We start from the raw sequence: 72,089 nt of genomic DNA, 5'->3' as shown, positions 1-72,089 counted from the left end.
TAACCACCCACCTAATTATTTCTATTCACGTCTAAATGTAATGCATTTTTATTTTATCACATTCCTGATCCTACAATTCATAACAGAGTGCATTGTGAGGATAGACTGTACCCCAACAGAACACTGAGCACAGAACACATTTCTGGGCCAGTGTGTATGTCTGAGGTGCTACTAGGCAAGTCAAGTGAATCAATCGTCATGACTACAGGACAGTAGAGCCTATATTTAACAGTGTACAGTACTTACATACGGTGCATTCGGAAAGTATTCAGACCCCTTGACCTTTTCAAACAAAAATAAATACACGACAGCCTTATTAAAAATAAATTAATTAATTAATTAATAAATGCCTAAGAAAAAAAACAAGCTTTTAGAAATATTGGGAAATGTGTAAATAAACCCCACCCCAGAAATATCACATTTACATAAGTATTCTTGGCACGCCTGTATTTGGGAATTTTCTCCCAGTCTTCATGCAGATCCTCTCAAGCTCTGTCAGGTTGGATGGGGAGCGTCACTAAACAGCTATTTTCAGGTCTCTCCAGTGATGTTTGATCGGGTTCAAGCCTGGGCCACTCAAGGACATTCAGAGACTTGTCCCAAAGCCACTCCTGTCTTGGCTGTGTGCTTAGGGTCATTGTCCTGTTGGAAGGTGAACCTTTGCCCCATTCTGAGGTCCTGAGTGCTCTGGAGCAGGTTTTCACCAAGGATCTCACTGTACTTTGCTCTGTTCATCTTTCCCTCGATCCCGACTAGTCTCCCAGTCCCTGCCACTGAAAAACATCCCCACAACATGATGCTGCCACCACCATGATTCACCGTAGGGATGGTGCCAGGTTTCCTCCAGACATGACACTTGGCATTCAGGCCAAATAGTTTAATCTAGGTTTCATCAGACCAGAGAATCTTGTTTCTCATGGTCTGAGAGTCTTTAGGTGCCTTTTGGAAAACTGCAAGCGAGAGATGGTTGTCCTTCTGGAAGGTCATCCCACCTCCACAGAAGAACTCTGGAGCTCTGTCAGAGTGACCATTGGGTTCTTGGTCACTTCCCTGACCAATACCCCCCCCTGACTGCTCAGTTTGGTAATGAGTCTTGGAGGTTCCAAAATTCTTCCATTTAAGAATGATGAAGACCACTGTGTTTTTGTTGGAACCTGGTACCCTCCCCAGCTCTGTGCCTCGACACAATCCTGTCGTCTCAGAGCTCTACAGACAATTCCTTTAACCTCATGGCTTGTTTTTTGCTCTGACATACACAGTCAACTGTGGGACCTTATATAGATAGGTGTGTGCCTTTCCAAATCATGTCCAATCGATTGAATTTACCACAGGTGGACTCCAATCAAGTTGTAGAAACATCTCAAGGATGATCAATGGAAACAGGATGCACCTGAGCTCAATTTCAACTCTCATAGCAAAGGGGCTGAATACTTATGTATTATGCACTACACAGCTGATTGAAATAAGGAAGTCATGGTCAAGCTGTGATTATCTAAATCAGCTGTGCAGTGCTAGGACAACAAGCCTCAGGACAGAGTTTGGGAAACTCTGATCCACATGATAAATGATCACGGGCACAGTCCAGCTTCAGGCGTTTTTCCTAGTCCCTGTGCTTCTGCCTCGGCATTGCTTCCTCTGAGGTTTTATGCTGGGTATAAACTGCCGATATAAAGACGGGCTTTATAAAACACATTTGATTTGAGTTACAGTACATACATCTCTGGGCCACACGACGTGGGGGGCAAACATGAGGGCGAGGTTGAAGGCGGACATTTTGTTCTTGTCCTGCTGCTTGGCGGTGTGGTAGAGCAGGTCCAGGATCAGTTTGAGGAGGCTGCGGTTGGCCTGGGGCAGCAGCAGGAAGAGGAGCTGTAAGGCCTCAATCTGACGCTCCTTATCAGGTACTGACGTCTTGTTGCCTTTCTCATCAAAGAGAGTCATGTCTGGGGGTATAGAGGGAGAGAGAAGAGGGGAAGATGGGACAGAAACAGAACACAAGACACTTCAGTGTGGGTCTCATGGGGTACAGGTGAACAACAATGCCACTTATTTTTGAGCTCCAGGGTGTGATTTTTTTGTAGGTTTTTGAAAACTAAAAAGTGCTACAGGAGAGAGAGTGGGGAGGGCCTCAGACAGGGGTACCTGCTATTTTGAGGTGAGCATGGAAGTGTTGGTGCGTGAGGAGGGGTTCAGGTAGCTCTCCCAGGAAGGTCTTGAGGAGGGTGGCCACGTCGTTGGGGTGGAAGCCCCCTGCCTCCAGGTCAATGTCTGCGCCACTGTTCAGCTGCTCCTTCAGGGCCTGCTGCCGCACACTGTTACCTGGCACCCTGAACAGACCCTCTACCTGCAGGTCTGATCAGCAATCAATCAAACAGTCAATGAACCACCTAGCACCCTGAACAGGCCCTTAACATGTAAGTCTGATCAATCAATGAATCAATCAAAAAATCAAATATGTAGTGAATCAATCAGCAGTGTTTCTCCAATAGTCATTTAGCAGCGGCGGGTCACCGCTGATACATCATTCCCGGCACTCCAAAAAATATGATTTTATTATATATTTTTTTTAATGGAAATTATTTTAGGGTTGGTAAAATGTTTTCAATGCAAACTTAAACCAGATATAAAGTATGTACACTGAACTAAAATATAAAGACAACATGAAACAATTTCAAAGATTTTTACTGAGTTACAGTTCATATAAGGAAACCAGTCAACTGAAATTAATTAATCAGGCCCTGATCTATGGATTTCACATGAATGAGAATACAGATATGTATCGGTTGGTCACAGATACCTTAAAAAATTTAGGGGTGTAAAATCAGAAAACCAGTCAGTATCTGGTGTGACCACCATTTGCCTCATGCAGCGCAACACATCTCCTTTGCATAGAGTTGATAAGGCTGAAAAATAAATAAAAAATACGATTTATCTGTTATTTTACCAGGTAAGTCGACTGAGAACACGTTCTCATTTACAGCAACGACCCGGGGAATAGTTACAGGGGAGATGAGGGGGATGAATGAGCCAATCGTAAACTGGGGATTATTAGGTGACCGTGATGGTTCGAGGGCCAGATTGGGAATTTAGCCAGGACACCAGGGTTAACACCCCTACTCTTACGATAAGTGCCATGGGATCTTTAATGACCTCAGAGAGAGCCAGTACACTCGTTTAACGTCACATCCGAAAGACGGCACCCTACACAGGGTAGTGTCCCCAATCACTGCCCTGGGGCATTGGGATCTTTTTTAGACCAGAGGAAAGAGTGCCTCCTACTGTAATGCCAGGACAAAGAACAGAGAATTACATTCAGGTATCATGCCTCAGATGGGAACTGTAACAACATGATCAACTCACTCTTGCTGAGGTATTCGATGAGCTGGTAAATCTGGGCGATGCCTCCCTCTGTCAGAGGAGTCCCGAACACCACTTCCTTATCTGTGACGATGACAACGGCCAAAGGACGAGAATCTGAGTGCTGTACATTTATATTATTATTCAACATTATTGCCACCCAGGGCCACGTTCAGTAGCCAAACGTTGCAGATAAAAATTCCATTAGTAAAGCCATCGTGATACCTTCTTCTACATTTCAGTCATGCATGTTTGTTCTACATTGCATCCTGCTGAACACACCCCAGGCGAAGACAACCTTGGTTGATCTTCATGGCAGTTCTCTCACCTTTACGTTTGAGGAAGTTGAAGGAGCGGAAGAATCCCCCTCCGGCCCCTGTGGGTGTCTTGGGCCCTCCCTCGTCCCCTAACAGCAGAGAGAACTCAGCACCGGGAAGGTCGATGAGGCGGCTGATGTTGCTAAGCACCAGCTCTTGAAACACCTCAGGTCTCTCGTGACGTAGCTTCTCCACAAAGAAGTCTGGGTTGAAGATGACGGGCGGGCGGGCACCAACCCCACTGCCGCCCCAAGATCCCCCTGCATCCTGGCTGATCACCACGTTACACACCGTACCCCTGATGGAACACACACACAGAAATGCTGAAGATCTAATCTTTAAACAACCGCTTTATCTTTACACTGACTCTCTCACACACACCAACTCCCGCTCTCCCTCTTACACACGTATGATGATGGCGTGGTGGTTGGCTAGCCCAATAATGGACTAAAGGAGACTAACGTTACTATAGTCCAAGGACCTTAGATGATTTGTTGAGAGGCGAATTGGCTCTGGCAGCCGAAACAGCAAAATAGTCCATCTAAATGTGAATCGGTTCTCAATTGCGGTACAGTTCTAGAAACATAAAGCCCTCTACTTTCATATCACATCAACATAATTTCACTGTAGACTGTTTTAACAGTTGCAGCCAAAAGTATTTTCCTCTGTCCTCCACTCGTTACCTGTATTGGTGGCACCTGTTTGAACTTGTTATCAGTATAAAAGACACCTGTCCACAACCTCAAACAGTCACACTCCAAACTCCACTATGGCCAAGACCAAAGAGCTGTCAAAGGACACCAGAAACAAAATTGTAGACCTGCACCAGGATAGGAGGACTGAATCTGCAATAGGTAAGCAGCTTGGTTTGAAGAAATCAACTGTGGGAGCAATTATTAGGAAATGTAAGACATACAAGACCACTGATAATCTCCCTCGATCTGGGGCTCCACGCAAGATCTCACCCCGCGGGGTCAACATGATCACAAGAACGGTGACCAAAAATCCCAGAACCACACGGGGGGACCTAGTGAATGACCTGCAGAGAGCTGGGACATGGCTGGGTCTTTCAGCATGACAATGATCCCAAACACACTGCCCGGGCAACGAAGGAGTAAGGCTTCGTAAGAAGCATTTCAAGGTCCTGGAGTACCTAGCCAGTCTCTAGATCTCAACCCCATAGAAAATCTTTGGAGGGAGTTGAAAGCCCGTGTTGCCCAGCAACAGCCCCAAGACATCACAGCTCTAGAGGAGATCTGCATGGAGGAATGGGCCAAAATACCAGCAACAGTGTGTGAAAATCTTGTCAAACGTTTTCCGTAAGTCTTCACCTCTGTCATTGCCAACAATGGGTATATAACAAAGTATTGAGATAAACTTTTGTTATTGACCAAATACTTATTTTCCACCATCATTTGCAAATTAATTAATTAAAAATCCTACAATGTGATTTTCTGGATTGTTTTTCCTCATTTTGTCTGTCATAGTTGAAGTGTACCTATGATGAAAATTACAAGCATCTCATCTTTTTAAGTGGGAGAACTTGCACAATTGGTGGCTGACTAAATACTTTTTTTGCCCCACTGTATAACCTTGTGGGAACCGGGACCCTATAAAAAGGTGTAGTAATGGACTTTTTGTTTTTTGAAAATAATTTGAAAATGAAAGCTACGTTCATTATGTTTCTCCTCTGGCCAGAAGATACTACTCCGGCCAGAGGATGCTATCGTTCATAGGCGCTAAATGTAGTTAGCGTCGATGAATGGGTTAGTGGTTGGACAGAGGAGAAAAGCAACTTTTATGCATGCTAGAGTTTTACTTTGGGTCCATTGTGCTGAAGATCAGTGAACTCATAGGTCTGAAGATCAATGAGCTGAAGACACCTTTTTCACACAAGTACACACTCACTGGCAATTCAGAGCAGCTTGACTTGGCATAATGGCGGAGAGTTGCTTTTGCATGGCCTGGTGCCTCAGGTGAGTGGAGATTTCACTTCAGGACCAATGGAATGGTCTAAAATCAACAAACCCCGCTCACCGGACCATCCAAAACGAAGTCGACCAATGACAGCTCACTGCAGTGGTCTCTATATTTGCGACTACTAGCTAGCTAACTATGGAGTGTTGCTGTAATTCAGCGACAGCGCAGAAATAAATGCCCTGCACCGTATTGTTGTTCAGAGTAGCTGTGTGATGCACAGAAATTGTATTTTGCCACAACACGTCACTTGATTGTCAGAGCTACAGTAGCTAAATAACGTTAGCTAGCTTAATTAGCTTTCACTGTCACTGAAAAACAACATGCATGTCAGACAAACTAGCAAGCCAAATTCAAATGCCAGTATCACGACAACTCCACAGTCTATGTACGTGCGTGCATGGTTTATTCTGTATACATAATGTTTAAATGTTATTTTACCTTCTGTTTTGTGTATTTTTATTGGACTCTTTATCCGCTGCCATCTTCCGTTTGAATCCTCCACTGGTATCCCTGACTCCGCCCACTCCATCTCTGATTGGTCGGTTATAAAATACGGGCGTGGTGAGCAGTAAAGATTTGCATGTTTGGTTCTCTGATTGGATTGTTTGAATTCACTTTAGTGTCAATCAAGGAAAAACAATAACATTGAGTGCAGTTACATCCACACAGTAACGCGATTATTGTGGATAATTTGATTCATATAACAATTCCATTAAAAACGTTTACATGCTTTGTACGAAGAACGATCTCCCAAATAATGGACCAGTCTTGTTCAGTACATCACAACGCATCCGAGTAACTCAAGCAGCCCGGTAAAACACAAGAGTTGCAGTAATGAACATTTACCAACAGATGGCATCACTGTGCCATTTAACACCGTCCCGTAGCACTCGCGTCTATATCCATGAAGTGCTTTGAAAGGCTGGTCATGGCTCACATCAAAACCATTATCCTAGAAACTCTAGACCCGTTCCAATGTGCATACCACCCCAACAGATCCACAGATTATGCCATTTCTATTGCAATCCACACTGCCCTTTCCCACCTGGACAAAGGAACACCTATATGAGAATGCTATTCATTGACTAGAGCTCAGCGTTCAACACCAACCATAGTGCCATCAAAGCTCATCCATAAGCTAAGGACCCTGGGACTAAACACCTCCCTCTGCAACTGGATCCTAGACTTCCTGACGGGCTGCCCCCAGGTGGTAAGGGTGGGTAACAACACATCCGCCACGCTGATCCTCAACACAGGGGCCCCTCGGGGGCATGCTCTGCCCCCTCCTGTACTCCCTGTTCACTCATGACTGCTATTTGCATTGCCCCCCCCCCTCTCCACTGTCACTCTCTGTCATCTATTTATACGCATTTTAATTAACTCTACCTACATGTACATACTACCTCACCTAACCGGTGCCCCCCACACATTGACTCTGTACCGGTACCCCCTGTATATATTGTTCTTTTTTAATTACTTGTTACTTTACTTATTCTTATGCGTATTTTTTTAAACTGCGCTGTTGGTTTGGTGCTTGTAAGTAAGCATTTCACTGTTGTATTCGGCACATGTGACTTATAAAATGTGATTTAAATTTGATAGAGCAGTAAAGTAGAGGCATTAAAGAAGTTGCACACATGGGTAAACATTTTTGTGGCCTTGGATCCGGGAAAATGTTTGACTTTTATAAACGCATTTCATGCAATTCTACATCCTTTTACATGACTGAAAACTTTGGCATAATCTCGGAATTCGGAACTGGGAAATCTTCAACTTCCGACTTCAGTGCATTCAAGACAACTGAGAACTCTGGGGGAAAAAAATTAGCACCTACTGAGCAAATTGATGTTGAACGGTCATCCAACTCGGAATTCCAAGTCTGGAAGGACTTTTTCTGGAGCTCCAACTTTCCTACCTGAAGATCACCGATGTCATGATTCTATTAGACCTCGTTTTTTTCTGAGATCCCAGTTGTCTTGAAAGCACCATAATAATGCACAAATTATGGAAATGACAGGATACTTTGACACTGACAAACTGAGAATCTGAGGTAAATGAAAACGACCTTGTCTTGAATTCATCAATAGCCTAGGCCTAGGTGTGTGGAGACTCATATTGTGTGCTAAATAAAATAATTGTTCACGCCACAAGAGCTACTGAATCCGGCCAAATAGGTTCCGGAATGAAACAGTCTAAAACTGAGAGTTTTTAATGTACTGGTCTTAATGTATCATTTAAAATTTTGTTTTGAGCTGTGTTTTAGCTGTTACATTAGGGCCTGGAGACATAAAGCGTCCCAGAGTGCTGATCTAGGATCAGGTCCCCTGTCTTATTTATTATGATCTAAAAGGCTGAACGTTTTATTTGATTAAACATTTATCAGTAGAGTATACCAGTAATACCAAGATGGATATCTGCCTAAGGATCCCGCATTTCAATTCGACAGGTTCAGAGTTTGGTTTATTTGTCATATTTATAAAAATATATTGAAATACTTAATGACAAGTAACCTCACCAAACAGTACATAAAACAATGCAGGTCTAAGCTACAGTCAAACTATACATCTGTGTGTGTAATTCATAAAGGTCATCTTAACTGACTGACATTATCTCATAGAACAAACAATATGATCAAATCAAATGTATTTGTCACATGAGCCGTGAACAACACCTTACAGTGAAATGCTTAGTTACAAGCCCTTAACCAACAATGCAGTTTTAAGGACAAAATTGTGGTAAGAAAGTATTTATTAAATAAAAGTAAACAACAATAATTTAAAAAAAGATATATGATGTTTTAACCTCTGACCTTATTTTAAGCATCCATCCCAAAACCCGATTCTTTCCCCATGACTTTTCCCCACAGGAATGGCTGAATGAACCAGAGGTAACTAACTTCTAGTGTTTAGGACTTTAAACTGTTGAGCTCTGTTATGTATATTGATGATAAATGGGATGGATTTGGCTTCTGCTCTTTTTCCTTGGGAATTTTCCATTTCCAGACTTTTCAGAACATGTTGCTGACGTTTTTCTGTGGGATTTTACCATTATTAATCGTCCTACTTTTCCGTGACTAATACGGATATTGTTGATAACAGCTTTTCAATATTTTTGTCTCTTGGACTAAGTTGCTAATTATGTGTCTTAATCATTTGCTTTGTATTGCTGTCAGACATTATTACTCAATGGCTTGTTACTAAGATTTTATAGTAGGTAATACTTTATGGTTCAGTGTCATGATATCACTTGTTTTATCATCAAATGATTCATTATTGCCTATTTTAGATACATTAATTACATGTTTACCTTTGCAGTTTTTACAGTGTGGTTTGAGTGTCAATAGATTATAAGCATCATGTTGTAAATAAGCTCAGAGTTTAAGACAATAGATACACATTTAAATGTGTTTGACAATATTACAGCTCAGCCAGCCATTCTTTACTAAAAGCTGTAACCTTTTGAAGTCTTAACATTCTGTATACTCCCCTTGTCCTATGGGTAAGAAATGACTCACCTTCACCAACCCCCTAAAATAAAGCAGCTTAATTCAATGTTAAACCCCAAATCTATTTTGCATGAAGAAACAACCTGTCATTGATCACAAACTTTGTGAATATGTGGGTTTTCCCTCTTCACAATGCAGAAAGGCTGCATTTAAACAGTGGACACCGCTTGTTTCTATGACAACACACCTGTCATAATTGTTTTCTTTACTAAAGTAGAGGTTTATTATTGTTATTGATAAAGGTGTACATTTTTTTATAGCAGGAGATAGCACTTGTATAGCCTAAGAAAGTAGCAGAAATATGCAGAAAGTAGTTTTGAAAGCATTGTATTGTACAATGAGGAATTCAACATGCTGGTCTTCTCCCATTTTTTTAAACCATTGCCCCCACCCACAAGGTGTATAAACAACAATAAATAAGAATAAAATAAGATAATAGATACAAAACAAAAACGTGAATAACATAAATCAATCAACTCTAATTAGCACATGTAGGACAGTATGCAGGTGTGTGTTGATGGACTTTGCAGATGTATTTCTCACAAACGCAGCACATAGTGTTTGTTTTACAGTCCTTTGGGGGGCAGAATTGGATTCTCCTCCTCTTGCCTGCCTCAGCTGCAGCCTCAGGTGGATCAGGGCAAGATTCAGCCCCCTGAACAGCTTTCACAAGCGCTGCAGAGGCTGCCGTGCGGGGGAGGTGCTCCCTTTGGATGTGTGGGGTTACAAGTGCCTTTCCCAGCTGCTCCAGGAACACCCTCCTCTTGTTCCGCTTATCAGGTATCCAGGTAGGGTTGATCTTGTTCCAAATCAAGAAGGCATTGTATGAGGACACATCAATGATTTTATGGACGATGACCAGGGGCCAGCGGGAAGTCATCCTCCTGCAGCTGTAAGCTCCAATCACCTTGTCCAGGTTTTACATGACTCCTTTGTTATGGTTGTAGTCCGGGATGAAGGCTGGCTTCCTGTCCTCACGATCACTGATCTCAGCCGTTTTGTGCAGTGTGCTCAGGAGGACCACATTATTGTTCCTCTTTGGGAGGTAAGAAACTAGAGTGGGGGTGAAGGCAAACATTGATGAGAAGTCCTCTCTCCCCCTTGTTGCAAGGAGTGCAGGGGGGAGCTCAGGCTTGTTCTTTCTAACTGTGCCAACCATGGTGGTCTTCCTCTTCAGGAGCTGCTGGTTGTTCAATCAGTAGCACACATAATCTCAATTTCTCAGTGTGTGTGTGTGTATGTGTGTGTGTGTGTGTGTGTGTGTTTGTGGTGTGTAAATGATTTTATAACTGCCGGGTCAAAAATGACCCTAAGACAATCTTTGTACCCTGAAGGTGTACAGCTTCCATGGAAATATCAACAAAGGCGATGTTTCACTTTTTCTAATGTTGGGGTCACTCTTGGAAAAGTGATCAAATTTCAAGTCTAAACAATATTTAGTGGGTTTTCTCTGCTGTTAAACATAGTGGCGGGTCATTTTACCCTTAAGACCAAACAAGGGTTAAACTGTATTCCATGGTACAGTAGACAGTTATTATAATATTGTATTACATTGTTGGTTGTCAAGCATGTAAATGTGTTGTTGAGGAAGGACGCCATCTGCGTCAGCTTCTTGGTCCCTGACATAGAGTTGGATAGAGTGCGCATCTTTGCCATGATTATTATGTTTTCAGGTGAGTAACAACTTTTTTTAATGAATAACACATAACTTAAACCGTTCATACCAAAATCACGTTTTTATGGGCCATTATGTACCCAGCATGAGACACATGGCTCTGCCCTGTTGAGCCCGAAGAAAGGTTTGAAAATTAAGGAGAGCCACACACTCTAGGAGCTCAGATGCAAAAATTTAATATCCAACGTTTCGACAGCCAAGCTGTCTTCAGCTGTCTGGCCCTTCCTGAAGGAAGTGACAATTAACATTTGATCATTAGTTGATCAAAATGTATCTATTTTCACACATTCTGAATAAGCCTGCAGTGACAGTAGTTTTGACAGAGTTTGGTGAATGCACAGGCGGCAAAGATAAGATTGCAACACAGGAAAGCTCTCTTCCTGTGTTTGTTCTTGCTGACTTCTTCAAAACCAACACTGTTGAGTAACTCGTTGAGAGGTCAAACTGTCAAACACATGTTGCATTTTCCTTATTCAGTTAATCAGTCTGAAATGTCTAAAATAGGCATATTTGATGTATTAGTGGTGATTGACATGAATGATATGTCTAAATAGCATGCAGCAATCAAACATTCATAATAATGGTTCTCATCAATTGTTCTCACGGGGCGGCAGGTAGCCTAGTGGTTAGAGCGTTGGACTTGTAACCGAAAGGTTGCAAGAACAAATCCCCGAGCTGACAAGGTAAAAATCTGTTGTTTTGCCCCTGAACAAGGCAGTTAAACCACTGTTCCTAGGCCATCAATTGGAAATAAGAATTTGTTTCTTATCTGACTTGCCTAGTTAAACAAAGGTAAAAAAAAATCAACAGGCCTTGATGTTAAAAACCTTACCTCAGAACCACATTATATGTGGTTACATTACATTACACCTTTATGAAACCAGTGTTCCAGAAATGAGTGTTCCAGAATCGTTCATTACATTTATTTGGCATCATTTGTAAGGAATTTTCAAAATAAAAGTCCCATTTGAATAGCTCTTTATTTATCAGCACAACGGAAATGCTAATTATTACTGTCATAGTACCCAACAACCCAGCTGACACGCTATTTGTGAAACAGTCTGGGAACACTGGGTAATCCTCAGAGCATTACCCAGGTAGCATTAGCAATTAGCAAAAAAATGGGAGGAGGAACGTGTGTAGATAGATGTGAGAAGGAAGTATAAACAGGATATATGCTGAACAAAAATATAAATGCATAATTTCTAAGATTTTACTGAGTTCACATAAGGAAATAAGGAAATATCACATGACTGGGAATACAGATATGCATCTGTTGATCACAAATACAGTACCTTTAAAAAAAATGAGGGGCATGGACCAGAAAACCTGTCATTATCTGGTGTGACCACCATGTGCGACACATCTCTTTTGCATACAGTTGATCAGGTTGTTGATTGTGGTCTGTGGAATGTTGTCCCACTCCTCTTCAATGGCTATAAGAAGTTGCTGGATATTGGTGGGACCTGGAGAACAGTGTCGTCACTTGTCGATCCAGAGCATCCCACACGTGCTCAATGGGTGACATGTCTGGTGAGTGTGCAGGCAATGGAAAAACTGGGGCATTTTCAGCTTCCAGGAATTGTGTAGAGATCCTTGTGACATGAGGCCGTGCATTATCATGCTGGAACAGGAGTTGATGGCAGCGGATGAATGGCACGACAATGGGCCTCAGGATCTCGTCACGGTATCTCTGTGCATTCAAATTGCCATTGATAAAATGTAATTGTGTTTGTTGTTCGTAGCTTATGCCTGCCCATACCATAACCCCACCGCCACCATGGGGCACTCTGTTCACAATGTTGACATCAGCAAAACGCTCACCCACAAAACGCCATACACCAGGTCTGTGCTTGTGAGGCCAGTTGAACGTATTGCCAAATTCTCTAAAACGACAAAGGATGCAGTTTAAGTTAGAGAAATTAACATTCAATTCTGTGGCAACAGCTCTGGTGGATATTCGTGCAGTCAACATGCCAATTGCACACTCCCTCAAAACTTGAGACATCTGTGGCATTGTGTTGTGTGAGAAAACTGCACATTTTATAATGGCCTTTTATTGTCCCCAGCACAAGGTGCAACTGTGTAATGATCATGCTGTTTAATCAGCTTCTTGATATGCCTCACCTGTCAGATGGATGATTTATCTTGGCAAAGGAGAAATGCTCACTAATGAGGATGTAAACAAATTTGTTCACAACATTTGAGAAAAAAATAAGCTTATTCGTGCTTATGGAACATTTCTGGGATCTTTTATTTCAGCTCATGAGACATGGGACCAACACTTTACATGTTGCGTTTATATTTTTGTTCAGTTTCATCACACCGAATATCCCCTAGAGAGTATGCCCAAATTTACATGCCAATTGACATACACAACACTTGGGTTAGGAAACAGCATGTGAACAGTCCCTCAGCACAACACTTGGGTTAGGAAACAGCATGTGAACAGTCCCTCAGCACAACACTTGGGTTAGGAAACAGCATGTGAACAGTCCCTCAGCACAACACTTTCTTCTTTTTGCACTTTCTTCTTCTTGCATCTTTGTATCTATGCCATTGAGGCTATCTCCATTTTGAAGTAGTCCATTTTTTTTCCACAATTGGCTGATCCCTTCTGATGACTTGGTTGGACATGACTCTAACTGGGTCACCAGGAGGGATCAGCCAATAAAGTTGAAAGTCACATCCAGTTGACTACATTAAAATGGCACTGCCCATGCTAACACAGCCTTTTGTCCACTAGAGGCCTCTATCCTTCTCTATGGACAGCATTTTATACAAGCTCGAATTTGAGTTGTCGGGTGCAGATCCCTGGAATACGTCCAAGAGCCCTGATTGATTGGCATGTGAGGGTGATTGACAGGCCTGAATACCAATCAGATTGAAAGGGCTGGCCTTTTTTTACACATATGATAAGTGGTTTACAGAAAACTAAGACCTGAGGAGAGTACATGGGGAGCTATATCTCTGCAGATGATCTGAGGAGAGTACATGGGGAGCTATATCTCTGCAGATGATCTGAGGAGAGTACATGGGGAGCTATATCTCTGCAAATGATCTGAGGAGAGTACATGGGGAGCTATGTCTCTGCAGATGATCTGAGGAGAGTACATGGGGAGCTATATCTCTGCAGATGATCTGAGGAGAGTACATGGGGAGCTATATCTCTGCAGATGATCTGAGGAGAGTACATGGGGAGCTATATCTCTGCAGATGATCTGAGGAGAGTACATGGGGAGCTATATCTCTACAGATGATCTGAGGAGAGTACATGGGGAGCTATATCTCTGCAGATGATCTGTCTATGTGATCAAAATCCCTGATACAGGTCCACTCAAATGAATATGGGCGGAATAGGTGTTTTTTGCACGGGGTCAAACTTTTCAAAATTCCATATTGATACAGAAACCCTAAACAATGATTTAGATGTATTAAGAACAAGTTTATTGACATAGTCATGAAAAATGTGAAGAATTTAATTAACGGGCTATGATAAAAAACATGCCTCTGGGGTCAAAATGACCCCAGTCGGTAGTATGAGGGTTGACCATGTACATTCCAGTCAGCACGTTGTATTGGATCTGTATAAAGACCACATTGAAAATGGGCTGCATTTTGCCTCTTGAATTTTTTTTTAGGCACAAATGAAGAAATGCAACTAGCTATGTGGTCACATTTTATAATTAGATACATAAAATACAGTACATCTTTTTTTCTGACATGCTGTTGATGCGTGTTATTGTCTTAAATTCCTGACTAGGCTGCTTTAAAAATGTGTCAATCAACCACAGAACTCACACTTCTTGTTTCTATGCCCTGCTACACCAGTAAGTTGACTCACTGTACAATACCTCTCCCCTTCACTCTGTAAGTACGCTACAGTATATTATATAGTTGAGTTTTTTAAAATGTTATTGTTATTATCAATGTTATTATTTTATGTTTTAGCCATAAATCACATGGTACGACTTACTGAATCATTTAACTATTTGTTTAGTTTTGACCTGTGTTTAGGTTGTTACATCAGGGCCAGTATCATGAAGTGTCTCAGAGAAGGAGTGCTGATCTAAGATCAGGTCCCACCGGTCCATATAATAATGATCTAAAAAGTTAAACTGATCCTAGATGAGCACTCTTAGTCTACTCTGAGACACTTTGTGAATATGGACCCTGGACTGTTTTAATGGATCAGGTGGAGTTATTCACCAGCTATAGAGTGAGTTGTTTATGTTTCTAAGACTGCAGGGTGGGAGATAAAACAATGGTCTTGAGAACAGCAGGAAGTGTGTTGGGGGTCTTTCTCTGGTCTGTAGCAGGTATGGTCTCATTCTTTACTGTTTTAGTAATGTTATCTTAATGTTATTCAGTTGTATTCAGTGACATCGTCTGTTAGGCTTTTATCTTTCACACCTCACTGAGTGATGCTTATGTGTGGTTTTCACACTCAACTCAGAAACTACAGGACGGCAACAAAGTGTGGACAAACCCTACTGTCAGTGTAAGCCAATAGACTTTTGCTTAATGTAATATCCTTGTATTGTGTGACTGTGTGTTTCAGTTGTACTGGGTCAGGATGGCTGGAGTGTTACATACACCCCTCAGAGTATCTGTACCTTGAAGGGGTCAACAGTGGAGATGTCCTGCTCTTACACATATCCTAGTGGTTATATCGTCACATCAACCTTCTGGTTCACTAAAAATGATGCTGAGGGGAATCCTGTTAGTCTGAGTGATGACGCAGACTACAAAGCTCGTGTGACGTATCATAAAGATAACAAGAATGACTGCACTCTGAGAATCACAGACCTGAGAGAGAGTGACTCAGCTACGTACATGTTCAGATTTATAACAGATCAGACTGGAGGGAGATTTACTGGCAGTCCTGGAGTCACTCTGTCTATCACAGGTACAGTGATATTCTTCTGTCAATTTAGTTCTGGAAATTGTAGTGTTTTGTCTTCAAAAAAGAAATGTCATGTGACTAGAAAAGATGTCAGATGACTAATGGTTGTAATGTGTTGTGATCTCTTACAGATCTGCAGGTGAAGGTGACTCCTTATTCAGTTGTATCAGCGTGGAAGACACTGACTTGCACCACCTGTGTTCTGACTGGTAACCCCACCTACATCTGGTACAAGAACGGACAGATAGTAACGGACAACACTTCTCCCTATTCAGTCTACCCTGATGCTGCAGACAGCTACTCCTGTGCTGTAAAATCCAATGAGGATCTCCACACTCCTGCAGTGTGTGAGTATGGATTCAACTCAGTATTCTAGTAGAACGTTTCAAGTATATCTATTCTGTCTCCTAAACAGTCCTCACAGTTATCTAACATAACTAACACAGGATTATTGCAGCTCATGATTGTATAAGTAATGTCCTCTTGTCATTGTGTTTCAGGTGTTCAGGATCAGAGCTGCAACAGAGTAACTTATACTGACAATAGTATCTGTGCCTTGAAGGGGTCATCAGTGGACATATCCTGTACTTATTCCAGTTATCATCCGATCAAAACAACATTCTGGTTTAGAAGTGATAAGTCGGCCCCTGAGGACCTAACCAGAGACCCAGAGTATGCAGGTCGGGCCCTGGAGAGCCTTCCCTCCATCCTGAGAATCACGGATCTGAGAGAGAGCGACTCAGCTGAGTATAAATTCACATTCAACACACAGATCTCAGGATGGGGGTACAGCTTCCCTGGAACAACTCTGTCGGTCACAGGTAAAACTACACTTACAGAACATTATGAAATACTGGTAATACTACACTTCCAGATCATTATGATATACTGGGAATACTACACTTACAGAACATTATGAAATACTGGTAATACTACACTTACAGAACATTATGATATCCTGGTAAAACTACACTTACAGAACATTATGAAATACTGGTAATACTACACTTACAGAACATTATGATATACAGGTAAAACTACACTTACAGAACATTATGAAATACTGGTAATACTACACTTCCAGATCATTATGATATACTGGGAATACTACACGTACAGAACATGATGATATACTGGTAATACTACACGTACAGAACATTATGATATACTGGTAATACTACACTTACAGAACATTATGATATACTGGTAATACTAAACTTACAGAACATTATGATATACTGGTAATTATACACGTACAGAACATGATGATATACTGGTAATACTACACGTAAAGAACATTATGATATGCTGGTAATACTACACGTACAGAACATTATGATATACTGGTAAAACTACACTTACAGAACATTATGAAATACTGGTAATACTACACTTACAGAACATTATGACATACTGGTAATACCACACTTACAGAACATTATGATATACTGGTAATACTACACTTACATGATGATATACTGGTAATACTACACTTACAGACCATTATGATATCCTGGTAATACTACACTTACAGAACATTATGAAATACTGGTAATACTACACTTACAGAACATTATGATATACTGGTAATACTACACTTACAGAACATTATGACATACTGGTAATACCACACTTACAGAACATTATGATATACTGGTAATACTACACTTACATGATGATATACTGGTAATACTACACTTACAGACCATTATGATATCCTGGTAATACTACACTTACAGAACATTATGATATACTGGTAATACTACACTGACAGAACATTATGATATACTGGTAATACTACACGTACAGAACATTATGATATACTGGTAATACTACACCTACAGAACATTATAGAATACTGGTAATACTACACTTACAGAACATTATGATATACTGGTAATACTACACTTACAGAACATTATAGAATACTGGTAATACTACACTTACAGAATTGTATAATATACTGGTAGTATTACAGAACATTATGATATACTGGTAATACTACACGTACATAACATTATGATATACTGGTAACATTATTCTATAGTGTAACTACTTTATCTCTAGTAGCATTGGGGCGGCAGGTAGCCTAGTGGTTAGAGCATTAGACCAGTAACTGAAAGGTTGCTGGGTCGAATCCCTGCGCTGACAAGGTAAAACATCTGTTCTGGCCCTGAACAAGGCAGTTAACCTCTGTTCCCTGGTGTCATCATAAATAAGAATTTGTTCTCAACTGACTTGCCTAGTAAAATAAAGGTTACATAAATACAAATGAGGTGGAAATATTGAGGGTTGTTCTTTTGTGTTTTTATTCTCTCCTCATTCAGACCTGCAGGTGAAGGTGACTCCTGACACAGAGGGACAGAAGACACTGACCTGTAGCACCACCTGTAATCTGACTGACAACCCCACCTACATCTGGTACAGGAACGGACAACGTCTAGATGAGCCCACTTCCCTGCAATACTCTGTCAATAATTCTTATTCAGACAGTTACTCCTGTGCTGTAAAAAGCCATGAGGATATCCAAGCTCCTGCAGTGTGTGAGTGTGAATGCAATTAGTACTCTACTTAACAAGTATCAATCATTTAAGGCCAACGAGAAGGGACAGATTAAATAGAAATGACAACGTCATACACTCTTATAAAATAAGGATACAGTATTTTTCCCTGGGGTACAAAAATATAAAAATACACATAATGTACCTTCAAAGGTACACATAATGATCTCACATGGTACTGTTAGGTACCTTTTAGGGTACATGTGAGGATAAAGAGTTTATTGATACATTTTTGTACCCCATATTTCAAATATAAAGGTACAATAATCGGTAATACTTTACTTTATCAAAAAATAAATATTGACCATACTAAATTATCATTGTAATTGCGCACCTATTGATGTCAGACATGCACCTAACCCGATGCTCTGTTGCTGATGACTGGGATGATTTCAGCAGCCGGATAAGACACCCTCTTTTGACTGATGACTGACATAAGGGCATGAACGTGACAGGCCTGTCTGGCTGATATGATTCTGATGGTCATAATGCTTCTTGACAGTGTCATAAAGTGTATTTTCTCAGTCCAAGTGACACAGGATGGTCGTAATGCTTCCTGACAGTGTCATAACATGTTTTTTTTTATACAAGTTATCTAAAATATGATGGAAAAAAACATGACTGTAATTAATTCATTACAATAACAAAGGATTTAAGAGACAAACTCTCAAATGAATGGAAACTTCTTGGCAGGGATTTTTTTTACATTTAATAAATGTTACTGTAGGTGCCATAACCAGCCATAAAGTAACGCAATATATGTCATAAAAGATGTCAATATATGCATCATGACAGTGTTCTCCATATTATGACAGGTTATGTCAGCTGTTATGACATAATAAGGCATGGTTATCACTGTGTCATAGTGTTAGGACAAATCCCAATGCAAGCCAGCTTTTTCAGAAATCCCGGTTGGAAGATTTCTGAAACGGATGAAAAGTTGTTAAAATCTGGGAATTTGGGGAAAGTTACTTGATTTTTTTGAGCTTACTTGCAGGCCTGATGTGGCCTGTTAACCACGAATTTCAAGCCACTGTAGTAGAGTAAAACTAGTCCTCAAAATAAGGCCTCATGAGATATGTAATGTATTGTCATGAAGAGTTTCATTTGAATAATATACGCCTAGGAACTCAGGACTGAAAATGTACGAATTCAACAACCATGTCTCCGTCACTAACAAGTAACTCTACAATTCACTCAAACTGGATAATTATATTGGAGGCATGGCTTAGTGCGTGCATGCTGTTCAGATAGTTATTTTTGGCCACCCATGAGTGGAAGTGTTGTACCAGTTTAAGTGATGTATGGTAGAGGTACAGTTTTGCCACAGACAAGGAACAAATAGCTTTGCAATGCTTTTGTACCTGTGGCGAAAGGTACAATCTGTGTTATAAACTGGGGTACAATCATGTACAGTACCAGTCAAAAGTTTGGACACACCTTCTCATTCAAGGGTTTTCTTTATCTGTACCATGTTCTACATTATAGAATAATGTGTGCAAGGCTGTCATAAAGGCAAGGGTGGTTACTTTGAAGAATCTGAAATATAAAATATATTTTGATTTGTCTAATACTGTTTTTACTACATGATTCCATGTGTTATTTCATAGTTTTGATGTCTTCACTATTATTATACAATGTAGATTAGTAAAAATAAAGAAAAACCCTACAATGAGTAGGTGTGTCCAAACTTTTGACTGGTACTGTACCTATAACCAGTGGTGGTTCGAGCTTGTATGGCACCCTGGGTGACACAAATATAAAATCATAACATTAAAAATATATAAATATAAGAAATACATACAAAAATAAGTAACAAAGACAAATGGAAACAAATTGTAGTATTTAAATACAAATAAAAAGATAATCAAATTATTACACTATTACCCTGTTGCTAACAAAAAAACACACAAATATAACTAAATTGCATAAATCCTATATCACACAAATACACAAATTGAATAACACACTTATAAAGAAGATAACCTGATTATTACACTATTGTACTTCAAACAAGAAACACACAAACTAAATGACACAACTAAGTGCATTACGAATTGCATTAGTACTGTACAAAGTTAGAGGTGCGTAACTCCGACAAGGTTAATTGACCCACAGTCCCACCCGGTGACATGATATCATTGACCCACAGTCCCACCCGGTGACATGATATCATTGACCCACAGTCCCACACGGTGACATGATATCATTGACCCACAGTCCCACACGGTGACATGATATCATTGACCCACAGTCCCACACGGTGACATGATATCATTGACCCACAGTCCCACACGGTGACATGATATCATTGACCCACAGTCCCACACGGTGACATGATATCATTGACCAACAGTCCCACACGGTGACATGATATCATTGACCCACAGTCCCACCCGGTGACATGATATCATTGACCCACAGTCCCACACGGTGACATGATATCATTGACCCACAGTCCCACACGGTGACATGATATCATTGACCCACAGTCCCACACGGTGACATGATATCATTGACCCACAGTCCCACACGGTGACATAATATCATTGACCCACAGTCCCACACGGTGACATGATATCATTGACCCACAGTCCCACACGGTGACATGATATCATTGACCCACAGTCCCACACGGTGACATGATATCATTGACCCACAGTCCCACACGGTGACATGATATCATTGACCCACAGTCCCACACGGTGACATGATATCATTGACCCACAGTCCCACACGGTGACGTGATATCATTGACCCACAGTCCCACACGGTGACATGATATCATTGACCCACAGTCCCACACGGTGACATGATATCATTGACCCACAGTCCCACACGGTGACATGATATCATTGACCCACAGTCCCACCCGGTGACATGATATCATTGACCCACAGTCCCACACGGTGACATGATATCATTGACCCACAGTCCCACACGGTGACATGATATCATTGACCCACAGTCCCACCCGGTGACATGATATCATTGACCCACAGTCCCACACGGTGACATGATATCATTGACCCACAGTCCCACACGGTGACATGATATCATTGACCCACAGTCCCACACGGTGACATGATATCATTGACCCACAGTCCCACACGGTGACATGATATCATTGACCCACAGTCCCACACGGTGACATGATATCATTGACCCACAGTCCCACACGGTGACATGATATCATTGACCCACAGTCCCACACGGTGACATGATATCATTGACCCACAGTCCCACACGGTGACATGATATCATTGACCCACAGTCCCACACGGTGACATGATATCATTGACCCACAGTCCCACACGGTGACATGATATCATTGACGTGACATGCGAATGTGGGATAGAAAACCGATCGCTCAAATGTCACTATTCCAATTATTATTTTCGTTTTTTTTGTTTTGTGCGGGTTCCCCGTGCTGCCCCCAGCAAGATGCTGCCCCAGGCGGCTGCCTTGAGGTTTTGAGGTCCATTGTGTAGAAAATAGTTTAATAAATCAAGGCTTTGATAAACAGAGGGTACACTGGTGGCACCTGCTGGTCCAAATGATTTAGAGCAGTTCAATTATTATTGTTGACGCCCCACACCCCATACAGCATATGCAGTGTAGCCTTTATGTCTTCTACCAAACCAATACCAAACTAACCTGGTGGTTGTTTGACGAAACGAAGATTTGGACGTCATTGATCATGTGCTTCTGATAAAGTGATACAGGCATCGGCACGCTGCTTCGAAATACACCGCTTTGCTATTTCTACACATGCCTCGGAGCTTTGGTATCAAACGTAACATCACCACCTATAACTAACAGTAGAAAGGAGGAGCTTACAGGGCACCACCCCAGAGACATGTGTTTGTACCCTTTTAGCAACAAATCTAAACCTTTATTTCTGAGTGTAGACATATGTCTATATTTAATTTTAAATGAACCTGTCCAACACATCTATAACATTGAGTCTCATTATGGTTTCAGGAATTGATCAGTTACATTTTGTTTCAGGTGTTGTGGGTGAGAGCTGTATGAATGTGACTTACACCCATCAGAGTATCTGTGCTTTGAAAGGGTCAACAGTGGACATATCCTGCTTTTACACACATCCCAGTTGGCATAACGTCACAGAAGTGTCCTGGTTCAACAAATGGGAGTCTGGTGTAACTAACGATCTGAGCCAGGACCCAGAGTATGCAGATCGTGTGGAATACCATCGACAAACAGACAAGGACTCCACTCTAAAAATCACAGACCTGAGGGAAAGAGACTCAACTGAGTACAAGTTCAGATTTAAAACAGTTCATGCAGAATGGGGATATACCTTCTCTGGAACAACTCTGTCTGTCACAGGTGTGTACTTTATACTCTACACTCTTAGAAAAAAAGGTGCTATGTAGAACCTAAAAAGGTTATTTGGCTGTCCTCATAGGATAACCCTTTGAAGAACAGTTTTGGGATCCATGTAGAACCCATAGGGTTCTACATGGAACTCAAAATGGTTCTACCTGAAACAGAAAAGGGTTCTACCTGGAACCAAAATAGGGTTATCCTATGGGGATAGTCGAAGAACCCTGTTTTTCTAAGACTGTATACATGAACTGATTCGTGTTTTATTTATCTGGTCCAATAACAGGAGAAAATAACCAGAGAAAATATGTCATTTACTCCTTATTCACAATCTTTCAGGTCTGCAGGTGGAGATGATTCCTGCCACAGTGACTGAGGGACAGAGAGTGACACTGGCCTGTAGGACCGTCTGTACTCTGACTGATAACCCCAACCCCTTCTACATCTGGTACAAGTTAGGCCAGCGCCTCACCGACCAAAATAACAGCCTGATCCTCAACCCAGTCAGCAGTGAGGATGCAGGCAGATACTCTTGTGCTGTAGAAGGCTTTGAGGATCTCCACTCTCCTGAAGAGACTCTCACTGTCAAATGTGAGGATTTTTATTGTATTCTTTACTAAATTACATCACTTAGGTCCTTACTGCATGTGCTTACACTCTTTCTGTCATTCAGATGGCCCAAAGAACACACTGGCATCAATCCATCTCTCTGATGAAATAGTGGAGGGCAGTTCAGTGACTCTGACCTGCATCAGTGATGCCAACCCACCTGTGGACAAATACACCTGGTACAAGAAGATTGGAGCCCACTATCAGTCTATCTCCTATGGGAACACAGAACTACAGTATGTCTTCAGTCACATCCAGTCATCTGACACTGGAGAGTACTACTGTGAGGCCTGGAATGGGATGAAGACAGGGAGGTCTGAGTCTATCAGCATCGATGTGAAATGTGAGTAAAGTACAGCTCAGTGTTGAAATGTTGGAATCAGTTTAAATGTAAATGAATCCATAAAGCATAGCACAGCCAACATTGGTTCCTTTGAATGTTTTGTGTAAGTGAATCATCTATTGGATAGTTATTTGACTGAACTCATGTTTCTTTTACACCAGATGGCCCAAAGAACACCTCAGTGTCAGTCAGTCCCTCTGGTGACATAGTGGAGGGCAGTTCAGTGACTCTGACCTGCAGCAGTGATGCCAACCCACCTGTGCAGAGTTATGCTTGGTACAAGAATGGAAGTGTCTATCAGAGTATCTTCTATGGGAACACAGAACCACAGCAGGTTTTCAGCCAAATCAAGTCATCTGACACTAGACAGTACTACTGCTGGGTCTCGAATGGAATTAGTACAGACAGGTCTCCATCTTTAGACATTGATGTTAAATGTGAGTAAAACATGAGAGTTGCTCAGTGTTTGAATGTTAGCCTGGGTAAGAAAAGGGGGGAGGGGTGGGTGTCTTTGTTAACAACAGCTGGTATGTGTTCTCTAATGTTAAGGAAGTCTTTCTCGCCTGAGTTAAAATACCCCGAGCTGCAGACCATACTATTGACCAAGAGAGTTTTCTTCTATATTTTTCGTAGCTGTCTATTTACCATCACAAACCGATGCTGACACTAAAACTACACTCAACAAGCTGTATAGGGCCATAAGCAAACAAGAAAAAGACCATCCAGAGGTGATGTTTCTCATGGCTGGTGGTGTCCAACTAGAGGCGTCACAACTCCATGTTACCATTCCATGCCATGTTCACACACAGAAATGCATACAAGGCTCTTCCTCACCCTCCTTTAGGCAAATCTGACCATAACTCTTATACTCCTGATTCCTGCTTACAAAAAAAAACTCAAACAGGAAGTTCCAATGACGCGCTCAATACGAAAGTGGTCTGATGAAGCGGAAGCTAAGCTACAGGACTGTTTTGCTAGCACAGACTGGAATATGTTTCAGGATTAATCTGATAACATTGAGGAGTTTACCACATCAATCGCCGGTTTCATTAATAAGTGCACCAGCGACTTCATCCCTACAGTGACCGTACGTACATATCTCTACCAGAAGCCATTGATTGCAAGCAACATCCATACTGAGCTAAAGGCTAGAACTACCCCTTTCAATGAGTGGGACACTAATCCAGATGCTTATAAGAAATCCTGCTACGACCTCCAACGAGCCATCAAACAGGCAAAGCCTCAGTCCCGGATGAAGATCGAATCGTACTATGTCGGCTCTGACACTCGTCGGATGTGGCAGGGTTTGAAAACTATCACGGATTACAAAGGGAAACCCAGCCACGAGCTGCCTAGTGACGTGAACCTACCAAATGTGCTAAATACCTTCTTTGCTCACTATGAGGAAAGCAATACTGAACCATACATGAGAGAACCAGCTGTTCCGGATGACTGTGTGATCTCGCTCATAGTAACTGATGTGAGTAAGACTTTTAAGCAGGTTAACATTCTAAAGGCCGCCGGGCCGGACGGCCGTGGGGCTGAGAGCATGCGCGGACCAGCTGGCAAGTGTCTTCACTGACATTTCCAACCTCTCCCTGACCCAGTTTGTAATACCTACTTGTTTCAAGCAGACCACCATAGTCCCTGTGCCCAAGAACCCCAAAATAACCAGTCTAAATTGTTATTACCCTGTAGCACTTACATCTGTAGCCATGAAATGCTTTGAAAGGCTGGTCATCACTCACATCACATCACATCCCAGACACAATGGACGCACTCCAATTCGCATACCGATCCAAAAGATCCACAGCTGACGCAATCTCTATTGCACTCCACACAGCCCTCTCCCACATGGACAAGAGGAACACCTATGTTAGAATGCTATTCATTGACTACAGCTCAGCGTTCAACACCATAGTGCCCTCCAAGCTCATCACTAAACTCAGGACCCTGTGACTGAACACCTCCCTCTGCAACTGGATTGTATACTTCCTGACGGGCCGCCCCCAGGTGGTGATGGTAGGTAGCAACACAGCCGCCATCCGCCTCAACACAGGGGCCCATCATGGGTGAGTGCTTAGTCCCCTACTGTACTCCCTGTTCATCCACGACTGCATGGCCTCACACGACTCCAACGCCATCATTAAGTTTACTGACGACACAACAGTGTTAGGCCTGATCACCAACGACGATGAGACAGCCTATAGGGAGGAGATTAGTGACTTGGCAGTGTGGTGCCAGGACAACATCCTCTCCCTCAATGTGAGCAAGACAAATAAGCTGAACGTGGACTACAGGAAATGAATTGCCAAGCACGCCCCATCCACATCGACGGGGCTGTACTGTAGTTGAGAGGGTCAAGAGCTTCAAAATTCTAGGTGTCCACATCACTGTAAGTAATTAACATGGTCCACACACCGACACAGTCTTGAAGAAGTCACGACAAATGAAAAGATTTGTCATGGACCCTCAGATCTTCCAAAGGTTCTACAGCTTCAGCATTGAGAGCATTTTGACTGGCAGCATCACTGCTTGGTATGGTAACTGCTTGGCATCCAACCGCAAGGTCCCTGCCATTCAGGACCTCTATACCGGTCAGTGAAAAATAATGGCGTTAAAAATGATCAAAGACTCTGGTCACCCAAGTGATAGAATGTTCTCATCGCTATTGCATGGCACGCTCTACCGTCTGAAGTCTGAAACCAACAGGACCCTGAATAGTTTCTACCCACATGCCATGAGACTCCTAAATACTGTAGTTAACCAAATAGCTTCCGGACTATCAGCATTGACCGTTTTTGCAGTCTTTTGACTCATCACATTCGCTGCTGCTACTGTGTATTTTCTATCCCGTTTCTTATTCAATTTAACCCTGCATACACTATATATGCTTAAGTATGTGGACACCCCTTCTAATTGCTGAATTTGGCTATTTCAGCCACATCCATTGCTGAAAGGTTTATAAAACAAACATTGGCAGTAGAATGGCCTTACTGAAGAGCTCAGTGACTTTCAACATGGCACCGTCATAGGATTCCAACAAGTCAGTTTATCAACTTTCTGACCTGCTAGAGCTGCCACGGCCAACTGTATGTGCTGTTATTGTAAAGAGGAAATGTCTAGGAGCAACAACAGCTCAGCCGCTAAGTGGTAGGCCACACAAGCTCACAGAATGGGAAATTCTTACGCTACAGCATACAATGACATTCAAAACGATTCTGCGCTTCCAACTTTGTGGCAACCGTTTGGGAAGGCCCTTTCCTGTTTCAGCATGACAATGCGCATGTGCACAAAGTTAGGTCCATACAGAAATGGTTTGTCGAGATCGGTGTAGAAGAAATTGACCGACCTGCACAGAGCCCTGACTTCAACCTCATCGAACTCCTTTGGGATGAATTGAAACGCGGACTGTGAGCCAGGCCTAATCCCCCAACATCAGTGCCCAACTTCACTAATGCTCTCGTGGCTGAATGGAAGCAAAACTCCAACATCTACTGGAAAGCCTTCCCAGAAGAGTGGAGGCCTAGGGACTATAAAGTGGAGGTGGTTCAGTGAACTACGCTTGCATAATGAGAAGCCTAACCCTTACCTGAAGCTTACAACCATTCGCTAATACCTAGCTTTTACTGCAATGGGCTAACACAGTCTTGAGACGTGTAGACAACCAGTGTTTAGCATCTGGTTGGTCATGTAAAGCACCTTTCCAAATGTGTTTCTTTTAATGTTTTGACTAGTTAATGTTTTCTGACCGGTCAATGTCATGTTATCTTTGATTCGTCTGATAACTGATGCAAGGTCTTGATTGCACTATTGTCACATGATAACCCCCTCCACACATTATCCCTTACCAGATGCCCCCAAAAGCACCTCAGTGTCAGTCAGTCCCTCTGGTGAAATAGTGGAGGGCAACTCTGTCACTCTGACCTGCAGCAGTGATGCCAACCCACCTGTGGACAAATACACCTTTTACAAGACGAATGTGACCTCACCAAAAGCATCAGGACAGAGTTACAGCATCACTAACATCAGCTCTGAGGACAGAGGAGAATATTACTGTGAGGCTGAGAATATATATGGACGTCTCAACTCTTCCCCTGTATTTGTGGACGTTCAGTGTAAGTACATCTTTAACGTTTTCCTCATACTTGTAAACTGCTAAAATTATGATACATCAAGAAACATTTTACTATACAACATCCACATCTGTCAATATGTATTTTCACAATGGGAATGTAATTATTTCTAACTGACCTGTAAAATCTGCTGGTTTACCTTATTCACTAAATCTAATCTCTTCAGAAAGCCAAGATAAGGTCTACCTACACTTGTTGTATTCGGTGCATTTGACAAATAATGTTTGATTTGATAATACTATAACCAAGATGTTAATGACTTTATATTGGACCTTTGTCAGATGACCCAAAGAACACCTCCGTGTCAGTCAGTCCCTCTGGTGAAATAGTGGAGGGCAGTTCAGTGACTCTGACCTGCAGCAGTGATGCCAACCCACCTGTGAAGCGTTATACCTGGTACAAGAAGAGTGGCCATCAGTCTGTCTCCTATGGGAACACAGAACCACAGCAAGTCTTCAACCAAATCAAGTCATCTGACACTGGAGAGTACTACTGTGAGGCCTGGAATGGGATGAAGACAGGGAGGTCTGAGTCAATCAACATCGATGTGAAATGTGAGTAAAGTTCAGATCAGTGTTGGAATGTTGGAATCAGTTTAATGAAATCAATAATTTTAACTGAATTATACTAAACAATAATCATAGCCCAAATCTCTTTATTTTAATGTTTTGTGTAACTGAGTAATCTTTTGGATAGTTCTCTGACTGAACTAATGTTTATTTTACACCAGATGGCCCAAAGAACATCTCAGTGTCAACCAATCTCTCTGGTGAAATAGTGGAGGGCAGTTCAGTGACTCTGACCTGCAGCAGTGATGCCAACCCACCTGTGGACAAATACACCTGGTACAAGAAGAACGTAACCTCACCAAAAGCATCAGGACAGAGTTACAGCATCACTAACATCATCTCTGAGGACAGAGGAGAATATTACTGTGAGGCTGAGAATAAATATGGACGACTCAACTCTTCCCCTGTATTTGTGGACGTTCAGTGTACGTACATCTTTAACGTTTTGGTCATACTTAAACTGCTTAAATAATGATGAGTCAAAAAACATTTTAATATACACATCTCTGAATATGTATTTTCACAATGTGAATGTAATTATTTCAAACGGACCTGTACGGACTGGTTTACTTTATTTGGTAAATCTAATGTTCTCAGAAAGAAAAGATAATATACAGTACAAGTCAATAGTTTGGACACACCTACTCATTCCAGGGTTTTTTATTTATTTTTACTATTTTCGACATTGTAGAATAACAGTAACGACATCAAAACTGTGAAATAACACATGGAATATTTTAGTAACCTAATTTATTTTTTTTACAAATCAAAATGTATTTTATATTTGAGATTCTTCAAAGTAGCAACCCTTTGCCTTGATGACAGCTTTGCACACTCTTGACATTCTCTCAACCAGCTTCATGAGGTATTCACCTGGAATGAATTTAAATTAATTAATAGCTGTGCCTTGTTAATTTGTGGAAATTATAATGGTCTTTTATCAGATGGCCCAAAGAACACCTCAGTGTCAGCCAGTCCCTCTGGTGAAATAGTGGAGGGCAGTTCAGTGACTCTGACCTGCAGCAGTGATGCCAACCCACCTGTGAAGCGTTATACCTGGTACAAGAAGAGTGGCCATCAGTCTGTCTCCTATGGGAACACAGAACCACAGCAAGTCTTCAACCAAATAAAGTCATCTGACACTGGAGAGTACTACTGTGAGGCCTGGAATGGGATGAAGACAGGGAGGTCTGAGTCAATCAACATCGATGTGAAATGTGAGTAAAGTACAGATCAGTGTTGGAATGTTGGAATCAGTTTAATGAATTCAATAATTTGCATTAATCCTAAACCATATCATAGCCCAAATCTCTTTATTTTACTGTTTTATGTAAGTGAATAATCTTTTGGATAGTTCTCTGACTGAACTCATGTTTCTTTTTACACCAGATGGCCCAAGGAACACTTCAGTGTCAGTCAGTCCCTCTGGTGAAATAGTGGAGGGCAGTTCAGTGACTCTGACCTGCAGCAGTGATGCCAACCCACCTGTCCAGAGTTACACCTGGTGGTACAATAAGAATGGAGGTGACAATAAGAGTATGACAGGACCACAGCATGTCTTCAACCAAATCCAGTCATCTGACACTGGAGAGTACTACTGTGAGGCCTGGAATGGGATGAAGACAGGGAGGTCTGAGTATATCGACATTGATGTGAAATGTGAGTAAAGTACAGCTCAGTGTTGGAATATTGGAGAAACTAACATCTAAAATGTATCAACCATTTGAACGACATTGGTCCTGAAGCAGAGCATAAGGCTGTTAGTCCTAGATTCACATTGGTCCTAAAGCAGAGCATAAGGCTGTTAGTCCTAGATTCACATTGGTCCTAAAGCAGAGCATAAGGCTGTTAGTCCTAGATTCACATTGGTCCTGAAGCAGAGCATAAGGCTGTTAGTCCTAGATTCACATTGGTCCTAAAGCAGAGCATAAGGCTGTTAGTCCTAGATTCACATTGGTCCTAAAGCAGAGCATAAGGCTGTTAGTCCTAGATTCACATTGGTCCTAAAGCAGAGCATAAGGCTGTTAGTCCTAGATTCACATTGGTCCTAAAGCAGAGCATAAGGCTGTTAGTCCTAGATTCACATTGGTCCTAAAGCAGAACATAAGGCTGTTAGTCCTAGATTCACATTGGTCCTAAAGCAGAGCATAAGGCTGTTAGTCCTAGATTCACATTGGTCCTGAAGCAGAGCATAAGGCTGTTAGTCCTAGATTCACGTTGGTCCTAAAGCAGAGCATAAGGCTGTTAGTCCTAGATTCACATTGGTCCTAAAGCAGAGCATAAGGCTGTTAGTCCTAGATTCACATTGGTCCTAAAGCAGAGCATAAGGCTGTTAGTCCTAGATTCACATCGGTCCTAAAGCAGAGCATAAGGCTGTTAGTCCTAGATTCACATTGGTCCTAAAGCAGAGCATAAGGCTGTTAGTCCTAGATTCACATTGGTCCTAAAGCAGAGCATAAGGCTGTTAGTCCTAGATTCACATTGGTCCTAAAGCAGAGCATAAGGCTGTTAGTCCTAGATTCACATTGGTCCTAAAGCAGAGCATAAGGCTGTTAGTCCTAGATTCACATTGGTCCTAAAGCAGAGCATAAGGCTGTTAGTCCTAGATTCACATTGGTCCTAAAGCAGAGCATAAGGCTGTTAGTCCTAGATTCACATTGGTCCTGAAGCAGAGCATAAGGCTGTTAGTCCTAGATTCACATTGGTCCTAAAGCAGAGCATAAGGCTGTTAGTCCTAGATTCACATTGGTCCTAAAGCAGAGCATAAGGCTGTTAGTCCTAGATTCACATTGGTCCTGAAGCAGAGCATAGGGCTGTTAGTCCTAGATTCACATTGGTCCTGAAGCAGAGCATAAGGCTGTTAGTCCTAGATTCACATTGGTCCTAAAGCAGAGCATAAGGCTGTTAGTCCTAGATTCACATTGGTCCTGAAGCAGAGCATAAGGCTGTTAGTCCTAGATTCACATTGGTCCTGAAGCAGAGCATAAGGCTGTTAGTCCTAGATTCACATTGGTCCTAAAGCAGAGCATAAGGCTGTTAGTCCTAGATTCACATTGGTCCTGAAGCAGAGCATAAGGCTGTTAGTCCTAGATTCACATTGGTCCTAAAGCAGAGCATAAGGCTGTTAGTCCTAGATTCACATTGGTCCTAAAGCAGAGCATAAGGCTGTTAGTCCTAGATTCACATTGGTCCTAAAGCAGAGCATAAGGCTGTTAGTCCTAGATTCACATTGGTCCTAAAGCAGAGCATAAGGCTGTTAGTCCTAGATTCACATTGGTCCTGAAGCAGAGCATAAGGCTGTTAGTCCTAGATTCACATTGGTCCTGAAGCAGAGCATAAGGCTGTTAGTCCTAGATTCACATTGGTCCTGAAGCAGAGCATAAGGCTGTTAGTCCTAGATTCACATTGGTCCTGAAGCAGAGCATAAGGCTGTTAGTCCTAGATTCACATTGGTCCTAAAGCAGAGCATAATGCTGTTAGTCCTAGATTCACATTGGTCCTAAAGCAGAGCATAAGGCTGTTAGTCCTAGATTCACATTGGTCCTAAAGCAGAGCATAATGCTGTTAGTCCTAGATTCACATTGGTCCTAAAGCAGAGCATAAGGCTGTTAGTCCTAGATTCACATTGGTCCTGAAGCAGAGCATAAGGCTGTTAGTCCTAGATTCACATTGGTCCTGAAGCAGAGCATAAGGCTGTTAGTCCTAGATTCACATTGGTCCTGAAGCAGAGCATAAGGCTGTTAGTCCTAGATTCACATTGGTCCTAAAGCAGAGCATAAGGCTGTTAGTCCTAGATTCACATTGGTCCTAAAGCAGAGCATAAGGCTGTTAGTCCTAGATTCACATTGGTCCTAAAGCAGAGCATAAGGCTGTTAGTCCTAGATTCACATTGGTCCTGAAGCAGAGCATAAGGCTGTTAGTCCTAGATTCACATTGGTCCTGAAGCAGAGCATAAGGCTGTTAGTCCTAGATTCACATTGGTCCTAAAGCAGAGCATAAGGCTGTTAGTCCTAGATTCACATTGGTCCTAAAGCAGAGCATAAGGCTGTTAGTCCTAGATTCACATTGGTCCTGAAGCATAGCATTAGGCTGTTAGTCCTAGATTCACATTGGTCCTAAAGCAGAGCATAAGGCTGTTAGTCCTAGATTCACATTGGTCCTAAAGCAGAGCATAAGGCTGTTAGTCCTAGATTCACATTGGTCCTGAAGCAGAGCATAAGGCTGTTAGTCCTAGATTCACATTGGTCCTAAAGCAGAGCATAAGGCTGTTAGTCCTAGATTCACATTGGTCCTAAAGCAGAACATAAGGCTGTTAGTCCTAGATTCACATTGGTCCTAAAGCAGAGCATAAGGCTGTTAGTCCTAGATTCACATTGGTCCTAAAGCAGAGCATAATGCTGTTAGTCCTAGATTCACATTGGTCCTAAAGCAGAGCATAAGGCTGTTAGTCCTAGATTCACATTGGTCCTAAAGCAGAGCATAAGGCTGTTAGTCCTAGATTCACATTGGTCCTAAAGCAGAGCATAAGGCTGTTAGTCCTAGATTCACATTGGTCCTAAAGCAGAGCATAATGCTGTTAGTCCTAGATTCACATTGGTCCTAAAGCAGAGCATAAGGCTGTTAGTCCTAGATTCACATTGGTCCTAAAGCAGAACATAAGGCTGTTAGTCCTAGATTCACATTGGTCCTAAAGCAGAGCATAAGGCTGTTAGTCCTCGACTCAATCAGTGTTAATCGGCGACAGCCGACACTCACATAGCTGGTGTTTTGGCGGTGTCGGAGGTGTAACTGCATTGTAGCTTTCTAACTGGTGAGCAGCTGCTCTTGATCATTATCATGAATACCTACCCATCCCAGCTGGTCTTGATCATTATCATGAAGACCTACCCATCCCAGCTGGTCTTGATCATTATCATGAAGACATACCCATCCCAGCTGGTCTTGATCATTATCATAAAGACATACCCATCCCAGCTGGTCTTGATCATTATCATAAAGACATACCCATCCCAGCTGGTCTTGATCATTATCATAAAGACATACCCATCCCAGCTGGTCTTGATCATTATCATGAAGACCTACCCATCCCAGCTGGTCTTGATCATTATCATGAAGACATACCCATCCCACTCCCATTAGAAGTTCACAACGAGAATGGCAATATAGAAATAATGACGCTCAAATTAAAATCATGAATTAAAATAATGATAATTTCTATCAGCCTAATTGAGGTGTAGATTACATCTCACATTCCAGTGTTCCAACTTGTAAACAAAACTGCATGAGATTTCCCTTAATGGGACTCTGTGCAGCCAATGACAATGTGCTCTTGAGGTATATTGCCCGGATTTACTTGTGGATTTGACAGCTCTAATGCAGTTCCAACTACTACACCGCCAAAACAACCGCAATGCAGGTGTCGGCTATCGCAGATGTCATAGAATCTAGGCCTTAATGCATTTTTTAAAAATTATTTACTAGACGGTCCAAAGAACACCTCAGTGTCAGTCAGTCCCTCTGTTGAAATAACGGAGGGCAGTCCAGTGACTCTGACCTGCAGCAGTGATGCCAACCCACCTGTGCAGATTTACATCTGGTACAAGAAGAATGGAGCTGAAACCTCAATTAGACATTCTGGATGGAGTTACAGGATCACTAACATCAGCCCTGAGGACAGAGGAGAATACTACTGTCTGGCAGTGAATGAAGTTGGATGCAAAAGATCAAAGCTTGTTCCTCTAAATGTTTTGTGTAAGTATTGCAGATCCTCTCCATCTTGTACTCGTGTGGTTTAACAGATATATTTAAAAAACTCAAAATGAAAGTATTGTGACACAACCACTTTGGGACATTCATCTTTCTATCAGGTAAACCAAAGACCACCTCCGTGTCAGTCAGTCCCTCTGGTGAAATAGTGGAGGGCAGTTCAGTGACTCTGACCTGCAGCAGTGATGCCAACCCACTTGTGGACAAATACACCTGGTACAAGAAGAATGGAGCTTCACTGAAAGGATCTGAAAACACCTTCCTCATCACCAACATTAACTTGGAGGACAGTGGAGAATACTACTGTGAGGCTGAGAATGAATATGGAGGTCTCAACTCTTCTACAATTTATGTAGATGTTCAGTGTAAGTACACCTAACCATCTCATCTTTTGATGAGAGAATCACACATCTTTATATTTCACTCATAGAATAAACTCAGCAAAAAAAGAAACGTCCCTTTTTCAGGACTCTGAAAAATAAGATAATAAGATAATTCGTAAAAATCCAAATAACTTCACTGTAAAGGGTTTAAACACTGTTTCCCATGCCTGTTCATTTTTTTAAATTGTACCTTTATTTAACTAGGCAAGTCAGTTAAGAACAAATTCTTATGTTCTGAAGTTCCTGTTCAGGGGCAGAACGGGGCAGAACGACAGATTTCGTACCTTGTCAGCTCGGGGGTTTGAACTTGCAACCTTCCGGTTACTTCCAACAACTTCCAACACTCTAACACTCTAACCACTAGGCTACCCTGCCACCCCAATGAACCACAAACAATTAATGAACATGCACCTGTGGTATGGTCGTTAAGACACTAACGGCTTACAGACGGTAGGCAATTAAGGTCACAGTTCTGAAAACTTCTGGACACTAAAGAGGCCTTTCTACTGACTCTGAAAAACACCAAAAGAAAGATGCCCAGGGTCCCTGCTCATCTGCGTTGTCATGCCTTAGGCATGCTGCAAGGAGGCATGAGGACTGCAGATGTGGCCAGAGCAATAAATTGCGATGTCCGTACTGTGAGACGCCCAAGACAGCGCTACAGGGAGACATGACGGACAGCTGATCGTCCTCGCAGTGGCAGACCACGTGTAACAACACCTGCACAGGATCGGTACATCCGAACATCACACCTGCGGGACAGGTACAGAATGGCAATAACAACTGCCTGAGTTACACCAGGAACGCACAATCCCTCCATTAGTGCTCAGACTATACGCAATGGGCTGAGAGAGGCTGGACTGAGGGCTTGTAGGCCTGTTGTAAGGCATGTCCTCACCTCACATCACCGGCAACAACGTCGCCTGTGGGCACAAACCCACTGTCGCTGGACCAGACAGGACTGTCAAAAAGTGCTCTTCACTGATGAGTCGCGGTTTTGTGTCACCAGGGGTGATGGTCAGATTCGCTTTTATCGTCAAAGGAATCAGCGTTACACCGAGGCCTGTACTCTGGAGTGGGATTGATTTGGAGGTGGAGGGTCCGTCATGGTCTGGGGCAGTGTGTCAATGCATCATCGGACTGAGCTTGTTGTCATTGCAGGCAATCTTAACGCTGTGTGTTACAGGGAAGACATCCTCCTCCCTCATGTGGTACCCTTCCTGCAGGCTCATCCTGACATGACCCTCCAGCATGACAATGCCACCAGCCATACTGCTCGTTCTGTGCGTGATTTCCTGCAAGACCGGAATGTCAATGCTCTGCCATGGCCAGCGAAGAGCCCGGATCTCAATCCCATTGAGCACGTCTGGGACCTGTTGGATCAGAGGGTGAGGGCTAGGGTCCTTCTCCCCAGAAATGTCTGGGAATTTGCTGGTGCCTTGGTGGAAGAGTGGGGTAACATCTCACAGCAAGAACTGGCAAATCTGGTGCAGTCCATGAGGAGGAGATGCACTGCAGTACTTAATACAGCTGGTGTCCACACCAGATCCTGACTACTACTTTTGAGTTTGACCCCCCCTTTGTTCAGGGACACATTGTTCCCTTTCTGTTAGTCACATGTCTGTGGAACATGTTCAGTTTATCAATCTCAGTTGTTGAATCTTATGTTCAGACAAATAATTTTACGTTAGGTTTGCTGAAAATAAATGCAGTTGACAGTGAGCGGACGTTTCTTTTTTTGTTGAGTTTACCTCCAAGTTCCATAATTCTCCTCATGTAAAACACTGTTTTAAAACACTGTATTGGTTCATATTGTCCACCAGATGGCCCAAAGAACACCTCAGTGTCAGTCAGTCCCTCTGGTGAAATAGTGGAGGGCAGTTCAGTGACTCTGACCTGCAGCAGTGATGCCAACCCACCTGTGCAGAATTACACCTGGTACAAGAAGAATGTAACCTCACCAGTATTGTCAGGACAGAATTACAACATCACTAACATCAGCTCTAAGGACAGTGGACATTACTACTGTGAGGCCAGGAATAAAATAGCATCTGAGAACTCTACAGCTCTGAGGATCATTGTAGCAGGTAAAGGTTCATCTTCAATATGCAAAATACACAATTACATGTTTCAATCTAATCTAAATTTGGCTTATTACACTTGACTTTTGTGTTGGCTTATACGATTCCCAAGCCTTTAATGTGATTTTCTTTTCAGTTTACAACATACCATGTACTCATATCATTTATATTTTATTATAGGGAAACATACCTCAATTAAGACTGCAGCTGTAGGAATCATAATTATTGTTCTGGTTCTCATACTCTGTCTCTCTGGCTTCATGTGGTTCAGGTGAGTGAACATTTAGCTTTTTAACACTCTGATTTGTTACTAACTTCATTCATCATTAGTTAAATGAATGTCCAAAACAGGAAGAAGGCATCCAACTCCACCTCTGGCACAATAGAAACAAGAGATACAGCAGATGAGGGACAGGTGAGTCCGTTGGAATCAGAAGATGACTGTGATGACTGTGTATTCTTTGTGGAACTGTGTATTCTTTTTTCTACTCATGTTGTCTATACTCTTTCCCCATCAGGGAGACTCTACTCTCCTTTATGACAACGTCTTAGGCATGGCCATGCAGCAGAGACAGCAGTCACCGTCGAGTCAGGATGACGTTCACTACACCAGCGTCCACGTCTCTCCCTCCAAAAACCCGGAAGAGCTTTGTGCTCCATCGTGCAACTGCCTCAACCCCAGAAACAGGACAGAGATGTCCAGTACACTGCTGTGAAATTCAACCTCCCCAGTGCTGCCACTTGGTGAGCATATTCTGCATTAAGGTCATTCATATGCTGCGGCTTATTGTAGTAGATGTCATCAATAACCAAAACAGTGACCTCTAGTGATGCCATTTCCAACTTCTTAAGGATCGGCGTTCCATCAACGGGACAGTTGTAAATCATGCAGCGCATTATATCAAGATCACCGATTTTAGAGTAACAACAAATGTCGGTACATAGAAGTGTCTTTTATAGACTGAAAGCCTTCATTCTTGTTAATATAACTGCACTGTCCAATTTATAGTAGCTATTACTGTGAGAAAATGCCATGCTATTGTTTGAGGAGAGCTCCTAACAACTAAACCCTTTTTTCAACGCGATAGGTTTTATAAATTCACCTCTGAAGGTGAAATGTGTACTTACATTCTGAAATCTTGCTCTGATTTATCATCCCAAGGGTCCCAGAAATAACATGAAGTGTCATTTTGTTAGATAAAATCCTTTTTCATATCCTAAAAAGGTCCATATAGCATACAATATCGATGTATTTTATTTTATTTCCACTTGTTCAATTTGTAAAGAAAATAATCTGTGAACATCTCACCCTAAACGTTGTTTGAATGAGTCAAATCACGTTCGTAAATATTCCTCAGAGATCCTAGAAGGTAACAAGATTCTACTATTTCATTAGGGGTCTAGTATATCCTATAGGACACCATATTTGGTCACGTGGGCGGCCATCACTTGAACAACTGTACGTTTGTTAAATAAGAACCAATCAGGGTCAAAAAAAGCTAGCTAGATAGCCAATGAGCTGGGCTTTACGGGAGTATCCAAAAACCATGTATATGTTGTAAAATGTATCTTCTAACCTTGTACGACAGCATGCCTTTTAATTTTGGACAAAAATTATAAGGATAATTCAGAGTTATGATGTTATGAAAACTGGTTGTTTTGCAGATGCTGAACTTATAACATGGCTACTAATACTTGGAAAGCTAAATCAAAGTCCAAGCATTCAGATTTGACGATATTCTTTGCAGAAAAATGGAATATGAATGCGAACGTCTCCTTCACGATTTGCTCAAATGTACCTGGGGACAGGATCAGTCATAGTCCAAGTTATCCATCTGAAATTTGCACATACACTGCTGCCATCTTGTGGACTCTATCGGAATTACAACCAGAGTGATGGATTTAACAGTGACATTTCTCTTGCATTTCAAAGATGGTGGTAAAAAAAACACTGGTTGGTGTTTTCTTTGTATTTTCTTCTACCAGATCTATTATGTTATATTCTCCTACATTCAATTCACATTTCCACAAACTTCAAAGTGTTTCCTTTCAAATGGTACCAAGAATATGCATATCCTTGCTTCAGGGCCTGAGCTACAGGCAGTTAGATTTGGGTATGTCATTTAGGCGAAAATTTAAAAAAAGGGGGATATCCCATAATATTGTAAACTACCAACCCAATAATGGACAATGACGGAGGGATGTGATGATGAGTTTGAGGAACTGTTCTCAGTGCGTTCCAAATGGTACCCAATTCCTTCTTTAGTGCACTACTGAGCGCTATAGGCTCTGGTCAGAGGTAGTGCACTATAAAGGGTATAGGGTGCTGTCATTTGGGACAAAGATTTGCATAATCTCTGTTTCTCTCTCCTCAGACTCACGGCGGCACAAGCAGCTGAGGAGGACACCTCTGAGATCTACAGAACAGTCAACAAACCCAGAACCAAGACCACCTGAACACAACAAAACCAAGAACACCTGAACACAACAAGCCCCAAACCAAGAAGAACATAAAACAACAATCCCAGAACCAAGAAGACCTGAACACAACAAACTGTTTTTAAGAAATGTTTGCAAAAAACTAAACAACTGAAATATAAATTTACAGAAGTATTCAGACCTTGGTTGATGCGCCATTGGCAGCGATTACAGCCTCGAGTGTTCTTGGTTATGATGCTACAAGGTTATACATTTTTTACAGCAATACATTTTGTTTCATATGTCTGTTACGCAAATAAATTCAATTCATTTATATACACTTAATATAAGTTTGCTAGATTTAAAAAAAATATTTGTTTCATTGTTTTTTATCACAAAGTTATAGCACAATTTTGACTCAAATTTAAGGAAATAGTTATTCTTGATTCAATGTTTCTTATTAATTTTATCATTTTTGTTTTTTACTAATGTGTGAAGTGTAAACAATCTATCATAAACTTCATTGTCATTGTTTTTACCTTGTTATTACAGTATTTTCAGTGGAGAGAAAATTAAAAGCTTTTAAAATCACAATCTTGTACTGTACATACAGTAACTACAAATAATACATTTAAATTAGTTTGTAGAGCAATAGTGGTTTATTCACCTTCATAATCATTATTTCCATACAAAATGTACACACACACTTTCAGAAGAAGCAAAGTCCAGCTCCTAGACACACAACCAGTTACATAAAATATTATGTATTGTCATTTTTTTAAATGCAGACACGATATGACTCAATAAACCGAGACAGACAGACAGACTTGTATGCATGGCAGGTTGAAAAAAATAAATAATTTGGCCAAATACTCAGTCAGCTGAAGACACCTCTTTCACACAAAATGGCCGTTCAGACTTTCGGTATCGCTGAACAATGTCTGCTTTATGTAGCTAACAAGCTTGCTGGGATAGCTAGTTCACTAAATTCATAAGCCACTCCCACGTCAACTCTTAATAACACAGTATTTTTACATGGATGCTTTACTATTTATTTTTAAACATTATTTTACCTTCAATTTTGTGTATATTCATTGGTATCTTTATCTACTGCCATCTTCTGTTTGAATCTTGTTTGGTTAGGCAGGTAGCCTAGTGGTGAGAGTGTTGGGCCAGTAACAGAAAGGTTGCTGGATCAAATCCCCAAGCTGAAAAGGTAAAAATCTGTCATTCTGTCCCTGAACAAGGCAGTTAACCCAGTAGGCTGTCATTGTAAATAAAAACTTGTTCTTAACTGACTTGCAAATTTAAATAAAGGTTCAATTAAAATCCTCTGCTGGTTTCCCCTGACTCTGCCCATTTCTTTCTTGATTGGCCATTATCAAAAAAAGACCTTGTGAGCATCGTAGATTCACATGTTTCAATCTCAGATTGGATTGTCTGAATTCGCTAGTCAAGTGTCAATCCCGGAAAAAAAAAACATTGATGAAAGATATTTTGAGAAAATGTGACCTTTTTCAGGAAACTAGTCGTGTGTCGCAGGTCACTACTTCACAGGAGAGCCATTAGAACGTAAACTTTTTTAAATCAAAATGCATTTTTTGGCAACAATGCCTTCTTGAACATGTGAACTTTCATGTGCCTTAATAACAATCTTGTATTCCATCTGTAAATACAAATACAATTGTTAACTTATGAGCCTAGTTGGTTTAACCAGAGAAAAAGTCAGCAACCTTCCCGCTAACCATGATTGGCTAAGACAATGAGTGGGATGGACAGGCCGAAAGATGATTTCGGATTGGTCTGCCATAAGCAGACTTCTGTCTATTTGAGCTGGTCAGTAAATCTAGGTAATCCTATCTAACGTGGCTTTTATTTTTTTATTGCGTAGTAAAACTACGTAAATCTAATGTCAAATTAAAGTGTACTATTAGCTAGCTAACACTAGCTGGCTGGCTCGCTAGCTAACGTTATGTGTATGCTCTCCACTTTCTGGAGGGCCGAGTTTTGAAATCAGTGGAATTCTAGTATGATAGCTAAGGAGATGGAGAAAACACCTGTCTCTGGATTACATCTTCCAACTAAGGGCAACCAAATCATCAGGAGACGCGTCAAACCATGATGTATAAGGGTAAGAGATTCTAGCTAGCTACATTTTCAGATATTACACGTTTCTAAATTTGACATAAAGTCTTTTCATTTGCTACCGGGATCGATATGACAACAGCCAGTGAAAGTGCAGGGCGCCAAATTTAAACAACAGAAATCTCACAATTAAAATTCCTCAAACATACAAGAATTTTACACCATTTTAAAGATAAACTTGTTGTTAATCCCACCACCGTGTCCGAATTTAAAAAGGCTTTATGATGAAAGCACACCAATTGATTATGTTAGGTGAGTGCCTAGTCACAGAAAAACACAGCCATTTTTCCAGCCAAAGAGAGGAGTCAAAAAAAAGCAGAAATAGAGATAAAATGAATTACTAACCTTTGATGATCTTCATCAGATGACACTCATAGGACTTTATGTTACACAATACATGTATGTTTTGTACGATAAAGTTCCTATTTATATCCAAAAATCTCAGTTTATATTGACGCGTTATGTTCAGTAGTTCCAAAACATCCGGTGATTTTGCAGAGAGCCACATCAATTTACAGAAATACTCATAATAAACATTGATAAAAGATACAAGTGTTATACATGGAATTATAGATCCACTTCTCCTTAATGCAACCGCTGTGTCAGATTTCAAAAAATCTTTACAGAAAAAGCACACCATACAATAATCTAAGTACAGCGCTCAGACACAAAAACAAGCCATACAGATATCCGCCATGTTGTGGAGTCAACAGAAGTCAGAAATAGCATTATAAATATTCACTTACCTTTGATGATCTTCATCAGAATGCACTCCCAGGAATCCCAGTTCCTCAATAAATGTTTGTTTTGTTCGATAAAGTTCATAATTTATGTCCAAATACCTCCTTGTTGTTCGCGCATTTTGTTCACAAATCCAAATTCATGAGGCGCGGTCACTAGGTCCAGACGAAAAGTAAAAAAGTTCCATTACAGTCCTTTGAAACATGTCAAACGATGTATAGAATCAATCTTTAGGATATATTTAACATAAATCTTCAATAATGTTCCAACCGGAGAATTTCTTTGTCTTCAGAAATGCAATGAAATGCAGGTCGCTCTCACACGAGCACACGTGATCAGCTCATGCCAGACACCTGATTGAAAGAGCTCTCATTCCCTCCTCCTTCATAGTAGAAGCCTGAAACAAGGTTCTAAAGACTGTTAAACATCTAGTGGAAGTCTTAGGAAGTGCAATATGACCCCATAGACACTGTATATTCGATAAGCAATGAGTTGAAAAACTACAAACCTCAGATTTCCCACTTCCTGGTTGGATTTTCTCTCAGGTTTTTGCCTTACATATGAGTTCTGTTATACTCACAGACATATTATGCATAACTTAGCTTCTGGGCCTGAGTAGCAGGCAGTTTACTCTGGGCACCTTATCCATACAAGCTACTCAGTACTGCCCCCCAGCCATAAGAAGTTGTTAAAGTGTACTGTTAGCTAGCTAGCTAATGTTAGTTGGCTTGCTAACTAATGTGTATGACCTTAATTCATATCTCAGAGCCACTAATTTTAGCCTAATGTTAGCTAGCTAACATTGAACCTGGTTGGCTAGCGACCTGCAGATTCATACAGGGTAGTAAAGTCATGAGTTGGGATTATGGTTCATTGTTTACCTAGGTAGCTAGCTACATGTCATAACAAAATAGTCTCTTCTTCGTGTGCCAGAGCGCAGAATAACTGATGGATTTACCAACGCTCAACACCATTTGAATATGGCCGTGTCAGTAAACGTTGGTAAAAAGCGTAATTAAATTGTTGCCAGCAGCACAGATACAGTCACCAACACTCTGGATAACATTAATAAAGCCGAATCAGCTCTGCTAGGGTGAGTAAAATGGTCAGAGTAGGGTTTTCTCTTATTATGTGTCTGGAAGTAGCTAACAAGCTAGCTAATTAGCTTGGGTGCTTGCCTGCCATTGTGAGGTCAGAACGTTCGGATCAACGCGACTCATCGGCCAGAGCATCCCGTGTGTGTTCTGAACGTGAAATGCTCAGAGTTTATGAATGGACAATGGGACAGCACAGTTGCAGTCACCAACAGATAACATAACAGCCTAACCAGCTCTGCTAGGGCGAGTAATGTTCAGTGAGCTGTTCTCTCTCACTTAGATGTCTGAAAGTAGCTAGCAAGTTAATACAGAATGCTTGGAACAACCCTTAAAGAGATGGGTGGGGCTAAAGCTTAAGAGGGTGTGAACGATGCTGATTGGGTGTAGACAAAGAAAGGGTCTCCAATAGTAGTACCAAAACATTCAAAGACCAAATTACTTTCCCATTGTTCCTTAACTGTACTGTATGATATATCATTTTGTAGCTTTGAGTCTCTACTTTTATCCGATGTAGAGTACACAATTTCAAGTTATGCTACATAAGTCCGATTTGAGCCGGTCAGTCACAAATGTGAATCCCTCGCCCGTTTCCATGACCCCTGGCAAAAACATAGACTGTGTATAGGGCAAAGATCTTTGCCTGTTCCTCTGGCATGGATTCAGCTTACAAATATGGAAACTCCAATGTTCACACCAATTCCAAACTTTTAAATCCATGACGGAAAGTGTGAACTTGCACTCTTGGGAAAAGGTTGAGAACCGGGATCTCAGCCTTAGGCACCTTATTACCAGTTTGTTATTCTGTTAATGATCCAAGTGGATGAGGACATGATTGTGACAAAGGAGGCTGCAGTAATGTTGAGATGCCAGTAGAAGGAGCTCTAGTCTAGAACACTGGAACCTTCAGTAGCACTTTGATGGAGATGATGAGGAGTGATGGGTCACATTATGTGAGAAAACACATTCAGAAACCATATAGAACAGTCAACACTTTGTTATGGATCTGTATTTAAAGAAAAGTTGAAAATGGGCTGCATTTAGGCAAAATCTAAGCCCACCCCTCAAATGAAGAAATGTAAATAGCTATGTGGTCTTTAGCAGTACATCTAGTACATCCCTTTCTGACATGCTGTTGATACATGTGATTGTCTTAAATCCCCGACTAGGCTACTTTCAAAATGTGTCAATCACTAAAATCACAATTCTTGTTTCTATGCACTGCTACGACGGTAAGTTGACTCACTGTACAAGACCTCTCCCCTTCACTATCAATAAGTGCATTTAGGACGACGTCCCCACAGTGACTGTACGTACATACCCCAAACAGAAGCCATGGATTACAGGCAACATTCGCACTGAGCTAGAGTAGAGCTGCCGCTTTCAGGGTGTGGGACTTTAACCCGGAAGCTTAAAAGAAATCCCGCTATGCCCTGCGACGAACCATCAAACAGGCAAAGCATCAATACAGGGCTAAGATTGAATCATACTACACACTCTGACGCTCGTCGGATGTGGCAGGGCTTGCAAACTATTACAGACTACAAAGGGAAGCACAGCCGCGAGCTGCCCAGTGACACGAGCCTACCAGACTAGCTAAATCACTTCAAAACTCACTTCGAGGCAAGCAACACTGAGGCACGCATGAGAGTATCAGCTGTTCCGGACGACTGTGTGATCACGCTCTCCGTAGCCGACGTGAGTAAGACCTTTAAAGAGGTCAACATACACAAGGCTGCGGGGCCAGACGGATTACCAGGACGTGTGCTCCGGGCATGTGCTGACCAACTGGCAGGTGTCTTCACTGACATTTTCAACAAGTCCCTGATTGAGTCTGTAATACCAACATGCTTCAAGCAGACCACTATTGTCCCTGTGCCCAGAACACAAAGGCAACCTGCCTTTAGAGCAGTGATGTTTTGGGGCTGTTGCTGTGAAACACGGACTTTCAACTCCCTCCAAAATGTTTTATGGGGTTGAGATCTGGAGACTGGCTAGGCCACTCCAGGACCTTGAAATGCTTCTTACGAAGCCACTCCATCGTTGCCTGGGCGGTGTGTTTGGGATCATTGTCATGCTAAAAGACCCAGCCACGTTTCATCTTCAATGCTACATGGCCCCATTCATTCTTTCCTTTACACGGATCAGTCGTCCTGGTCCCTTTGCAGAAAAACAGCCCCAAAGCATGATGTTTCCACCCCCATGCTTCACAGTAGGTATGTGTTCTTTGGATGCAACTCAGCATTCTTTGTCCTCCAAACACAACGAGTTGAATTTTAACAAAAAGTTATATTTTGGTTTCATCTGACCATATGACATTATCCCAATCTTCTTCTGGATCATCCAAATGCTCTCTAGCAAACTTCAGACGGGCCTGGACATGTACTGGCTTAAGCAGGGGGACCCGTCTGGCACTGCAGGATTTGAGTCCCTGGCGGCGTAGTGTGTTACTGATGGTAGGCTTTGTTACTTTGGTCGCAGATCTTTGCAGGTCATTCACAAGGGATTTTTGCTCACCGTTCTTGTAATCATTTTGACCCCACCGGGTGAGATCTTGCGTGGAGCCCCAGATCGAGGGAGATTATCAGTGGTCTTGTCTGTCTTCCATTTCCTAATAATTGCTCCCACAGTTGGTTTCTTCAAACCAAGCTGCTTACCTATTGCAGATTCAGTCTTCCCAGCCTGGTGCAGGTCTACAATTTTGTTTCTGTTGTCCTTTGACAGCTCTTTGGTCTTGGCCATAGTGGAGTTTGGAGTGTGACTGTTTGAGGTTGTGTACATGTGTCTTTTATACTGATAACAAGATCAACAGGTGCCATTAATACAGGTAACGAGTGGAGGACAGAGGAGCCTCTTAAAGAAGAAGTTACAGGTATGTGAGAGCCAGAAAACTTGCTTGTTTGTAGGTGACCAAATACTTATTTTCGGCCATAATTTGCAAATAAATTCATTAAAAATCCTACAATGTGATTTTCTGGATTTTTTTTCTCATTTTGTCTGTCATAGTTGAAGTGTACCTATAATGAAAATTACAGGCCTCTCTCATCTTTTTAAGTGGGAGAACTTGCACAATTGGTGGCTGACTAAATACTTTTTTGTCCCCACTGTATATATAGATGTATACTTTTTTTGGTGTCTCAGAGAAGGAGTGCTGATGTAGGATCGGGTCCTACCGATCCATATAATAAAGATCTAAAAGGCTAAACTGGTCCGAGATGAGCACTCTTAGTCTACTCTGATTCACTTTGTGAATATGGACCCTGGACTGGTTTAATGTATCAGGTGGAGTTATTCACCAGATATAGAGTGAGTTGTTGTTTATGTTTCTTCGACTGCAACAATGGCCTTGAGAACAACAGGAAGTGTGTTGGGGGTCTTTCTCTGGTCTGTAGCAGGTATGGTCTCATTCATAACTGTTTTAGTAATGTTATCTTAATGTTATTCTGGTGTGTTCGTTGACATTGTTTCACTTTCTGATCTTCGTTGCTTTTTTATGTCTCTATTTTACTTTGGTCAGGGTGTGAGTTGGGGTGGGCATTCTATGTTTTTGTTCTATGTTTTGTATTTCTGGTTTTGGCCTGGTATGGTTCTCAATCAGAGGCAGCTGTCAATCATTGGCTCTGATTGAGAACCATACTAAGGCAGCCTGTTTTCCCACTATGGGTTGTGGGTAGTTGTTTTCTGTGTCTGTGTTTCACCATACAGAACTGCTTCGATGTTCATTGTTTCACTATGTTTTTTTTGTATTCAGTGTTCAGTTATATTTTCATAAAAAATGGACACTTACCACGCTGCGTTTTGGTCCAATCTTTCATACTCCTCGTCAGAAGAGGAGGAAAATCGTTACAGAACTACCCACCAAAAAAGGACCAAGCAGCGTGGTCACCAGGAGCAGAGGGTTCTGGACTCCTGGACTTGGGAGGACATTCTGGACGGGAAGGGTTCCTACACATGGGAGGAGATCCTGGCTGGAAGGGATCGCCTCCCATGGGAACAGGTGGAGACAGCCAGGAGAGCAGAGGCAGCAGGAAAAGGGAGCCGCGAAATGAGGTAAGGCAGCGCAACAGGCACGAGAGGCAGCCCAAAATTTTTTTTTGGGGTGGCACACGGGGAGATTAGCAGAGTCAGGTGATAGACCTGAACCAACTCCCTGTGCTTACCGGAAGAAGCATAGTACTGGTCAGGCACTGTGTTATGCGGTCAAGCGCACAATGTCGCCAGTACACGCTCACAGCCCGGTGCGCTATAGGCCAGCCCCCCGCAAGTGCCATGCGAGAGTGGGCATCCAGCCAGGGCGTGTTGTGCCAGCTCAGCGTGTTTGGTCTCCGGTACGCCGTTTCGGCCCAGGGTATCATGCGCTGGCGCTGCGTGTTGTGTCTCCGGGGCGCTGCCAATATGCCTGCGCTCCGCCCGTGCCGGGCGAATGTGGGCATTGAGCCTAAGGGAGAGGTGCGAGTGGTATGCACCAGATCTCCAGTGCTCCCCCACAGCCCAGTCATCCGGTGCCTCCTCCACACACCAGGCCTCCTGTAGGTCTCTCCGTCTCCTCCCTCCAGGTTCTCCCGTCTGTCCGGAGCTGCCGGAGCCGCCCGTCAGTCAGGAGCTGCCGGAGCCGCCCGTCAGTCAGGAGCTGCCGGCGCCGCCCGTCAGTCAGGAGCTGCCGGCGCCGCCCGTCTGTCAGGACCTGCCGGAGCCGCCCTTCACTCCGGCGCTGCCGGAGTCTCCCGTCTATTCGGGGCCCGCTGCAGGGGTCCCCAGTCCGAGGTCGGCGCCGAGGGTCGCCGCTCCAAAGGCGCAACTTAAGTGGGCCAAGACTATGGTGGAGTGGGGTCCACGTCCCGCGCCAGAGCCGCCACCGCGGACAGATGCCCACCCAGACCCTCCCCTATGGGTTTAGGATTTGCGTGGGTGGGTACTGTCACGTCCTGACCTTAGTTCCTTTTTTATGTCTCTATTTTACTTTGGTCAGGGTGTGAGTTGGGGTGGACATTCTATGTTTTTGTTCTATGTTTTGTATTTCTGGTTTTGGCCTGGTATGGTTCTCAATCAGAGGCAGCTGTGCATCGTTGTCTCTGATTGAGAACCATACTAAGGCAGCTTGTTTTCCCACTATGGTTTGTGGGTAGTTGTTTTCTGTGTCTGTGCTTCACTTCACTTTCAGAACTGCTTCGATTTTCATTGTTTCACTTAGTTTTTTTTTGTATTCAGTGTTCAGTTATATTTTCATAAAAAATGGACACTTACCACGCTGCGTTTTGGTCCGATATTTCATACTCCTCGTCAGAAGAGGAGGAAAATCATTACACATCGTCTGTTAGGGGCTTCTGCTTTTCTGGAATAGTTGTCTTTCACACCTCACTGAGTAACGCTTAAGTCCTTTCTGTGGTTTTCATTCACACTCAGCAAGTAGAGTACGGCAACAAAGTGTGGACAAACGCTGTTAGTGTGAGAAAATGAGTCTGTAATGTATAATCACCATCATGTGTGATTGCGTTGCAGTGTTACTGGGTCAGGATGGCAGGAGTGTGAAATACACCACTCAGAGTATCTGCACCTTGAAGGTGTCAACAGTAGAGCTGTCCTGCTCTTACACATATCCCAGTGGCTATACAATCACAACAACCTTCTGATTTACCAAACTTTATACCGTGACTCTGAGTGGTGACCCAGACTACAAAGGTCGTGTGACGTACCGTAGCGACAAGAAGAATGGCCACACTCTGACAATCAGAGACCTGAGAGACAGTGACTCAGCTACATACAAGTTCAGATTTATAGCAGATCAGACCGTAGGGAAATATGCTGGCGATCCTGTAGTCACTCTGTCTGTCACAGGTACAGTTACATTCAATAAAGCTAAACTGTTGAATTCCATTTAGTTCTGGGCATTAGTCTTGGTTTGTGTTTACATCTGTATAGAATAGGATTTCTTCCATCAGTGTCTTAGAGGGAAAACTCAGTGATAAAGGGATTTACAGTGATATTGTTTTTTAATCACTTTATTTGGATGGTCTGGATAGATGCTCTACAGATGGTCATTCTATCAACACACTACCTGTTGATAAGTTACTGCTTTTATTTTTTACTGTGTCACAATAGTCTCTTTCTACTATTTTCCCTGTACCTTGACACAGCTCTCTCTCCACAGTGTGTCCATCCTGACCCTAACTGGGACACACACACCACTGAAAATGAGGACCAGACACTCTGGCAGTAGGTATGTTATAACACATTCATATAGGTGTTTATTTTGTATACAGTTTTTGTGTTTGTTTGTGTGAGTGGGTAATTGGGTGAGTGAGAGAGATGAACACAGAAAGTAGAAGTGAGCGAGAATGCTATAGAGCAGTGTGTAAAGTGCTCATGCTGTGTTTCCTGTGTCGCTGTCTCTCTCTCAGAGTGTGAGGGACTCGCCCAGTGACACATTCACAGCTCTTCAGAGAGACACTCAGCCCTCTGTGTATCAGACCATCCAGGGGACCACCCACAGAACCTGGGCTGATAGAACCATCACAGAACCTGGACTGAAGAGAACCACCACAGAACCTGGACTGAAGAGAACCACCACAGAACATGGACTGAAGAAAACCACCACAGAACATGGACTAAAGAGAACCATCACAGAACCTGGACACAAGATAACCACCACAGAACCTGGACTGAAGAGAACCACCACAGAACCTGGACTGAAGAGAACCACCACAGAACATGGACTGAAGAAAACCACCACAGAACATGGACCGAAGAGAACTATCACAGAACATGGACTGAAGAGAACCACTACAGAACATGGACTGAAGAGCTATGGCTCCAAATCAAAGCTAGTCCTTACACCTCTATTCTCTTACTAATATATTGTTATAATATCTCGGAGGTTCAACCAAATTACAAAATGACACATTGGTTTCCCTTCCCTTTTAGCAGTCTATGAACATGGTGTGACATCAGTCCCTGCTTTGGTTTAGTTTCCCCTGACACTGTTTCCACTTGCTAACGTTTTAGCATTCGTGTCACAAATCCCATTCGTCATGTGACTGATAAGAGGCATTTCTCGCACATAATTTCAAAATCAATCAAAAGTTTTAAAAAATGCGTTGTGAAGCTCAACAAAGTCACTTCCAGATGATTTGAACATGATGTGAGATTGTTAATATGTAAAATCTTAATATCAGTCTCGTGATTTGAATGGGATTTTTGTAAATGTGGGAGTTTTCGACATTGTAGCCAACTTTAGAGGCAAGTCGAAATCTACAAATCACCTTGCATGATGAATAACTACTCAATATTATTTATAGATCATTCAGTCAGTCACAATTTACCCATGATACATCAGTTTTGATGCTCTCGAACACTGTCTGAGTGACTGCTGAAGGAAGCCCTCACTGCATAAGCTTCTTGGTCCCTGACATAGAGTTGGATAGAAGGTACATCTTGACATCTTTGTCATGATGTCTTCTGTGACAGAATGAGCAGCACCATTGAGGGCTATTTCCATATTAAAGTTGTTCATATCTTCAACTTCCATAAGTTTGATAACAGTCTTTATACCAACTGAAATGGTGTATTCAATGGCTTAGCCATGCTAAAACAGGCTTTGAAGCAAGAACGCCCTCTACTCAACTCTATTGTCCCTGACTGCTTCAAAGTTGTGTCAGCCACAGACTTCAAACCTCCAACCTCACACTCAGTGTCTATTTATATAGACTTCCAGTAAGCTAACTTGCAACACATTTCCCCTTCACTCTGTAAGTATGCTTGACTATATCTTAAAATATGTTTATTTGATCATTTGTTTGTATCCATGAACTTCTGTATCCTGTTATGTGCATGGCCATGCTATTGTAATATATGTTTTGTTTTTCTGTTATTTACAGTATACTCTGTAGATGTATTTCTGTGTATATTAATCTGATACAGTATTGTACATGGGGTTACACATATAATACTTTAGCATGGTATTTTAAGGACTCTCAAAGCAAGAGATTGTTGTGGAGACTTGTTTGAAAATGACCTAAAGTAAGACTGAGAGTAACAGTGATTAGGTGTATGCTTCGTAAGATCTTTAGGAGTAATATTAACATGAGAGACAGTGATGGTGGGTTGTGTTTAGGAGTAGTATTAACATGAGACACAGTGATGGTGGGTTGTGTTTAGGAGTAGTATTAACATGAGACAGTGATGGTGGGTTGTGTTTAGGAGTAGTATTAACATGAGACACAGTGATGGTGGGTTGTGTTTAGGAGTAGTACTAACATGAGACACAGTGATGGTGGGTTGTGTTTAGGAGTAGTATTAACATGAGACACAGTGATGGTGGGTTGTGTTTAGGAGTAGTATTAACATGAGACACAGTGATGGTGGGTTGTGTTTAGGAGTAGTATTAACATGAGACACAGTGATGGTGGGTTGTGTTTAGGAGTAGTATTAACATGAGACACAGTGATGGTGGGTTGTGTTTAGGAGTAGTATTAACATGAGACACAGTGATGGTGGGTTGTGTTTAGGAGTAGTATTAACATGAGACACAGTGATGGTGGGTTGTGTTTAGGATTAGTATTAACATGAGACACAGTGATGGTGGGTTGTGTTTAGGAGTAGTATTAACATGAGACACAGTGATGGTGGGTTGTGTTTAGGAGTAGTATTAACATGAGACACAGTGATGGTGGGTTGTGTTTAGGAGTAGTATTAACATGAGACACAGTGATGGTGGGTTGTGTTTAGGAGTAGTATTAACATGAGACAGTGATGGTGGGTTGTGTTTAGGAGTAGTACTAACATGAGACACAGTGATGGTGGGTTGTGTTTAGGAGTAGTATTAACATGAGACACAGTGATGGTGGGTTGTGTTTAGGAGTAGTATTAACATGAGACACAGTGATGGTGGGTTGTGTTTAGGAGTAGTATTAACATGAGACACAGTGATGGTGGGTTGTGTTTAGGAGTAGTATTAACATGAGACACAGTGATGGTGTGTTGTGTTTAGGAGTAGTATTAACATGAGACACAGTGATGGTGGGTTGTGTTTAGGAGTAGTATTAACATGAGACACAGTGATGGTGGGTTGTGTTTAGGAGTAGTATTAACATGAGACACAGTGATGGTGGGTTGTGTTTAGGAGTAGTATTAACATGAGACACAGTGATGGTGGGTTGTGTTTAGGATTAGTATAAAGTATTTTGTTGGTTTAGATGCACACACTCAGTATCACTTCCCTGTTTTCCTTTCCTGTCTGTCCTCTGACAGACCTCCCGAGTCATATCAGAAACATGTATATACACATTATACTTTACAGAATATGTTCCTCTGTAACTCAGTTGGTAGAACATGGCACCTACAACGTTATGGGTTTGGTTCCCAGGACCACCCATAGGTGCTCTAGTCTAGATCACTGAACCTTCAGTACCACTTTGATGCAGCTGATGAGGAGTGATGGTCATGGGTGTGTAAATTGAATGGGTTCTAATTGAATAACATCATGGAACTTTGACCTGTATATACAGAACTCAGAAGGGCAAGGTAGGTCATTAAAATGTTAATGTTATAAATAGTTTAGTCAACACAGTGTTTAAATGGTTCTGTATGTAGTATAAAGATCACAGTGAAAATTGATATTTAAAAAAAATATATATATATATATATGCCCAGACTTGTCTTTTACACAATTTCTGTTCTATTACAGTAACAGCCCTTTTCTGGCGTGTTGGTCTGGTTGTCGTGGATGTTAATGTCTTTACTAAACAGGAAGGACAGTTCTGCATCCACTACTTGTGTTCTGACTGCTTTTATAAGGTTTCAACACTTCTTGTTTTCACTCACTACCAGACAGTTGACTCACTGTACAAGTCCTCTCCTCTTCACTTCACTCTGTAAGTACTCTTGACAATATCTTGAAATATAGTTTTTGGTTATTTGTTTTTAGTCATAAGTCAAATACTTGAGGGTAATGTATAATTTGTGTGTGTGTGTGTGTGTGTGTGTGTGTGTGTGTGTGTGTGTGTGTGTGTGAGTGTGTGTGTGAGTGTGTGTGTGTGTGTGTGTGTGTGTGTGTGAGAGGGAGAGAAAGAGAGTAAGAGAGAGTGAGATAGAGAGTGAAAGTTACTGGCTGTTTAGCCTCACAGCTTGAGGATAGGTGCTGTCATTGAACCTGGTGGTCAGTCTTTAGGCTGCTGTACAGCTTGACGGACCGTAAAGGATGGAACATTTATCCTCCTATATTTGGAGTTCTGAGAATAAAACAGCTTCAGAAAAATCAATGTAGAAATATGTGTTTACAGTTCTACAGATCTGTTCAATAAGTGATTGTTGTTGTTGTTGTTTACAATGATGATGATGACTACTGTATATATTAGGAATTTATTTTTTGCATCATGTCAGTTTAAGTAGACAGACGTAGACAGACATGCAACACATCACACACATTACATACATAGTGCAGTAGACTTACAGACAGACAGTATTCACATAGACAACCATATAGCACAATACAACACAACACAATATGAGTCTGGTTCATTCTCAGTAATGAGGTCCTGGACCCCATTTACAGTTTATACTTCAATGTATCAGGTGGAGTTATTCACCAGCTATAGAGTGAGTTGTTGTTTATGTTTCTAAGACTACAGGTTGGGAGATGCAACAATGGCCTTGAGAACAGCAGGAAGTGTGTTGGTGGTCTTTCTCTGGTCTGTGACAGGTATGTTATTATTCATAATTTATATGTTTGTCAATCTACAGACATGTGTATTACATTTGCTTGTGTTCTGTTAGGCATCTCCACTTCACTTTAAATAGTTATGTTTTACACCTCACTGAGTGATGATTATCTGTGGTTTCTAATATGGCAACAAAGTGTGGACAAACCCTACCTTCAGTGTGAGCCAAATACCTTGTCCTAATTCTGATACCATTGTGATGTCTAACTGTGTTTCAGTGGTACTGGGTCAGGATGGCTGGAGTGTTACATACACCACTCAGAGTATCTGTACCTTGAAGGGGTCATCAGTGGATCTGTTCTGCTCTTACACATATCCCAGAGGTAAAGTCACAACAACCTTCTGGTTCACTAAAATGGAGGCTGGTATAGAACCTGAAGATCTAGGTCAGGACCCAGAGTATGCAGATCGTCTGGAGTATCACGGAGATAAGAAGAAAGACTGTACCCTGAAAATCACAGACCTGAGAGAGAGAGACTCAGCTACGTACAAGTTCAGATTATTAACAGATCAGGAAGGAGGGAAATATTCTGGAAGTCCTGGAGTCACTCTTTCTGTTACAGGTACAGTTACATTCAATACAGTTAAACTGTTGAATTCCATTTAGTTCAGGAAAATTGTCTTGGTTTGTGTTTATGTCTGTATAACATAGGATTTCCTCCATCTTTGTATTAGAGTGATAAGTCAGTGATAAAGGGATTTACAGTGATATTGTTTTTTCTCCAGGTCTTCAGGTGAAGGTGAATGGTGGACATCAGGATAAGACACTGACCTGTAGCACCACCTGTACTCTGACTGACAACCCCACCTACGTCTGGTACAAGAACGGACAACATCTAGATGAGAGCACCTCCCCCCAGTACAAATACTCAGTCTCCAGGAACTATGATGACACTTATTACTGTGCTGTAAAAGGCCATGAGGACCTCCACTCTCCTGCAGTGTGTGAGTGTTCATTTAATACATTATACTGTGTGTTGGTTTCACTATGAGAACTTGAGAGCTTTGAGCATCTCTAGAAAGAACTGAGAACACAATCCAATTGACCTCTTGTTATGTCACTGTGTTTCAGGTGTTCAGGGTCAGAGCTGCAACAGAGTGACTTACACCAAGAGGAGAATCTGTGTCTTGAAGGGGTCAACAGTGGACATATCCTGTACTTATGTTGGTTATTATTCCACCACATCATCATTCTGGTTTAGAAGTGATAAGTCGACCCCTGAAGACCTAACCAGAGACACAGGGTATGCAAGTCGAGTGGAGTACACTGGAACATACAGAGGTCCCTTCACCCTGAGAATCACAGATCTGAGAGAGGAGGACTCAGCTGGGTATCGCTTCACATTTAAAGGAGACAACTTTGACTGGGGTCATAGTTTCCCAGGAACAATTATGTCTGTCACAGGTAATACTACCCTGTATGATACAACTGTAAATCATATTGAATTACAGGAGAAAATAAATTAACCATCCTGTTAACACAGAGGTGTATGTGGTTTTATACATATTGTTTCAGGTCTGCATGTGAAGGTGACTCTTGCTGCAGAGGGACAGAAGAGACTGACCTGTAGCACCACCTGTACTCTGACTGACAACCCCACCTACATCTGGTACAAGAATGGCCAACATCTAGATGAGAGCACCTCCCCCCAGTACAAATACTCAGTCTCCAATGACTATGTAGACAGTTACTCCTGTGCTGTAAAAGGCCATGAGGATCTCCACTCTCCTGCAGTTTGTGAGTGTTTATTTATTAATAAGGGACAGATTGAAATTTACTGTGGGACAGGACTGGTCTTCAAAGTTTAAAATATTTTCACATGACCCTCCCCTTTTACTGTAAAATAAATTGAACACCCTCCCCCTCATAGAATTAACTCAAAGTAATGTTTACGACCACAAATAAGAATAACTGTAGTGACCCTGCATTTATAAACGTGAATACCGACTTTGCCACTTCAGCTTGCTTTTGTGGCCTGATCGATGCCACGCAGGGCTACGGGCCAGAAGGTTGAGGGTTCCCGACCACCACAGACAAGCTCACCCTGCCTGTTCTATTACACTGCCATCATATACAAAATATATGCAACACATTTTCCACCAACAGGTTTCTTTGCCAATGCAGCACACAACCAATAAACAAAGCATACTGACTTCAGACACTTCAATGTCATGATTTGTGTTTTCAACACCACAATACAAAGACAATGTAAATCTGGACAAACAGAGAATACATCCCTCCCTACCTTGTAGTCTTACCCAGTATTGAAGGCTTGACAATCTCTGAATGTCATTCAACTTTTTGGTGTTTTGTAACAAATGTCTCTTTCCGTTCATCAAATGGCTGCTGCTCAGTTTGGATTGATTGACTGATTGATTTTATTTGTCAGTTAAAGAAATACATATATAAACAATATTATTTTAAGTAAACAGGATTGTTGTTATAAAGGATTGCACAATAAAGTTGGGGACTTATTTTCATTGTGGTCCCTATGTTTTACATAAATACATTTACAATAATACTGAACAAAAATATAAACGCAACGTGCAACAATGTCAACCATTTTACTGAGTTACAGTTCATATAAGGTAATCAGTCAGATGAAATACTGTATATTCATTAGGTCCTAATCTATGGATTTCACATGACTGGGCAGGGTCACAACCATGGGTGGGCTTGGGAGGGCATAGGCCCACCCACTGGGGAGCCAGGCACAGACAATCAGACTGAGGATTTCCCAACAAAAGGGCTTTATCACAGACAGAATTACTCCTCAGTTTCATTAGCTGTCTGGTTGGCTGTTCTCAGATGATCCCGCAGGTGAAGAAGCCGGATGTGGAAATCCTGGGCTGAATGTAAAAAAACACACAATCCTCCCCAAAATAAAAACTAAATAGATCCCTAATACATCACTGTAAAACTGTTTACAATGTATATCAGTGTTGGTTTCATTTTATAATATGAGAACTGTTAGCATTTCTAGATAGAACTGAGAATACAATCTGTTGACCTCTTGTTATGTCACTGTGTTTCAGGTGTTTGGGGTCAGAGCTGCTACAGAGTGACTTACACCAATAGGATAATCTGTGTCTTGAAGAGGTCAACAGTGGACATATCCTGTACTTATGTTGGTTATTATTCCACCACATCATCATTCTGGTTTAGAAGTGATAAGTCGACCCTTGAAGACCTCACCACAGGCCCAGGGTATGCAGGTCATGTGAAGTACACTGGAACATACAAAGGTCCCTTCACCCTGAGAATCACAGATCTGAGAGAGGAGGACTCAGCTGAGTATCGCTTCACTTTTAAAACAGACAACTTTGAATGGGGTCATAATTTCCCAGGAACAACTCTGTCTGTCACAGGTAATAAATACTACACTGTATGATACAACTGTAAATCATAATGAATTACAGGATAACTATATTAACCATCCTGTTAACACAGAGGTGTATGTGGTTTTATACATATTGTTTCAGGTCTGCAGGTGAAGGTGACTCCTGCTGCAGAGGGACAGAAGACTCTGACCTGTATCACCACCTGTACTCTGACTGACAACCCCACCTACATCTGGTACAAGAACGGACAACGTCTAGATGAGCCCACTTCCCAACAACACTCTAGTAATACCCTAGTAGTGTTGGGTCATTCTGCGGACAGTTTCTCATGTACTGTAGAACACCATGAGGACCTCCACTCTCCTGCAGTGTGTGAGTATGAATTAAAAAACTATTCTACTTAGAAAGTATCAAAAACGTTATATCAATGAGAAGAGTATTACTGCTTTATCTATACATATTCATCATTACATAGAAATTACAGACAATGTCATAGATGTATGCATGTCTATAGTTAGAATGTTCAGTACATCAGACACTTGAAGAATAGTTTAGTAGACACTAAAGTCCTAAAGTTTATTATTATTGTTCATGTTTTGTGTAAGTGATAGGTTTAGATAGTCCTCTGAGTTTAGATATGATTTATTTTTGACATGATGTCATTTGAGGCAGTATACTACAGTCCTGACCCTCTGACATATTCTCCTTTACTAGATGCTCCAAGGAACCCCTCAGTGTCAGTCAGTCCCTCTGGTGAAATAGTGGAGGGCAGTTCAGTGACTCTGACCTGCAGCAGTGATGCCAACCCACCTGTGGACAAATACACCTGGTACAAGAAGAACGTAACCTCACCAAAAGCATCAGGACAGAGTTACAACATCACTAACATCATCTCTGAGGACAGAGGAGAATATTACTGTGAGGCCCAGAATGGAAAAGGATCTATGAACTCTACAGCTCTGATGATCATTGTAGCAGGTAAAGTTACATCTTCAAAACTTCAATACAAAATGATGTTCAATAAGAAATGATGTTTCAAGGTGATATTCTTCTAGTTTGCCTCATTACACTTTGGTTTATACATAGGCTTCTATATACAAGTATTGCATTAATGTCCTGTATTGCTGTATATTCGTTGTCACTTCATAATAACATGTACTCATATCATCCATTTGATCTTTTAGGGAAACAGACCTCAGTTGTGACTGCAGCTGTAGGAATCATAGTGGTGGTTCTGGTTCTCATCCTCTGTCTCTCTGGACTCATGTTGTTCAGGTGAGTAAAGAAGGAAAACTGATATTTGTATTATTCTTTTACCTTAACACTCTGATTTGTTATTGACTTAATTCATTCAAAAATGCATTTATTGGCCCAACGCCCTTAACTGGACTAGTAACCGCAAGGTTGCAAGATCGAATCCCCGAGCTGGCAAGGTAAAGATCTGTCGTTCTGCCAAGAACAAGGCAGTTAACCCGCTGTTCCTAGGCCGTCATTGTAAATAAGAATTAGTTCTTAACTGACTTGCCTAGTTAAATAAAGGATTTTTTTTAACTGCTAAATTGTATCAGTGACATATCAACTTCCACTTGAGGTCAGTAGAGAGCAGAACTCACTCTGTCCCTCTTTACAGGAGATTCACAGGAGGAAGTGATGCTTCAACAGACACACAGGTGATTATATCAGTTATCAGTTAAACCCCCCCCCCCTGTGTAGTGTTAGGGCAAATAACAAAACATGCACCCAGGGGGGTCCAGCTCCGAGTTTGGGAAACCCTGAGTTACAAATCCATTTTCATTAATTTACTGTCAAGACAGTCTCTTTCATATTATTTTCATTGTTACGTCTCTCTCTCTCTCTCTCTCTCTCTCTCTCTCTCTCTCTCTCTCTCTCTCTCTCTCTCTCCCTCTCCCTCTCCCTCTCTCTCTCTCTCTCTCTCTCCCTCTCTCTCTCTCTCTCTCTCTCTCTTTCACTCTCTCTCCACAGAGTGTCCGTCCTGACTGTAACAGTGACACGTACACAGGTCTGAACATGAGGACCATGTCCCCTGACTATGACACTCTGGCAGTAAGTCTCTTATAATACATTTTGATTGTTTGTGAGAGTGTTTGTGTTTTATATAGTACTTGAATGTGTTTATAGAAAATGATGGAAAGACTGTTTCAAAGAACACATGCATTCCCTCCCTCCCTCCCTCCCTCCCTCCCTCTCTCTCTCTCTCTCTCTCTTCCTGTCCACAGAATGTCCATCCTGACCCTAACAGTGACCCCAACAGTGACATGTACACACCTCTGAACATGAAGACCAGGTCACCAGAGTATGACACCCTGGCAGTAAGTGTGTTTGTGTGTTTGTGTGTGTCCATAAACATTTTAGTGGGAGTGTAAATTGCTAATTCAGTATCTTCTTTCAGAATATGAGGGGACCCTCCCACTTAAGAGAACCACTACAGAACCTGGACTGAAGAGAACCACCACAGAACCTGCACTGAGGAGAACCACCACAGAACCTGGACTGAAGGAAAGTACTTCAGAACATCAACTGAAGAGAACCACCACAGATCCTTTACTGAAAAGAACCACCACAGAACCTGGACTGAAGAAAAGTACCTCAGAACATCAACTGAAGAGAACCACCACAGATCCTAGACTGAAGAGAACCACCACAGATCCTGGACTGAAGAGAGCCACCACAGATCCTGGACTGAAGAGAGCCACCACAGATCCTGGACTGAAGAGAGCCACCACAGATCCTGGACTGAAGAGAACCACCACAGATCCTGGACTGAAGAGCTACGGTTCCGATCCAAAGCCAGGCCTCACTCCTCTATTCTCTAGCAACCATATCTAGATGGTTTTCCAGACCATGAACTTTAACCTTTGAGTAAATGCTGGAATATATTTTTTATTTTCTTATTCTGATAATTATGTATATCGATGATAAATGGGATGGGTTATGCTTCTGCTTTTTTTAAATGGGATTTTCCCATTTCCATATTTTTTCTTGTGTACCAATCTGTTTCCTATCTATAGTTTAAGATAACATTCCTGATATTTTTCTAAGTGGATTTTGCCGTATTGTTATAACATCAATAGTACTACTTGCCTCAGCAACTAATGTGGATCATATTGATAACAGCTTTCTATTATTTGTTTAGCTTTTGGGCCAAGTTTCTCCTGATGTGTTTAATGATTTACTTTGTATTGCTGTCAGATATTATTAATTATTTTTATGTTTTATATTACGTAATCCTATATTGTTTTCTTTTATTAAAAAATAATAAATACATTACATATATTTAAGCATTTGCAGTTTTTTACATGTTATATTAATTATAATTGTATATTAAAAACATGTGTCTGTGTGTCTGTCTGTCTGTCTCTCTGTCTCCCCAGCCATAGTATAGACAGGCTGCACTACCAGACCCCACCACAGGGGCATAGTATAGACAGGTTGCACTACCAGACCCCACCACAGGGGGCGTAGTATAGACAGGTTGCACTACCAGACCCCACCACAGGGGCATAGTATAGACAGGTTGCACTACCAGACCCCACCACAGGGGCATAGTATAGACAGGTTGCACTACCAGACCCCACCACAGGGGGCGTAGTATAGACAGGTTGCACTACCAGACCCCACCACAGGGGGCGTAGTATAGACAGGTTGCACTACCAGACCCCACCACAGGGGGCGTAGTATAGACAGGTTGCACTACCAGACCCCACCACAGGGGGCGTAGTATCGACAGGTTGCACTACCAGACCCCACCACTCGGGCATAGTATAGACAGGCTGCACTACCAGACCCCACCACAGGGACATAGTATAGACAGGCTGCACTATCAGACCCCTCCACTGGGACATAGTATAGACAGGCTGTACTACCAGACCCCACCACAGGGGCATAGTATAGACAGGCTGCACTACCAGACCCCACCACAGGGGCATAGTATAGACAGGCTGCACTACCAGACCCCACCACAGGGGGCGCAGTATAGACAGGTTGCACTACCAGACCCCACCACAGGGGCATAGTATATGCAGACTGCACTACCAGACCCCACCACAGGGGCATAGTATAGACAGACTGCACTACCAGACCCCACCACAGGGGGCGTAGTATAGACAGGCTGCACTACCAGACCCCACCACAGGGAGCATAGTATATATAGACTGCACTACCAGACCCCACCACAAGGAGCATAGTATATACAGACTGCACTACCAGACCCCACCACAAGGGGCATAGTATAGACAGACTGCACTACCAGACCCCACCACAAGGAGCATAGTATATACAGACTGCACTACCAGACCCCACCACAAGGGGCATAGTATATACAGACTGCACTACCAGACCCCACCACAAGGAGCATAGTATATACAGACTGCACTACCAGACCCCACCACAGGGGCATAGTATATACAGACTGCACTACCAGACCCCACCACAAGGAGCATAGTATATATAGACTGCACTACCAGACCCCACCACAAGGAGCATAGTATATACAGACTGCACTACCAGACCCCACCACAAGGGGCATAGTATAGACAGACTGCACTACCAGACCCCACCACAAGGAGCATAGTATATACAGACTGCACTACCAGACCCCACCACAAGGGGCATAGTATATACAGACTGCACTACCAGACCCCACCACAAGGAGCATAGTATATACAGACTGCACTACCAGACCCCACCACAGGGGCATAGTATATACAGACTGCACTACCAGACCCCACCACAGGGGCATAGTATAGACAGACTGCACTACCAGACCCCACCACAAGGAGCATAGTATAGACAGACTGCACTACCAGACCCCACCACAAGGAGCATAGTATATAAAGACTGCACTACCAGACCCCACCACAAGGAGCATAGTATAGGCAGACTGCACTACCAGACCCCACCACAAGGAGCATAGTATAGACAGACTGCACTACCAGACCCCACCACAAGGAGCATAGTATATAAAGACTGCACTACCAGACCCCACCACAAGGAGCATAGTATAGACAGACTGCACTACCAGACCCCACCACAAGGAGCATAGTATATAAAGACTGCACTACCAGACCCCACCACAAGGGGCATAGTATAGACAGACTGCACTACCAGACCCCACCACAAGGGGCATAGTATAGACAGACTGCACTACCAGACCCCACCACAAGGGGCATAGCCATTATTAGAGGAGTTTGATTTCTGATTTAACCAAAACACTTCAACAATAAAGAAATACATGATATATCAAACATTGATTTATTGTGATGTTTAGCTACAATGTTTCCTGAGGGGAAGACCTCCCCTCAGGACTCCAGTGGTGGACCTCTCCTCCCCTCAGGATTCCAGTGGTGGACCTCTCCTCCCCTCAGGACTCCAGTCATGGACCTCTCCTCCCCTCGTGACTCCAGTGTTGGACCTCTCCTCCCCTCAGGATTCCAGTCATGGACCTCTCCTCCCCTCAGGATTCCAGTCATGGACCTCTCCTCCCCTCAGGATTCCAGTCATGGACCTCTCCTCCCTCAGGATTCCAGTCATGGACCTCTCCTCCCTCAGGATTCCAGTCATGGACTTCTCCTCCCCTCAGGATTGCAGTGGTGGACCTCTCCTCCCTCAGGATTGCAGTGGTGGACCTCTCCTCCCTCAGGATTCCAGTCATGGACCTCTCCTCCCCTCAGGAATCCAGTGTTGGACCTTTCCTCTCCTCAGGATTCCAGTCATGGACCTCTCCTCCCCTCAGGAATCCAGTGTTGGACCTTTCCTCTCCTCAGGATTCCAGTGGTGGACCTCTCCTCCCCTCAGGATTGCAGTGGTGGACCTCTCCTCCCTCAGGATTCCAGTCATGGACCTCTCCTCCCCTCAGGAATCCAGTGTTGGACCTTTCCTCTCCTCAGGATTCCAGTGTTGGACCTCTCCTCCCCTCAGAACTCCAGTGGTGGACCTCTCCTCTCCTCAGGACTCCAGTGGTGGACCTCTCCTCTCCTCAGGACTCCAGTGGTGGACCTCTCCTCCCCTCATGACTGCAGTGGTGGACCTCTCCTCCCCTCAGGACTCCAGTGGTGGACCTCTCCTCTCCTCAGGACTCCAGTGGTGGACCTCTCCTCCCCTCGTGACTCCAGTGTTGGACCTCTCCTCCCCTCATGACTCCAGTGGTGGACCTCTCCTCCCCTCAGGACTCCAGTGGTGGACCTCTCCTCCCCTCAGGACTCCAGTGGTGGACCTCTCCTCCCCTCATGACTGCAGTGGTGGACCTCTCCTCTCCTCAGGACTCCAGTGGTGGACCTCTCCTCCCCTCAGGACTCCAGTGGTGGACCTCTCCTCCCCTCATGACTGCAGTGGTGGACCTCTCCTCTCCTCAGGACTCCTGTGGTGGACCTCTCCTCTCCCCTCAGGACTCCAGTGGTGGACCTCTCCTCTCCTCAGGACTCCAGTGGTGGACCTATCCTCCCCTCATGACTCCAGTGGGTGAGTATGTTTATTTCTGGTTATTCCACAGTATACATTTCTACAGTTATAGGTTCTATAGGCTGTCTCAAATAGCACCCTGTTCCTACATTCCTTGTATTTTGACAGTGGTCACCTCCCTCCCTTCCGCTCCTCCTTCTACATTGTGTGCTGTAGGTGAGGGGAGATATAATTAGAATGTAGAACTCTGATACTCTCTATGTTCTGTACTGTAGGTGTGGGGAGATATAATTAGAATGTAGAACTCTGATACTCTCTATGTTTTGTACTGTAGGTGTGGGGAGATAGAGAGTATCAAAGTTCAACATTCTAATTCTATGTTCTCTACTGTAAATGTAAATCTCCCTCGGCCTGAGCTGTGAAACATGGAAATGACATCATCATTAGAAGTTGAAGGGATCTTTGCCCAGTGAACCTCCTCTATGATGACCATGTTGTAGACACTAAGGGGGATGACATCTGTTGTTATCATGTGTTTTACTGGGTATGTATGGTCATGTGACTGGACATGTGACCCATTGTGATGTCATTGTGAGACTCAGTGCCAGCCTGATGCCATAGGGTGCCTAGTAATTGCCCCTACAGGGGATAAATAAATGTTATTTTTGAATTGAATTACAGTTGAATATGGGGCATGTTCCAGGCAGACTATATTGCAGTCACCTGCCTGCTCTCACAAACATTAGTTATTCTCCTTATTTACCTAAAGGGGTACTGTAATTCAAAATCAAATAGCTAAATGATCCATGGTATGACCACCTTAAAACAATTCCATGTGTCAACTAGTAGAATAACCCTCCCGTCCCCGTCCACTGACGGCTCAGACTTCTAGATATTCAGAATCCCAGTGTCAGAGGGAGTCCAGTGCCTAAACACACAAATCAAATTGTATTTGAAACATGCGCCGATTACAACAGGTAGACCTTACTGTGAAATGGTTATTAAATGCTTATTAAGCAACAATGCAGTTTTTTATGTAAGGAATTTTCCTTTTTTTTTATTATAAAAATTGTCAATAAAACTAAAACTAAATCACAATAAAATAACAATAACGAAGCAGCAATAAACAATTACATGAAATATTATTCAATGTAAATGTTTTTTAAACATGCATCACTCAGACACAATAAAACATAATAATCCCAGACAGACAGACAGACAGACAGACAGACAGACAGACAGACAGACAGACAGACAGACAGACAGACAGACAGACTTAGTTATATGGATGTCAGGGTTCACTTTGGGTCCGTTGTTCTGAAGATCAGTGAGCTGAAGACATCTCTTTCACACAAGAACACAGAGGAAATACAGAGCAGCTTGCCTTGGACTTGGCATAATGACAGCTCACTGTTGTCTGTTGTTTCTAGCTAGTTAATGTTGATAGCTAAAAGTAGGCTCACTAACTAGCTCACTAGTTAACTATGGGGTCTTGCTGTAATTCAGTGGCAGCACATCATATTGTTCACAATCCAGTCCATTCAGAGTAGCTGTGTGATGCAGAGAAATGCTAGTTTATTTAGGAAAAATCTTCATGTAGCTAACAAGCTAGCTGAGCTCACTTGTTCGCTCAATTCAAATGTCAGTTCAACATAAGTCCCAATATCACAGTCTTTTTATGTTTGCGCCTGGTTAGTTCTCTATACATTTTACATTTTCAAATGTTATTTTACCTTCTATTTTGTATATTTTCATCAGACTACTAGGGACATATGAAGCCTGGAGTCTGCAGTAATGATGAGATGTCAGTAGGGAGAGCTCTAGTCTAGAACACTGGTACCAAAGATACTCCCCTTTCATCTTTTCTGGAACCTTCAGTACCAGCTGATGAACAGTGATGGGAATGGGTCACATTTTGTCTCTTGTAAAACATGAAGGTCCACTCCTCATATAAAGAAATGCAACTACAGTATTCTGACTTTAGACCATTTTCTATTTAGATACAGTAACATCCCTTATGTGACATGTTGTTGCTGCATGTTAATGACCTGACTAGACTACTCGATAAGTGTCAACCACAGAACTCACACATAGGCTATGTCTGCTTCTACTAATACTTACAGTAGACTACTTCTTGTTTCCACACAGTGACAGTAAGTTGACTGACTGTTCAAGACCTCTCCTCTTCACTTCACTCTGTAAGTACACTTAACGGAATCGTGAAATATGGTTTACTTTTGTCGTTTTTAGCCAATCATCACATGACTTCCTGTATCTTTGTACTTGTTGGTTTATATTGAACTGTGTTTTGGTTGTTACATCAGGGCCTGTATTCATAAAGTGTCTCAGATGGTCCATATAATTATGATCTAAAAGGCTAAACTGATCCCAGATCAGCTCTCCTACTCTGATACGCTTTGTGAATACTGACCCTGGACTGTGGTTTCATGTGTTTAGTTTAGATCAGTTTATTCATTTACATGTTTAAAACATGATCAGTAGAGTTTACCAGTAACACCCAGATCTCCATTCAATGTTCACTGTTTAACAGTTTAACAGTGTACGTTTAACAGGGTCAAGTATAACTCTGTGTGTGTGTGCGTGTGTGAGTGAGTGTAAATTAATTTTTACATATTAATCTGATTGTTGGATACAGAGTAATGACCAAAATGATTTGCACCCTTGACAAACACAGAGATATATTGTATGCTATAAAAAGATGTGATGTACATTGTACATGTGGTTTCACATAAAGACTTGTGCATGCTGTTTTAAGAGCTCTGAGAGCAATACATTTTGAAAATGGCCGAAAGCGTGACAGTAAGAGTGATTAAGTGGATTCTTCAAAAGAGCTTTAGGAGTAGTATTAACATGAGACACAGTGATGGTGGGTTGTGTTTAGGAGTAGTATTAACATGAGACACAGTGATGGTGGGTTGTGTTAAGGGGTAGTATTAACATGAGACACAGTGATGGTGGGTTGTGTTTAGGAGTAGTATTAACATGAGACACAGTGATGGTGGGTTGTGTTTAGGAGTAGTATTAACATGAGACACAGTGATGGTGGGTTGTGTTTAGGAGTAGTATTAACATGAGACACAGTGATGGTGGGTTGTGTTTAGGAGTAGTATTAACATGAGACACAGTGATGGTGGGTTGTGTTTAGGAGTAGTATTAACATGAGACACAGTGATGGTGGGTTGTGTTTAGGAGTAGTATTAACATGAGACACAGTGATGGTGTGTTGTGTTTAGGAGTAGTATTAACATGAGACACAGTGATGGTGGGTTGTGTTTAGGAGTAGTATTAACATGAGACACTGTGGTGGTGGGTTGTGTTTAGGAGTAGTATTAACATGAGACACAGTGATGGTGGGTTGTGTTTAGGAGTAGTACTAACATGAGACATAGTGATGGTGGGTTGTGTTTAGGAGTAGTATTAACATGAGACACAGTGATGGTGGGTTGTGTTTAGGAGTAGTATTAACATGAGATACAGTGATGGTGGGTTGTGTTTAGGAGTAGTATTAACATGAGACACAGTGATGGTGGGTTGTGGTTAGGAGTAGTATTAACATGAGACACTGTGGTGGTGGATTGAAATGCTGACTAACGTGTCGGGTCCTTTCCTTTTTTTTTGTTGAAGCACCTTGTCAGCGATAACAGCCTTGAGTCTTCTTGGGTATGATGCAACAAGCTTAGCAAACTTGAATTTGGGGAGTTTCTCTCATTCTTCTCTACAGATCCTCTATAGCTCTGTCAGGTTGGATGGGGAGCATCGCTGCACAGCTATTTTCAGGTCTCTCCAGAGATGTTCGATCGGGATTGTCCTGCCTCTGGCTGGGCCACTGAAGGACATTCAGAGACTTGTCCCGAAGCCACTCCTGCGTTGTCTTGGCTGTGTGCTTAGGGTCGTTGTCCTGTTGAGAGGTCCTGAGCGCTCTGGAGCAGGTTTTCATCAAGGATCTCTCTCTGCTTTTTTGATCTTTCCCTCAATCCTGACTGATCTCCCAGTCCCTGCAGCTGAAAAACATCCCCACACCATTATGCTGCCACCACCATGCTTCATCGTAGGGATGTGCCAGGTAACCTCCAGACGTGACACTTGGCTATTGAGGCCAAAGAGTTCCATCTTGGTTTCATCAGACCAGAGAATCTCATTTAGGTGCCTTTTGGCAAAGTTCAAGCAGGCTGTCATATGGCTTCCATCTGGCCACTCTACAATAAAGGCCTGATTGGTGGAGTGCTGCAGAGATGGTTGTCCATCTGGAAGGTTCTCCCATCTCCACAGAGGAACACTGGAGCTCTGTCAGAGTGACCATCGAGTTCTTGGTCACCTACCTGACCAAGGCCCTTCTCCTCCGATTGCTCCGTTCTTCCATTTAAGAATGATGGAGGCCACTGTGTTCTTGGGGACTTTCATACTGCAGACATGTTTTGTACCCTTCCCCAAATCTTTGCCTAGACCCAATCCTGTCTCGGAGCTCTACAGACAATTCCTTCGACGTCATGGCTTGTTTTTTTCTCTGACATGCATAGTCAACTGTGGGACCTTATATAGACAGGAATTTACCACAGGTGGACTCCAATCACATTTTAAGGACGATCAATGGAAACATGATACACCTGAGCTCAATTTCGAATCTCATAACAAAGGTTATGAATACTTGTGTATACTTGAATACTTGTGCTTTGTCTTTATGGTGTATCCTGTGTAGAATGATGAGGGAAATAGTTTATTTATTCCATTTTAGAATAAGGATGTAATGTAACAAAATGTTGAAATTGTTAAAGGGTCTGAATACTTACACTGTATAAATGTTTTGAGGGAAATAGTGACACAAGGAATAAATACAGAGAGAATAACGAATATCAATAACGAGTAAAAATAACTGTTTCACAGTACAGAGTCGATGTGCAGGGGTACGAGGTAATTGAGGTATTTGTGTACATACATATAAGGGAAAGGGGGATACCTAGTCAGTTGCACAACTGAATGCATTCAACTGAAATGTATCTTCTACATTTAATTCAACCCCTCTGAATCAGAGAGGTGCGTGGGGCTGTATTAATGGACTTAATCAATGCCCGGGAGCAGTTGTTGTTGTGGGTTAACTGCCTTGCCCGAGGGCAGAACTGCAGAATTTACTGCTTTTGCCAGTTCAGGAAGTCAAAACAGCAACCTTTATTGGCCCAACGCTCTTAACCGCTAGGCTACCTGCTGCCCCATAGGGAGGGGTAAAGTGACTAGGCATCAAGACAGATGATAGACTAAGTGAGCATAGAAGTAATTTACTGTAGCTCGTCTGGTGGACTTGTGTCACTGGGCAGCTCACGGCTGGATTTCCCTTTGTAATCCATGATAGTTTGCAAGCCCAGCCACAAGCTTCTCGCTTCAGAGCCAGCATAGTAGGATTCAGCCTTAGTCCTGTATTGACGCGTTTCCGGTTTGATTGCTCATCTAGATGTGGTCTCAGAATTTCTTTATGCGTCCGGATTAGTGTCCCGTTCCTTGAAAGCGGAAGCTCTAGCCTTTAAATCAAATCAAAATCAAAATCAAATCAAATCAAATGTATTTATATAGCCCTTCGTACATCAGCTGATATCTCAAAGTGCTGTACAGAAACCCAGCCTAAAACCCCAAACAGCAAGCAATGCAGGTGTAGAAGCACGGTGGCTAGGAAAAACTCCCTAGAAAGTCCAAAACCTAGGAAGAAACCTAGAGAGGAAGCAGGCTATGTGGGGTGGCCAGTCCTCTTCTGGCTGTGCCGGTGGAGATTATAACAGAACATGGCCAAGATGTTCAAATGTTCATAAATTACCAGCATGGTCAAATAATAATAATAAGGCAGAACGGTTGAAACTGGAGCAGCAGCACGGTCAGGTGGACTGGGGACAGCAAGGAGTCATCATGTCAGGTAGTCCTGGGGCATGGTCCTAGGGCTCAGGTACTCCGAGAGAGAGAAAGAAAGAGAGAAGGAGAGAATTAGAGAACGCACACTTAGATTCACACAGGACACCGAATAGGACAGGAGAAGTACTCCAGATATAACAAACTGACCCTAGCCCCCCGACACATAAACTACTGCAGCATAAATACTGGAGGCTGAGACAGGAGGGGTCAGGAGACACTGTGGCCCCATCCGAGGACACCCCCGGACAGGGCCAAACAGGAAGGATATAACCCCACCCACTTTGCCAAAGCACAGCCCCCACACCACTAGAGGGATATCTTCAACCACCAACTTACCATCCTGAGACAAGGCTGAGTATAGCCCACAAAGATCTCCGCCATGGCACAACCCAAGGGGGGGGCGCCAACCCAGACAGGATGACCACATCAGTGAATCAACCCACTCAGGTGACGCACCCCTTCCAGGGACGGCTAGAGAGAGCCCCAGTAAGCCAGTGACAATTAGGAGGCCTGCGTCTTGTGACCGTAGCGTACGTGTAGGTATGTACGGCAGGACCAAATCAGAGAGATAGGTAGGAGCAAGCCCATGTAATGCTTTGTAGGTTAGCAGTAAAACCTTGAAATCAGCCCTTGCTTTGACAGGAAGCCAGTGTAGAGAGGCTAGCACTGGAGTAATATGATACATTTTTTTAGCTCTGTGCAGATGTTGCCTGTAATCCATGGCTTCTGGTTGGTACGTCTGTAAGTCACTGTGGTGACAATGTCGGCGATGCACTTATTAATGAAGCGGTGAAAGACGTGATCAATTCCTCCATGTTATTGGATGAATCCCGGAACATATTCTAGTCTGTGCAAGTGAAACAGTCCTGTAGCTGAGCATCCACTTGATCGGACCACTTCCGTATTGAGCGTGTCTCTGGTAGGTCCTGTTTGAGTATTAGCTTGTAGGCAGGAAGCAGGAGGACAAAGGTATGGTCTGATTTGCCAAAGAGAGGGCAAGGGAGGGCCTTTTATTCATGTGTAGAGTATAGGTGAACTAGAGTTTTGTTCCTCCTAGTTGGACAGGTGAGGATCCAAAAGTGTTCTTCGGCTGTCCCCATAGGAGCACCCTTTTTGGTTCTATGTAGAATTATTTTTGGTTCCAGGTAGAACCTTTTTGTGTTCCATGTAGAACCCTCTGTGGAAAGGGTTCTACATGGAACCCAAAAGTGTTCTATCTGGAAACAAAAACAGTTCTTCAAAGTGTTCTCCTATGGGGAGAACCAAACAACCCTTTTAGGTTCTAGATAGCACCATTTGTTTTCTAAGAGTGTAGACAAATCAACAAGATGTAAATCCACGTTCAGCCACGACTCTGAGAAACATATATTACAGTTATTCAGGTCCCGTTGACAGGATAGCCTCGAGCTCATCCAGTTTGTTGGTCTATTTATTGATCTATTTGATCACCGACGTAATCTCGTCAGGATGCCTGCTCGCTTGACTCTCGGCTGCCGGGGATCAGGGTTGCCGGGTATCAGGGTCTGGTCCGGAGTAAGTTGCAGACTCGTTGAAGTTGAAATTTTAGTCCAAATCAAGATTAGTGATCACTGTTGTGATGTTTAGAAGCTGTAGGCCAAAGGAAATGTGTCACTACTTCCACCGAAGTCGGTCCCTCTCCTTGTTCGGGCGGCGTTCTGTGGTCGACGTCACCAGCCTTCTAGCCATCACCTATCCACTTTTCATTTTCCGTTACTTTTGTCCTTGTCTTACACACCTGGTTTCACTCCCTCAATTACTTGTTCATTATTTAAACCTCTGTCCCCCATGTTTGTTAGTGAGTGATTGTTTGTTGTATTTACGGTCTGTATTGTGGGCTAGGTATTATTGACTATTTTTAAGTCTTGAGTAAAATGACGTCTATTATTTGTCTCTGCTGTCCTGCGCCTGACTCCTCTGCACCAGCTACACCCAGACCTATTACAACATGATGGCAGAGACATTAAGAACAAAAAAAAGTTAAGACCAGCATAAAAAACACAAATTAGCATCCACTGCAGCACCATCTCCTTCTATCACCAGCCTCCTCTGCTGTACATAAGGGCCAACATTGTAACATAATATGATAGTGGCTTATACTACTATAGACATCAGTGTTTGTGTGCTTAAATGTGACTTGGTCAAGTACTAGCCAGTGTTGTGTTTCATTAGTTTGTTATGTTGTTATTGACCCAAAATGTTTGAGGACATTATTATTAGGTACCAGTACTAAACACAACGACCAACAGTGGTTGTGTGTGTGTGTGTGTGTGTGTGGTTTTACTATCCTTGGACCAGAAGTCCTCACAAGGACAGAAAATCAAGGAAAAGTTGGACAAGTGGGTACATTTCACAGGTCCACACAAGGAAAAAGGCTATTTTTGTTTGAGGGTTAATTTTCGACTTAGACTTAGGTTTAGGGGTTAGGATTAAGATTAGAGTTAGTGGTAAGGTAAAACATATTTTGAATGGGAATAACTGTTTTGGTCCAGGACAGTAACACAACATTTTGTCTGTGTTTGTCATTAGTTTACTCCAATTAGAGGAGAGGAGGTAGGGTAAGGGGAACATAATAAAGATTCAGATTGTTTAATAGACACATGCACAGGGTTGCAGGTGTAATTGCAGGGTACAGTGAAAATCAGGCTTCGAGCTCCAACATGCAGGACTAGTGAAATAAAATGATGAAAAATGGAAATGAAAACAACAGAAATAGAACTAGCACTATATAGATAATAACTCTGGCAG

General features: G+C 42.4%; 1 protein-coding gene, 1 long non-coding RNA gene and 2 pseudogenes across 2 annotated transcripts in view; 3 read left to right on the top strand and 1 right to left on the bottom strand.

Annotated features, from left to right (window-relative positions):
* The window catches only part of LOC139423740 (rho GTPase-activating protein 19-like), an 11,251-nt gene extending 5,103 nt beyond the window's left edge, over positions 1–6,148 (bottom strand). Inside the window, exons 1-5 of the mRNA XM_071175360.1 lie at positions 6,093–6,148; positions 3,686–3,972; positions 3,361–3,441; positions 2,143–2,352; positions 1,717–1,943 (exon numbers count right to left, since the gene is read on the bottom strand). Of these exons, the coding sequence (XP_071031461.1) occupies positions 1,717–1,943; positions 2,143–2,352; positions 3,361–3,441; positions 3,686–3,972; positions 6,093–6,136 (849 nt within the window). The 5' untranslated portion in view covers positions 6,137–6,148. The remainder of the gene's footprint in view (positions 1–1,716; positions 1,944–2,142; positions 2,353–3,360; positions 3,442–3,685; positions 3,973–6,092) is intronic.
* An 8,950-nt stretch (positions 6,149–15,098) lies between these two features.
* LOC139424229 (B-cell receptor CD22-like) lies at positions 15,099–37,286 on the top strand (annotated as a pseudogene).
* Positions 37,287–46,276: 8,990 nt separating this feature from the next.
* LOC139424228 (uncharacterized) lies at positions 46,277–57,175 on the top strand (annotated as a pseudogene).
* A 1,445-nt stretch (positions 57,176–58,620) lies between these two features.
* Positions 58,621–59,481, top strand: LOC139424361 (uncharacterized). Its single transcript, XR_011635932.1, has 4 exons — positions 58,621–58,663; positions 58,977–59,057; positions 59,231–59,323; positions 59,404–59,481. It is a non-coding gene; the product is annotated as an uncharacterized lncRNA (long non-coding RNA).
* Positions 59,482–72,089: the final 12,608 nt, after the last annotated feature.

Source organism: Oncorhynchus clarkii, chromosome 13, assembly GCF_045791955.1.
Source record: "Oncorhynchus clarkii lewisi isolate Uvic-CL-2024 chromosome 13, UVic_Ocla_1.0, whole genome shotgun sequence".
Taxonomy (NCBI): Eukaryota; Metazoa; Chordata; class Actinopteri; order Salmoniformes; family Salmonidae; genus Oncorhynchus; species Oncorhynchus clarkii.
The sequence above is the reverse complement of the archived record's forward strand: the minus strand, read 5'-3'. Positions and strand labels throughout refer to the sequence as shown.